Source organism: Scaptodrosophila lebanonensis, unplaced genomic scaffold (genome assembly GCF_003285725.1).
Source record: "Scaptodrosophila lebanonensis strain 11010-0011.00,11010-0021.00 unplaced genomic scaffold, SlebRS2 tig00001412-arrow-pilon, whole genome shotgun sequence".
NCBI classification, from domain to species: domain Eukaryota; kingdom Metazoa; phylum Arthropoda; class Insecta; order Diptera; family Drosophilidae; genus Scaptodrosophila; species Scaptodrosophila lebanonensis.
Genome location: NW_022060739.1, coordinates 2987569 through 3059657, shown reverse-complemented (window position 1 = coordinate 3059657; position 72089 = coordinate 2987569). Strand labels below are relative to the sequence as shown.

Genomic DNA, 72089 nt, shown 5'->3' with positions numbered 1-72089 from the left:
GATGTTTTTTGATTTGTGTGGCTTAATAAAATACCGAGAAGCTCGGTAAACAATGAATGCTTCCGCCGTACTGTCAATGATTCTACCCCAAACAAAAAAACAAAAGTATGTAGCAGCATCGCGTCTGTGTTTGTGGGTGATTTATGTGCTTCGTTTTGGCCAATTTTCGTTTTTAGTCCAGAGCCCAGCAATGCGATGTGGTTTAATAATGCGCTTCCAAGAATACAAACACACACGCACACACACACACACACATAACCCAAAAACAAAACATCATTTTTTGAAGCCAAACCAAACAAACTAAGAAACAAAACCAAAGTGTTGCACATACCCAATTGAATCGTTATTATCTATGCGCCTTGCGGTGGAAGCCTTGAATATGCATATCTACAATTTGTACATATCTGTGTGTGTGTGTACATCGGTATATAGACACATTATTCATTGCTATTTGTCATTGTTGTTGATTTTGATTCGCTTTGATTTGAGACAAACAAGCAACCAACAGACGGCAATCAAATAAACATGTTGATTTTCTAAGCAATTAATTTGATTAACTGTCTGAGCTTTTTGCGGCTGCGGTTTATCTTTTTTGATCTGAGCATTGAAATCGAGCAGGCACAATAAAACAAATAAACAAACGCATTAAGCATTATTAATTAAAGTTCTTTACAACTAATTGTAGCATGATATAAGAGCTATGGATGCTATTGCTGCTGCTGCAGCATCCTCTCTGATGAGCTTTCTTGATATTCAAAGGCAGCCGCAATACATATTTTTTCTGTTTGGTGCAAGCCAATTTTATTTGATTTTAGCTGTAAAAGGGATGAGGGAAATTGTTGCCAAATACTCTGTATACTCGGGAGGTCTATCTCAACACTAATACATATAATCATAAACTATCATGCTACCTATTACTCAAAATTGTTTGAAATTCACAAATTGTTGTTGAACAATTGAGTTTTTCCTTCTGCTATTGGATTGAGTTGAACCTTTCGGATCAAGTTTTCATTTTCAACTCCTGCCATCACTTTTCAAATATAATCTTGACCTAGACTAAATCCGTTTTCACAGAAAATAAATAGCTGTTCAGGCCGCAGTAAGTTTTAAAGGAATTTTTTGCTAGATTTTCTGAAACTTTTGTAGTTTTTTGTACAAATGCCAAATATAGGCCGTCAAAAGTACTGCTTTTAAATTTAAAATCCCCTCTATTGAAAATGTAAGAATAATTCCCAATTAATGTTTCTCAAATTCTAGTCCACCCTGTCATTTAACGGCTATATAGTACCTATTGTCATGGTGAAGCCCACAAATGCTTTCAAAAGAACGGTTAGCTCTTAGGAAAAAGGCAGAAAGGCCCACGCCAACAGAGGCAATTAGAGCGGAACACTTGCCATTAATAGCCGCGGCAAGTATAGTACTACAGCAATAATAACAACAATTGCAAACGCAAACAATTTAATAACTTTCAATTCTGCGCCCAACCATTCCAAAAAACCAACACACAACGCTTAGCAAGTTCGTTGTCTAAGTCTTTTGATTGTAATATGCAAGTATGAATGAAAAACGACACAAAAAGGTCGCATGTTGTGTTTGTTGCAAGTCAATTTTTTGACAATAAACACATTGCATGCTTGCTAGCTATTTTTGCTCTGCCCGACTATGATGTTATCATTGGCAACAACAGTCGCAACAACAACATTTGGCAACTGGGCGGCGGGCTTTGCCGCGCCACCTGCCAACAGTCTGCCACCCTGGCTTACACACCCCTTTTTCGATTGCAGGCCAGCTTTGGAACGCCACAAATAACGGGGCGTATGTGCCCGCTGATTAGACACAACAGCAACAGAAACAACAGTAACAACAACAACATCAACGTGGAAATAAAAAAATATATATATATATTTGTATATATGTTGCCATTTTATTGTGAGCCTTTAGTTGCGCTCATAAAAATTAGTCGCAATTCCAAAAAAAAAAAAAACTAGATCTAAAAATCTGAAATGTTACAGTTGCATGTCGACTTTTGTATACCCTATATCTTAGCAACAACTTATAGTTCTATTTTGAGAGAAATGACTTTTAGACTTTATTTCTTACACTTTTGAAGACTCGCTCGAATGATCAGTTTTTTTGGGACGATAAGCAAATATCCAAGTCTCATCATATTTCCAACAATTTGTTTATTTGTATAGGCGGATAGGCGATAGATGTTTCCTTCTTAAAATGCAGGGTATTAGCAATAAAAATTCGGAAAATTGCAGAAAAAAAAGCTTGGCACCCAATTTTAAATTTTCAACCCAAATTTCCAGTCACTATCGAATTGGTTTGGTCTGTTGTGGCAACATTTGAATTTATATTTGAAAACACTTTTTTATTTTTGTAAGACATACGTTAATTAATTACGATTTATTGACTAAATTTGTTGATTAGACAATTGACGTTTGGCTGTTGCAGTGGCTGAAGTCGTTGATAGCATGTTGCAACGTGTGCCACACATTTTTAGCGATTGCCGCAATTGTCGTCAATTAATTGCGCTTTGATTTATCCAGATTATAGATATGGCACGCTTTGCAGGTGGCATTTGTTTTGCGATTTTATGGCAATTGATTGATCTGTGTTTCCAAATCGAAATTGGGTCGAAATTAAAGCAAAAAGCTTGCATGTAGCAGCAATAAATTAGTGTCGAGCTTCATTAGCTGCGCCAAACGACTCCTATGAACAAAAGACTTAAGAGACGAACGTGATTTACAAAAGGCTTCAAGTTGCTTTTGCAAAAATGTTATCTTAGACCTATTTTATAACTGCTTCCACCAAGACTAAGTTCACACGTGAAATACAAATTGTGTGAGAATTCTTGGATTGAAGTTTAAAATAAAAAACACGGTTTTTTTAAACACTTGTTAATTTTTAAATAATTAACAGCTTTCGTTTAATTTGTTAAACTATATAGCTTGTGTTAGTTTATAGTCTTGAGGAAGGCACGGCACTTTCTTTTGTTTGTTTGCCAATCGGTGACCCCATTGAACTTTTATTCCCATTTTGGCCAGCAGAGCATCATCTATTGGCTTTTCAACTAGTTGCCTTTCATGAATAGCTGTGATTCCGTAAATTCATTTCGACGTCTGAACGCAACTGCAGAGACTTAAGAATTTCCATACACAAAGCAGCTGGTGTGAAATTGCTATGGGCTGTCAGTGTGGCCGCTAGATAGCGCGCAGACAAAAGGCAGCCACAACATTAAATAAAAAGCAACGCAGGTCTTTAGTGCAACTTTTGTTGTTGTTGCTGTTGTAGTTTCTGTTGTTGTGGCTGCTGCATCAATCACTGCGGCAGCTTAAATGCTGCATCATGACAAAACCATTACACTTGACCAGCGCCAAAGTCGTCGTCTTTGCCGTCTTCGTCGTTTGCCGGCCGTTGATGGCGGCAGATGCTCAGATGACTGGGCGCTCTTTCTCTCACTCTCAATCCCGGTAAGTGTGCATGTGTGTGTGTGTCTGTGTGTGCGTTCTGCGCGTGATTGATTGATTGGCAGCGTGAGTGAGTCGAGTGAGTGCGAGTGTGTGGCTTTGTCTAAAAGCCGTTTAGAATAACACCAGCAAATAACGAGACGCTCGCAGCGAGAAATTATACATACATATTTATAACCTGCATCCAAAGCGTATGCGGGGTATTATGATATCGCTAAAGCGTGTGTAACACATGCAGACATAGGCGTGGCAGAGCCTACAAAGTTCGCAAATTCGAGTATATTCCTGATTATTCCGCATTATGAAACTAATCGAACTACACGTGTCACATTCTCCTTTTTCAGCTGCCGGTTCTTCCAGCTCGATAAAGAAGTAAATAAACTGTAGAGTTCGGAAAGCTGGCGACCTATAGCAGCAACTAAACATTATGGCTTTTCTTTATCTACATACAGACCTAAAATACTACTGCTGTTAAGAGGCTTATATAAAAATAAATCGCGCAATTAAAATAACTTTTCACTCATTTGTATGATCCGTTTGACTATATCTCGAAAGGTTTGCAAGCTATGTATATTCACAAAACTTTGTAAACCGTTCTATCTATTTCCGAAGCAGCCAAAGTTTATGGGTTTGTTTTCTCACGGACGGGAATCAAAATTACTTATTATAGTTGGGACAGAGCAACCAATATTTATACAAGACGATTTCCACAAATCCAACTGTATAGCCTGGTTGTTTATTCAACTTTTTCTTATGAGAACATCATCTTAAGCCAATTTAGTGTATTTGTGTACAGAAAGGGTATGAAGGCTTCGGTCGCAGAAGAGACTCGCATGGAGAATTCTTCCTTATGGAGTTGTGTGTTGAAAAATGCTTGATGTTTAATCTGTGCAATGCCAATAAGAATGATCCACTCACAACCCGGGGCACCCGCATGTGCCCTTGGGGCCATTAAACGCAGTTGATTGCGCTTCATTATTATGCCAAACTGTACGCTGGCATTCGTTGAATTTTACTTTTGCAATTTGCTCAATGCCGCCGACACAGTACCCCCTCCTTGTGGCACCACTCCTTTGCCTGTTTTTTTTTAGCGCGCCCTCAATTTATATATATATATATTTTTTTTTTGTATTTTCGTTGTTGATTATATCCGCTTTGGCTGCAAGCATTAAAAATGAGCTCAGCGTAACAGGTGGATGATGTTGCCATCGAACGACGTGATTTTTGCAAAATCGTTTAGATTATTTTGAGATTGCTTGCGCGCCGGCTCGACTCGGCTCGGCTCGACTCAACTGACACTCCCCGCTATGCCGTCGCCATGCCCCCTCCCGATTCGATCCCACACCCGCCCGCACTTCGTTCTTCAGTGCGCACCTTGCCTTCGCTCCACCTTGCATTTGAACTTGAAACATTTCATTTTGTGGCTGGCGGCGCTGCACCAAGCACGTCCACATTCAAGCTCCAACTCCAGATTCAGCTATAGCTATAGCTTAAACATTCACATCCATGTCCACACTGGCCATCAACAGCCACACCAGTCAGCCAGCTAGCCAGCTAGCCATCTAGCCAGCCAGCCAGTCAACCAACCAGCCAGCCTCACAATTCTACGATCGATTAGTGGCATTCTATTGCGTTCAATTTTTATGTGCAACATGGAGAGGCAGCAGCAACAACTTCGCTCAGCCATTGGACGCCGTTGGCACAATAAACACGCGATTTATTTCATGCCGAGCATTTCAAGTGCGCACAGACCCAGACCGCATATTGGACCAGAGCGGGACAGACTAGACCGGCTGACTTGTTCGCTGGCTGGCTGGCTGGCTGGCAGTCGGTCAGCCCAAGGAGCGTTGGCTGACTGCCTTAGCTTGTGGTATGTGATAATGGGATGATGGTATGATGATGCATGCGCGGCATACACAACAACAGCAACAATAACAACTACAGCAATACTACAATAATAATAGCTCTTCAGTCTTTTTACTAGCGGCCAAGGTTAGTCGCAACATTCAATTTACACTGAGAGAAAAATATGTAAAATAAAGTATGAATTTAGACATTTGTTTACATTCAGAATTGCAGATCTTCTTTAGTGTTTGTTTGGATTTTCAACTTAAGAACTGAAAACATTTATATTTCTATTTCAGTTAAATTTAATTCGTTCTGTTCAGAAAAACAACCAAATTTGCTTTAATTTAATTATTATTGTTTATACTTATATAGAAATTAAAGCTGTACATTGAACTTAGTTTTTGCTTTTTGCTATCATGCCAGAAGAAATTGGACACATATGAGGATTACATTTTAAAGCTATTTCTGATTTTACAGATCTTTGAAGCTCAAAACACATAAAGTGTCTCAAATATAGTTTGAATTTAGATATTTTGTGAACCTTTTTTTCTTGCAAGTAACACCTCTAAGCTAGTCATAAGCTGGATTATATTTCAGCAACAGACCCATTCAATCCTTTACTCAAACTTGCATAATTCTCTAAACATACTTATCGTCCATTAGTTTTTTCTGATTTTTTAGAAACTCTACTTCTCTATATATTTGTCTACTTATATATTATTTCTATTATCTATCCTTTTCAAATAATATTTGCATTCAATCAGTATGACTTCTAAGTACAATTTTTTCACAGTGTAGTTAGCGTCATCGTCTTGATCTCGCAGCGCGCACTCTGCCGCATTTTAGTCGGTAATTGCTTGTGATGTATGATTTTTAGTTCTAGTTTCTTTGCCTGCCTGGGAATTTTTCGCTTTTGTATCGGCTTTTGGAGCTTGTTGCTGTTGTATTGTCCATGCCTATATATGCGGGTGATGTATGTATATAGCTACAGGTAGATATTGATTTGACAGCGCTGGCTGTGTCAGCGGCAGACTTCGACTCTGTCTGATAAAGTGGGCCATTTATGTATGCGTTAAGTGTTGGGGCCGCGCTACAAGGGTTGTCACACTTTCTAAACACACTTTCACCAATTAGGGCCCAAAAATATACGTATACGAGTAGTAGATGTGTTGTAGTCTCTGCAACATTTTTGCATAACGTCAACTGACTGAAAATGTTGCACATATTTCAAATGATGGCAATCTTTTGTTTTCACTTCTCGCGAATTCTGCGCCCACAAGTAGAACAATAAACTATACAAACGCAAAAGGATAAATTGGAGCTGGGAGCTGGGAGCTGGACTTGGTAGCCATATTAAACAGTTGGAGGCCCTGTGCCGGTTGCCGCCGTTGAACTTTTGGCTCGAACAAGTGCACAGCAGGGTGTCCGCCTCTGGGTCTCTGTCGCATTCGCATTCGCATTCGCCCGAAGGAGCCAAAACAAAAGGCAAAGACTATTTCGTTTTCATTTTGTGACAAAAGCGGCACAGCGATTTAATCGGCTCATTGTTTAAGCAATGGCATCAGCGGAGCCGGCTTGCAGGGCAAATTGGGCCAAATGTGAGGCAATGGAAAAGATCTGCTTCTCAATGACTTGACTGATTGATTAGAAATACTTTGCATTGAGTAACAAAAAGAACTGCGACTTGAAGTAAGTCGAGAGCTCAACTAAGAATACAACATTCAAATATATGTTTAGAATCTAAATGATTTCAAATCGTCACATAATTGGACAATTTAGTTGAGTCAACGGGAGGACTTTTATTGTATCCCGTCTATATTCTGTTTAAATGCATCTTTTTAAAACGTTGGGCAAAAGCATTATCTGCTTAATAATTTAAAAAAAATATATCTATTTATTCAAATTCTTCTTAAATATCCAGTTTTAATATCTTTCCAATGAAATCTCTCTTAAAAAATTACTATTTGCATAAATACAGCAGATATTTAGTCACATTAAACGTTTTTCTTCAACGATAAATAATAATGGTCATTTCTATTGCAGGCTAATAGCAGTTTTTGTAGAGTTGGATAAAAATGCATTAAAATACTTTTCTCACTTTCAACTTTTCGGTCATTCTGTCAAACAGGCTGGCCACATTTTTTCTACATATTTCTATATTGAAAACAATTTCTCCCACTGAAGAGTGACGTGCGCTATGCCTGGCTGTTGTTGTGAATACATAGTTGTTGCTGTTGTTGGTGTGCTTTTCATGCCATTTCGATACGGGCCTCATTTTTCTTGCAACAATTAAGAAGAAAGTTACATTCGTTCGTTTGTTCGATGTGGAGGCCAAGCAATTAGAAAACTCGCATCGATCAAATTGCCTTTGACTGTTGACTCACACACAGGCACATTCAAACAATCACTCATATATTCGTACGTCACAGGTTTGGCAGCCATGTACCTGCCCGAACTCAAGCACAAAGTTCTATTCAAAATTTAAACAATGGCCAAAAAAATCCCCAACGTCGATGTGCCGCGCGATCCAGCCCAGTTCATGATGCTCAAGAAAGAGATCAATCGCGACACGGTCGAGATCAGCCAGAACTTCTGGAAGGAATTCCGCAGTATGCGCCAAAACATGAATCGTCGACTGATCGTGGAGAGCAACCAGCGTCAGGAAATTGGCACCTTGGTTCGTACAGCCGATGAGGAGGCACATCAGCAGGCCGAGGCCTTAAGTCGCACCATCAGCACATACGGCATGAATTCCGATGGGAATCCCTTGCTAGGATCGCCACGTGGTACCAACAAGCAGACGCATATCCAACGAACCCCGGAAGTGATTCTGCAGCTCAGCAATTCATTGGATCAGACCAATGCCGCAGATGCTTTGCTTCCGGCTCCTAATCAAGAGTCACCGAAAGGAACGCACATGCGCATGGACGAGGACCGTCGATCAGCCTCGCCATCCTATTCGCGATTCAATTCGCAGGCACAATCAATGGCAAATCCGTCGATTCTATCGACAGCCTCGAACCAGATTCCCAAGGCCCCGCCCACTTCTAGGGTAACACTTGTGTCGGGCAATCTGTCGAAAGGTACAAATGCCTCAAAACAACAGATTACCCGCAGATAGACGAACTAAATATTTACTTATGTAGAACTGAGCATTTTCAAACATGAAATATGGAGTTATATTTTGAAAAAAATAGAAATTATTAAAAATAAAATTTAATATACAGACAATAAATAAACAAAACCTGAAACGAATAAGATTACTACAAATTACAGCATCCAGAAGATTACAGATAATAACAAGGAAGCCTTGAATACTATTCGGCCAATAAGTTTGCATAATAGAAATAATGTAAATAAAAAGGAATAAAATAATAAAATATAAGTTTCCTTAGTAAGTATGAAAATATAATAAGATATTAAATTGAAAAATATGTGAATTGTAAAAAACTTAATTAAATATTATTAACACAAAACGTTTTGAAATTTTTTGAAATTTTAATACTAGAATAGGAGGGTCTAACAACGACATGGTAGCTGTGACATGGCACCATAAAATTGGATGGGGAGTACGTGTATAGATATATTAAAATGTATGGTAAAGGTGAAGTCTGAAAGTGCAGCATGAAAGCTTAAAAAATGTGTTGATAAGGCTGAATAAATAAAGATACACGGTGGCTGTATTTACTTTGGTATGAGAAGAAAACAATACAATACGAAGTATGTTGCATTATATCCAATCGGTGGAAGGGTATACCAGATAGTTAACAATTCATGTAAAGCATTCAAAAGAACAGACACCAATAGAGGTACACCTAATTCTGTTTCTACACGAACTTTATTTACACGGTTTTGATTTAACACAGTTTGAATGTTAACAAGAGAGAACGCTACAGTCGAGCAAGCCCGACAGTGTAATACCCTGTACCCAGGTAAACTTCCGTCACTGAGTTATATGCGCCCATAGCAGCAGCAAAAAGAGGAAGAAGAAGAGCGAAGTTGTTGCTGCAGTATGGGGGGGGGGGGTTGTACTGGGGAGAATTTGTTTTGCTAATAACTTTTCCTTGAATTGACAGAATTGAATAAACAACAGTAAATAATTATACATAAATTATGTCTGCAAAGTTTGGTTTAGGTAGCATTTGAAATGTGGACGCTATTGACGAAATTCTGTAGCGGGGGAAGGGGGGGAAAATTAAAAAAAAATAATAAACTCGTCCTTACTCGGACCTAGGAGAATCTGGATGCCAACTTTGGTTATTCTAGCTTTTATAGTTTCTGAGACGGACGGACAGACGGACGGACATGTCTAGATCGATTTCTCTCGTCATGCTGATTCAGAATATATATACTTTATGGGGTCGGAGATGCTTCCTTCTGCATGTTACATACTTTGCACAAACCTAATATACCCTTTTTACCCTACGGGTACAGTGTATAAAAATTGTATATATGGTTAGGCGACTTTATTCCATTCAGCACGATTCATTTTGCATATGATCAATGTTTGGTTTTTTTACACGACTTTTTTAGGAACCAATCTATCGTGTAGAAACAGAATTAGGTGTAATTATAATTCCAATCACGCCTGATCATTGCTGTCCCTTTTGTTAGCCAGCTCGTGTCATCAACCAAACAATAAATGAGCCCGTTGGCAAACCTTTAAATCTTGCACACATCTAAAAAAAAAACAGGAGAGAAGTATGATTTCTACTAAGTAGTTGCCTCTAAACTGACAAATATTAAAGCTATTCATTTATTGTGATTTATCCACTTATAAGGGTTACTTTGCATAACTTGTGAGCATCGCACGACCACCCGCGGAGCACTTTGCTCCAACAAAGAAAAATTAAAATTAAAAAAAATATATGTATAAAAGAAACTTGAACGGGCAAACAAATGCCGCAGAAATTTGCAAATTAATTAACGGTACACGGCCCCCATATAACATACAAGTATTCATACTCGTATGTCGTACACAGACTCTCCAACCACCTGAGTAATCAATGCGATGATGTGGGCATGGCACGGACACAGGGACAGACCCGGGGTACATATATAAATCACCACAACCAAAGCAACAGCAACAACAACAACAACAATCGGCGAAATGTAACGTTATTCATCACAGGTGGTAAATTTTAACTGACAACAAACGTGCGCCAAGCTGAGCGACGATGCTGATACTTAACACACACATACACATATATATATATACCAACAGACATACATACATACACACGCACGCACACTCGTCAATTTCTGGGTCAGAATAATTAATAAAAGCGAGCGCGGCATGACTTTGCCAAAAAGTATTTTTGGCCGCTTTGTAGCTTTGTTGAAACACACGGGTGTACAATACAAGACAAGACATACTATAACCGTACTATATATACATATGTTCATACATATTCGCAGGCATGTAAGTATATTTGTCAATCTTTTCAGCTTGTTGTTGCATTTATTGCTGGAAAAACTGTTGCGCGTTTTCGGCTTGGTTTGTCGCCGCGCATGCGCACAAATAATCAATCAAAATGTCTTAAACAAATCACTCGCATTTCATGCGCAACTACCAAAAACCAAAAAAAAAAAAAAAAGAATTACAGATCTACGTAAAATTACAGAGCGCTTACTGACTAACTGCCGCCTAACTGAATGACTGTCTGAAGGACCGACTGACGGACCAACTGACTGAGGACTGTTTGGCAACTTGCGGAGTCCGCTGATGGACAAGCGACGTGGACGTGCATTTTTCGTCGCCAGTCACGATTTGCATGTGCGACAACTGTTGCCGCTTACAGCAGCAGCAGCAGCACCACCACCATCACCAAAAACAACAACAACAGCAACACAAAAACAATAAAGGTAGCAACAACAAATCGGCAATGTTGTTGCCGAGCACATTGAACTGTCATTGACACGAGAGCGAACGTAGACACCTGTAGCTGCAGCCGCAGCCGCAGGCCGCAGCAGCCACAGAAGTTGAAAGGCAAAAGGCGAACGCAGGCAGCGGCCGTTGCACAGTGGCACAATTCAAATGGTGGGGTGGTAAGAAATGTGATAATACCCATACCAAAATAACAGCTGTGTGTTACATTCGCACTTCAATATTTACGAACAAAAGAATGCACTTGGTATTAATTCAGAAGCTATTTAAGTTCAAGAGCTTATTTTATTTATTTTTTAACAACAGTAGTTGGTTAATATTAAGAGTAGTCGTTCCCCTTTGATCATATAATGAGCATTTAAGTTGTCTGCTTTTCTTATGGTTTATGATTTATGATGAATAGTTTTATTTGGTACATTCGATGACATAATGTTCCAAATGGCCCTGAAATTCTAAAGAAAAGTCGGCATTCTTTTGAATTAACTTCTTTTTACAATCGAGTGAGCTTCCAGCTTTGTTAATCCTTTTTAACCTTTTAAATATGGACTATTTCATGGGTGGAAGTTTATAAAAGTAATTTCAATAAGACATCGAATTCGAGAAGTAGTTCCTTAAATATAATATTTAATATTTAAATGTTCAGGGACTTACATTCTTTATGGTGAGTATAATAGTATTGTGGTGAGTATAATAATGAGGGAACGATGGCTAGTTTATAAGGAATAATTCAAATAGATTTTTTTTTATTGCATATTAAATGCGAAACAATATTTTAAATATAATTTATTTCTTTATGGCTATGAATTTTTCAAAGTCATAAATAAATTAAGTAAAAATCTTTGAACTTTGATCGACATTTGAACTGTAATTAAATACAATTTTATCAATTGATCGTCTTTACTTGTCTTTATGTTTTAAGCGGTATTATAGGTAAAACAAATGGGCTTTGATGTATGCAATTATTCGTATAAAATGTACTATATTTTCAGATTCGCAAGCTATAACGATGAAAATGTATATTTGTTTTATTTATTAAGACGCTTACTACCCTAAGATCCTTTTAGATGTGGCAATTCAGTAGCCTATATTATCTATCCATCTTATAGAAATATACTATAACTACAAAAGGTAATTTAGGAAGTTACTGTTTTTTTTTAAATATGTTTTCGTTTTTGTTTCATAAAAAATTATATTTGTGTCTTTAGGCCAATACTACAAGTATAAGTCATGAAGTCATAAAGAAATCTTTTTAAAAATGTAATTCCTTGAAAATGTAAAAAAATGTTAGTTAATATGTAATTGTTATGTTCTTCCTGCCGATCTTCATTCAATTCAGCTGACATGCTATTCCAATCTAATACTAATCGAATTCCAAATAATCGATAATTAATCGAATTAATTTCTAGTACCCTATTCGAAATAGAAGTATACCTGGGAGTAGTATATAGTATGTGTTTACCACTTTGATTCTCAAAAGCTGGCACTGTGCGTGGCTCGGGTGGTGTTCGCCGGTGGTTGATGGTCGTGGGTGCGGTGATTCAGGCAGACAGTAGCGGGTAGGACAGTATAGGCAGGCAGTCGTCGGTGGCCAAAAGTCGTCGTCGTTTTGGCCATTTGGAAACGTGGCAGGCGGCATTATGCCAATTACCGCCGCACGGCAACCAACGAACAAATTCGAACGCGAATTTGTATTGAAATTGTGGCAAGGTTGGTAATTTAAGACTCACGCGGTGCTGCTCATTGGCGGGGCAGGCACGTTTAGAACTTTGCTGTTTTTTTATTTTTATTTTTATTTTTTTTCGCTTTTTGCTTTGTGTTTTTGTTTTTGTCGCGCATTGAAATCCGCTTTGCTAGTTTAAAAGCCGTTGTTGCTGTTGCTGTTGTTGTTGTTGTTGTTGGCGTTGCTGTTATTGTAGCTGCACTGTTGCTGTTGATTGAATTGCTGATTTAACGGTTTCTGTTGTCAAATTAATGACATTCATTCATTCGACGAACCAAACGGTAGTTGTTTTTTTTTTCTGTTCCTTAGTTTGTTTCCCGCTTGCCAGCAAATTTGCCAATGCGATTTGTTGCTGTTGGAGCGCGTGTTGTGATTGTTATTGTTGTTGCTGTTGCTATTTCTATTTCGATTGCTGTTGCTGTTGCTGTTGCAGTGGCTGTTGTTATTAATGTAGTTATTAAATTAGTATTTACAACTGCCACCGTCATATGCCATTGCTGTTGTTGCTGTTGTCGTCGGCGTGGGTGCGGGTGTCAGAGTGCAAAAGTTTAGCGCAAAGTTCTTGTTATTATTTGTAATCGCTTGTTGTCGAAGTGAAAGGCACAACAACAACTAAAATAATAAACCAGAGACCTGCATTGCATTTTGTTGCTGTTGTGGTCGCGTGCGTTGTTGCTGTTAGAGTCGGGTTCTGAGCTCGCTTAATTGGCCACCAAGTCGCTTAATTAATAGCTGTTTTTTATAATTTAATTAGTTGTTAATGATTGCTGATTTGCCAAAGCCTATGAATCAACTTGCAAGTAGGTTGCAGGGCTTGGCAGATGTCAGGGCTACCGCTCCTTAAAAAAGAACGATGTAATGAGCCAAGCACTCATTATCAATGCTTTTTGTAAGCTGCACAAAATTTGCATAAAACCGTTTGCGAAATAGCAAGATAATGTTAAAGCGGGAAATATTTGGTTTCCCTTTTAAAACCGTTTGCGAAATAGCAAGACAATGTTAAAGCAGGAAATATGTTGTTTCCTTTTAACCAAAAATCTCAGAATTATCGCATTCTTCAAATTAAGACGGTTTAACGCTTGGCTCTTATACTTGCTAGAAGTTTGTAACGGCGAGGAGGAAATTTTAGTTCGTATGACTCCGAAAAAAGAAACTGACTGCTATCCCTATAATTAAATCAGAAGATTCATTAGTGCATGTAGGCTTTATCGAATTTGTGGCTTGAAATTTGTCTACAAATTACAAATCATCTGTTTCTTTGCCAGCCATATAGAAACTAGGAAAACAATGAGATACACCTAATTTTGTTTTTTACACGGTTTTAATTCAACACAGTTTGAAAGTTAAAATTTTTATTTATGGTTACACGACTTTTGATCAATCTCTTTTTTACACGACTTTTTTAGGAACCAATCTGCCGTGTAAAAACAGAATTAGGCGTATTTGTATGTATAGGCTGTCAATTGAACTATCACAAAACATTTTTATTTTTATTAGTGCTTTATTCTTATATGTACTATCTGACTGACTTACAATAATTTCGAACTATAACTATGCATTTGCTTATAAAAACATTGACTTTGTCCGCAATTTTAAAGACCACAATGTTCTTTTATAAAAGGTATAAGTTTAAAATTGACTTATACGTCAGCTTGTGAGAATGGAATTAGTTATGCGCTTTAAACGTAGTTTCTTTTATAAGAAAGAGAAATAATTTGTAATACCTTGAAAGCAGTCTGGCAGACACTCTGAGAAAAGAGGAAGCAGGGCTTAACAAGCACAATCGATATACTTGTAGATGTTAAATTGCAGAAAACAATACCATTAACTATTAATTTATTAGAAGTCTTTTTATATTTTCTACCCAGCTCTTACGAAATTCAGGCTCGGATCACAAACATAACCAAATAAATAATCAGATATCAAGTGATATCAGGTATGAAATGTTTGATGAATCTTCGCTTAACATTTAAGTGAATTTCTTGTGGCAATGTAATGTAATGGAATTTATTTAGATTTAAAATTAAAACTAAATAAATAAAATTAAAGGGTAGGCTGGACTTTTTGATCAGCATAGCCAGAGCAATGGCAAAGCCATGCCCATTTATCTGCCCAATAACTAATGTACATGTATTATGAAAGCTAGGGTGACCAAACTTGTTGCCTCACATTGCTGAAGTCCCTTTGACATCCTGGCTCGCCAACATGTCCTGCACATGAGCGTGCGAAATTCCTTCCCCCTCGATCCTCACATTACCCGTATCGGCTACTTCAAACGCAACCCTTGCAGCATTTTCACGGCTATCCGCAGCATGTCGAGGTGTAAATGAAAGTCATATTTACGCACCACAACTGAAGAAGAGGAATAAGAAGAAGAAGAAGAAGAAAATGCAATGTTTAAAGAGTAAGAAAAACATTCACTTGTAGGAACAGGCAGTGGACACTTGCCACAGGCAGCTCAGCAATAACAACAACAACAAAAGGCGAAAGCTCAGCTCGGCAACAACTTGGAGTGGAGTTTATGCAAGAGATTGGCGATTCGTGCTCCGTCGTGGTATGCGACATGCAAATTGTGTTCGAAACATTTAGCGTGTTCTAATTTACAACCGAAAGGAACGTACGCCAAATTCAAACCAATCACGTCAACAGCAACAACAACAACACACGAGTATCGACTTGGATTGGATGTGGCGGGATGTGGAAGTGGAAGTTGGGGCTTCACTTGCCATACGCAGTGGTTAGTTAATGGCCGAGTGAGGGAGGGGGAGGGGGAGGGGAGGCTGGTACTTGCGCACAGGTTACGTGCTTGTAAATTCAAATTTTGAATTGTTGTCGTTGTTGTTGTTGTTGTTGTTGTTACTGCTGACCAAAACGAACGCTTTGTAGTTGTGCTCGTATGTTGTTGCGTTCGCCAGTCGGCCGCTTCGCCGCTCGATTTGTTTCGTCTCTTTTCCTTTATTTTTTTTTACTTCATTTTTTTTTTTTTTTGGTTCATTGAGCCGTTCCGCGCATAAATTAATAAAATATGAAAAGGAGTTTTCTGCGCGGTAGTTGTTGCTGTTGTTGTTTTTGCTTAAGACCGCACACAATGTCCAACATGGTTTATTAATTCAATTTGTGCCTAAATTAACGTGTAAGTGGTTAATATTGAGTTACCGGCAACGTCAACATGAAACAACTTTAAAAATGAAGTCAACTTCCTCTTCGCTGTTGCTGCCGTTATTTATATACATATATACTGGTACATATATATTTTTTTAGGCTTACTCCTTTTTTCTTTGCATTGCGTGCACGTCGGCGATTTCGCCTGCTGCTGTTGTTGTTGTTGCTAAAGTTGTTGCTGCTGCTGGCCCGATCGGAGACATGCGTTTTTGATATGAGCATTTAGATTATTGCCACATTGCCGCAATAAAATGTGCGACGGTAGCCCCGTCAGCGATAGCGTGTCACGATTCTAATATACAGATAGGAAAAAGTTATCAGAAGTTTCTAGAAAACTAGTCAAGACTGTATTTCTTCCCACTTCAAATTGGAAAACAGTTGAACTATAAGAAATAGTTCCATCTAACCATATAATCGATTGACTATAAACTTGGTTGGTGTACTTTTAGCTAGAATATACATATGTATATTGTGGTCGCAACACTTAATATAAGTAGACCTACTGCAGAGTTTCTTTAAAACTTCTCTGGACATTTTTTCCGGGAGAAGGAACATACACCTAATTCTGTTTTTACACGATCCAGAAACAACCGTGTAAAATAGACATTGATCATATGCAAAAATAGGTAATTGGTTCCTTAGCTCTAAAGAAGACATATATGAAACTTTTAATTTTCAAGACCGTGTAAAAACAGAATTAGGTGTATAGATATACTAGTAATAATAAATTTATTTTTGTAAGCACGAATACTCAGCCGGAAATAACAGACCAGACTTGCCAGTATATGTATATATTCAAATTTCTAGATAATAAAATATGTAAATAAAATGCTTAAAGAGTTCTCCATTATAGAATTCGTTAATAATTTCAATAAATTTGAAAAAAAAAAATTGAATTGAATTCTCTGATGGATATTAATTATGTTATAGATAGATGTAAGATTGGAGGGCAGGGCAGCAAGATTAGAGGAACACTCAGCAGTAATATCGTCCTCAGCACACGATAACCCGTTCATTAAAAATACTGCCATAGCTGTACTCGGCAGTAAGTCATCAGGCACTGGATTCTTAAGGAACACTAGCTATATAATAATAAATATATAATTATATATTAAATTCATTTGAAAAATGAAATCTACCCAGATACATAAAATCTACCCTATTACTGTCCTTTCTAACTATCATTATTTCTGTAAGTGTAGCTCTTTATGGCGCTACAAAACGCCATTCGCTTATCAAAGCAATGGGCTTGGGCCTGGGCTTTGGGCTTGGGGTTTGGGGCTGCACCGACTGCCACCAGCCCCTAAGGCCACTGCAACGAAATCAATCAAACATTGGCAGGTCCACATGGACAGAGCTCCCGGGCAAAGCCGGCAGCTCGGAGCTGTTTTATCAGCACGCACGTATTTGGCTGACTATCGCACATCTGGCTGCAAATTCCGTGCCGCCAACTTAAGCCCGCCTAGGCCCCATGAGCTTTGACTAATTGGCGAGGCAAATTCGTTGCCACCACCATGGTTGTCGTTGTCGTCGATAAAAGCGCCATTTTAGCGCCTGACTAGCCAGCCAGCCAGCCAGCCAGCCAGCCAGCCAGCCTGCCTGGATTTCTGGTTACTAGTAAATTTTTGAATTTATCGCCAGGTGAGCGCAGCCGCCGACGCTTTTATACGCACGCAATCGCCACTGACATAAATGGTGACAAATTTTATTTTTCAATATTTTTTCTCTTTTTTTTTTGAGCCGCATTCGAACTCACGCACATTCGAAGCGGTTAGGAAAACGGCATCGTGTTTTATGTGGCCGATCAGTTTTGTGATTTGTTTGCCGATATTGTGCGCACTGACCAAATGATATGGCCAAATGACAGCTTAACAAACAAGAACTAACAAATACGAGCATTTTGTCTAGACCGTTCAATGTTTAGTTTGGCCTTAGCTTAGTTTTCAACTATGATTAATAGTCGACCATTGAGGCGATATAAATAGCGGCAATAACAAGAGATGAAATCAATGACAAATGAGCTAAACACATAAATATATAAAAGCTATTAAAGGCGTATTTCGTAACACTTGGATGCTCAACTCTGCACTGCACTCTAATAGAACAAAACGCAGGGCATATAATATATTAATATTGTATATAAGGAGGTTAATAGTTTCGGTTCAATATGTAGCCATTAACTAACAATGAATTGCCTTTTTTTACTTTTCTATTCATACGCTCAACTCTTCACTGCACTCTAATGAACAAAAAGCAGGGAATATATTAAAATGTAATACTTATAAGCAGGCTTATAATTTCGGTTTATTATGCAGCCATTAACTAAAAATGAATAGTCTTTTTCTACTTTCTCAGGACTACCGGATTATTTCATTTCTTTTTGGCACATCTATATCCTACAGTTTTGACTTTATCATTATAATTTAGTTTCAGCTTACGAACTGAGCTTCAGGTTAACTGGAGCGCCCGCACACTTACGCTTGAAGATGCCGATTGGGATGCCATATAAGTCAGTTTTGGTATTTCTGTGAGATCATTTAGGATTGGTTTCCCTAAAGTAGCCTCAACAGAAATGATTAAACGGGTTGCCTATACCTGCGGCATGTCTGCCCACCGGACAGTGGAAATATTCCCAGTAATTTAGAAACTTTTCTCCATGTTGGTATAAGGACTATTTTGGCTCTTTTGATGTCCAGGGTTAGCCAAATAAGCCAGATTATTACTCTTTTCTAGGGCCCGCGTCAATGGCTGCTCGTCAGTAGCGTGAAGGAGCCTTCCTTGTCAGGATGGCTTTTCCCTTGATTGATCTCTTTCAGCTGGAAAGTAATTTGTGTTCTGTTCCAGACTTCAATTCAAGCCACAGCAAAGGATATTCATCGTCATTTGGGAACTTTAGAAACACACAAATTAGCGAATACTGCTCCCTTCTTAGAGCTTGTTATGCAATACACTGCTCTCAGCGACGGGATCGCATTTCTCTACCTCCAACAGTTTCACATCCTTGCCAATGTCGCCGCCAGTTAAGACGCCCAACAAGGCACCGACTCGTGCCTGGCCATGCAAGTGCGCCTGCCTCGACAGTCCATAGCCAAAAAATATTCCCCGACTTATATAAGATTTCTTCCGCTTTTGTTGCTGCTCCAAAAACTACTACAGGGAGAAAAAAAATCCACATGATTTATTGTCATTTTGAGTTTAAGAATTTGCCGGTAAAGCAATAAATTTTATTATTGTTGATTTTTAGCCCACCTTCTTTTTTGCGAAACAATATTTTTCGAATTTTCATGCAAGCGGCAAAGAAAGCACAGTAAAACAAAAACGAAAATAATAAAAATAAAAATAAATGCACAAACACAACAACAACAACAACAACCGGCTAAATACAAAATGCTGCTGCTGAGACCGAAGCTGAGGCCAAGACTGTGGAAGAGGCAGAGACAGAGACTGGGGACTGGGGACTGGCCCAAGTTAACTTCATTCGCTCGTGGAGGTCAAGGGTTAAAATGTGGGAGTCACGATTCTTTGGCTAAGCGATTTTTTCACTACGCGCTCTCGCATGAAATGAAGTTACCAAAAAATCAAAATAAGTACCGTTTACTGAACACACATACTCCCACACATACCTACATACATCCATAGATAGATAGCTACATATATAAGAGTATGTATGTATAAATAGTATGTATATGATGGCCAAGCATTCGCTTGGAAGAGAATTAAGGCGACCTGCCTACTTGTTGCTGCCCTACCGGACGTCTGACAGACCAGGTTTATCAATAAATTATTGAGCCATTATTGTTATTACAATTTCTTTATAATGTTGGCAGCGTGCGCTTCGACTTTACTGCTATAGCTATAGACACAGTTGTTGTTATTGCTGTTACTGTGGTTGCTGTTGACCATTAGCGTGTAGTTGTAGTTTGGTCGCAACCTCATCATGTGGACAATGGAGAGCAGGTCGCGGTCGTTGGTCGCCGGTCTCCGGTCGTTTGGTTTCGTTTCGTAAAGCTTTGCCAACGTCTTGGGCCTGGGCCTGAGTCGGGGCCGTGATGCACTTTTCTGTCTGCCGTCTTGCATTTTTATTTTATTTTTTTTATTGTCGTTTTATGAATATCGTAATGGCTTTAATGAGTTTTAATTGAGAGCTTGGCATGCAACAGCAAAGCCAAAATAAAATTTAATGAGTTTAATTGATAGGAAAATTTCTGATAGAGCGGCTTTTCAGCTTTGAATAGCTTCAACAAATATTGGGGAAAAATTAGGAGAAAGTGGTGGGCAGTGCCCCTGCGCATATCTCATGTGGTATGTGGCAACAAACCTCACTAAGAAGACCAAAGAAATTCCTTTGCCATTGTCACAGCTGTGTGTGAGCAACGGAGCTACTTATATATAAGACATTTTCTAAAATCAGCTACAGAAAGCAAGCCAAATATATAATTAAAATAAATATATAAAAGATAATTCAGAGGAAATATTCTTGCTTATGATAAACACAATAAACTTAATTGGTATTTGTCATTAATTATATTTTTCCTACTTGAGCTTTTATATCTTAAAAGGTTTTATTTATAATTTTATTATATTCCTTTCATATGTCGACAGTCATTGTTTAAATAAATAAAATAAAATGAAATTGTAAGGAATAAAAACAACAATTCATATTTTTAGCAAAATGAGTTTATATAAAATCAATGACAAAATAATCAACTTCCGACTAAGTATTACGTTTTGCATGATCAAGAAATATTTCAGGCCTTCGCTCGATATGTGCTTCAGAATGGCTTTTAAATGGCTTCGAAGTACTTATAAAACACACCTCTCCCAAAGCTAATAATACAGTTTAAACGCCATGAAACGTTGACATGCAGATGTTTAATTTCATTTACATTAATTTGACAGAAGATTTTCGCAGATTTTTGTTGAATTCACGCACGTTTTTTCATGTTTTCTTGACCATTCCTAAATCACGTATACCACTAGGGGTACCAAGAACTAAACCATTACCACCTTAAAACTCTTTTATCAATGGAAATGTTTCGAAAATAATATTTGGAAAAAATTTAAATAAGATCATAATATTTCCAAATGTCAATAAAAGAGATATTACTACCTAACTCTCACAGTCCCCTATCAACAAAAAATATCGGCTTAAACCGTCTGCCGATCACAAACAATTGCCTCAGCTAGGTTACCTGGCAGCCCGGCTCTTTCCCAGATACCAGATCGTTGCCCGTGAAGCTCGTATAACATATTCGTGCAAAACTTAATTAAATAGAATTTATCGCCATCTGTCATTATAAGTATGTACTATATACGAATATATTATCCAAATCATATATATCTCTTGAAACTAATTGCATTAAGCAAATGAATTCTCTACCCATAAAATCAATAATCAACCTTCAGCGACTTTAATTTATTAAACTTTGAAATATTTTTGATAGATCAAAATATCAATTTAAAATCCATACTTCAAAATCCTATAAAAGATGTCATTATTTGAGAACGAATGTAAGGAATCATGAAAAAGTACCCACGCGATTCATCAATGCTTTGTGGAAGCGCGTTTCGATATCAATTAAGAATTTCTGGTCACTTTACACTCTGAAAGTCGGTCAATGTATTATTGCTCATCCCGAGGAACGGCAACAAGTGACCGAAGAAACTCCCGGAGAGCGGAGCTGCCAGTAACCGTTGTGTCTGGCAACTGATAACAAGCACGCGCCTGCAAATCACGCCAATGTCAAAGAATTGGCACAGTTCGCGTCTCGGGCTCAGTCGGTAACTCAGACAGACCGAAGCCTTGTGCGTTCCATATGAATCATGCAATGCAATGCAATGCAAAAGGAAAAAGGAAAAATTCTTGCACTTTGGGCTTTTAAAGGCTGGACAGAGACAGAGTCGACGGAGACGACGGAGACGCAATCAAAACATTGCACGCTGGTGGCTTTCAGGCTGACCATTGATCTTTAGCTTGAAACACTTGGAGGAACTTTGCACGAACATACATACTATACATAGGTATATACATACACACATATATATGTATAATATAATGTATACATATGTATGTATGTTTGTATGTAGCATAACAACGGCCACAACAACACCAAAAAGAATAACCGACGTGTGGGCCATAATCAAAAACGTGTTGCTGGCTTTTGACATTTTTTCGAGTGTTTTGCATGTTAACATTTTATTAGTCATAACAGGCACAGGCTATAACAAGAACAACAACAACAACAATAATAATATACAATATAAAACAGCCAGGCATAAGCAACAACAACAACACAATCTCGTACACAGCGAGATAACGATGACTGTGTGAAAAGTGGTGCACAGCTGGGACCTGCCCGAGGCTTTCCAACTGCAGATTTTAAAAACAAATTGTACTAATTTGTAGTGCGGCGATGCAAGAAAAACTACTATCGATGCTCGACAAACTATACTTGATATACGAATTTAATTTCATGTTAAATCAATACTCTGCTATGCTCCAAAGCTTCATAAGATCATAAGAAATAGGATTGGCCTTCAAGTAGCATCATGCTATCGATATAAGGAAATAAGAATGGAATGTCAGAGTGCGGACTGGACTCTTTAAAAACCCTCAGCCCATGCTTAAACAAATATACTCATGTATTAAATTTCTTCAGAAATATTATTCAAGGCCAAGTCAGTAGAATGGACCAAACTAAATTTATAAGAATTCACCTAAGTAATACAGCTATTACACATCTCCACTACAAGCAACATATTAACTAATCCCTTTTATGTAACACACCTTTAGCTAATATTAAGCATATTATTAGTAATTTACATTTGGAAATACTGATATTGAGAATATAAAATTAATAATTAAATGCCTCCAAAAAGCTCAAATTTATGATCAAATTTAAATCTTACCCTTTAAGTTATGCCGCTACTTACTCAAAATATATATTACATAACAAATATAGTTGAACAAATTTCTCCCAATTCATGTATCTCAAAACTTCATATCTTGTTTCTTTTTTAATTACTTGTACATACTCCTTCATTGATTGTAATAGCTTAAGATCCTGGTACTCATAGCTATTCAAGCCCTGTTAGCTGTAAGTTTTAACTTTAAAATAGCATTAAATAAAAAAATTTAAAAAAATATACATCTATTCAAAAATGTTCAATTTTTGCATTTGAATGAATTAGAAATAATAAGTCAACTGATATGTGAGGGGAGGGAAAAAGGCGGTTCTCTAAGTTAGTTTATATTTGTAGTGTTGGATAGACTGTAAGTTAGGTTCTAGGAGTTTAGACTTAAAATGGAGCAAATAATAATACTTGAAATGTCAAAAAAAAAGAGCAAGAGTAAGTGAAAAAGGCTGGCCATAAAGAAGAGGAAATGAAATTGCTATTGAAATGGGATCATTCATACAGAACTAATGGACAGATTAAGAAACGAGTTAAAACTATAGGGTCGAATGAGTTTATCTCTGAGGAAAGCCTATTTAATGTTAGTTTTAAATTTAACTCAGAATTTAACCCACAAACAACTAATTTCATTGCATCTAATTCTGGTATATATTATTTTCAATAATGGCAGATTAGTAATCCTGCTAGTAAAAACTGTGCTTATACATTTATTTAGATCTTTCCTTACTGATGGTGAATAAATATACTTTGGACTCTGCCGGAATACCCCTTCACCCATTAGGTACAGTTCTTATAAGCTTCAGAAAGTACTATTGAATAGCGACTTTAATTAACTTTTACAGTCATAATAATTTAATAAAAATAATTTTAGAAATACTAAAGAAATATAAGAAAACAAAAGTGAAATTTGCTGTTCAAGTATGTTTGGCTGTCTATTTCAGAACACGCTCAAATAAATTTTCAAAAAGGCGAAAATAAACAAAATGGTGCTCACAACAATTACGCATGATTATACTCGGTTCGAAATTTTAATTGTATAGTAAGCTCGGCACTTGCTACATCCAGAAAACTCACTGATCCTGTCACACAGTCACGGGAAATCATTTCTGTTTTCGAAGCTTCTGAATAAATATAAGTATTTGAAAATTCTTCTTCCACTATACCTGGCCAGCCCAATCAGCGCAAGTCAATCATAATGCCGTCATGAAGTAAACTTTTAATGGACTTGTCAATGGCGAATGCCGCCATTAATTATATTTAAGCTGATTTACGCAGACTCCATCCCAATCCACCAGTCCAGTTCAACCAAGTCAAAAATGAACAACAAAAATTATACAATGGAAATGAAAAAGAAAAAAACGGTACACATACCGTAACGTATTTGTCAACATTGTCCAGAAAACAAAAACAAAACACGTCACTCATTTAACCTGTTGCACACAAACACACACACACGCACATACACACACATGCTCACACACTACTTGAAGAACAGGCAAACACACCTCATAAACAAATGATCCAATTGTCTTCTGCATGACTTAATAATTTTGGTTTTTTTTTTCTAAAATAAAACAAATTTTTCAAACGAAACCTCACATGAAAAAAAGAGCGTGACGAAATCTTTTTGATGTGGGAAATGTCGCTTTGAGCCACCGACAAGTGTGTGTCCAGCAGCACCGCAACAACAACAACAACAACAACAGCAGCAGCAACAGCAGCAACAACAACAACCGGTGGGAGCGTAGAATATGAGACGCACACGTTGGGCATGTTGTCGGGATTAGCCTGAAAGCATTTTCTCAATTTTATTTTAATCCTTTCTCCATCATTAATTTTTTTTAGGTTGCTTGACTTTCTGGTTTTTGGTAAATATTTTTTTAAATGTTGTTTTGGATTTCGCTTAATTGGCGGCGACATGTGTTGGAGACTTTGATACATCCATTGGATGTTGTTGTGCTTCTGAGATTCAGTTCAGCTCACTCAAGTGTACACATGTATGAGGAAGTGTCTAGCTGTGGGATTTATATTCATTGCGGTACAACTTCAAATGGAAAAAAAACTAGCTAACAACAACAGCTTCAAGATCTTGTAGTTCAAAATTTAGACGAAAAATCAGCAGGCAGCTTTAGCTCCACCTTGAGGCTATATAGACAGCGGCTAACTGCTTTGAATTGAGTCTACACGTCTATTCGTATCTAAAGATTTGACTCAAATTTTGTAAAGACTGGCCCATGTTGTTGTTGCTGTTGTTTATTGATGGCGAGCGAAGCCGACAAGTGACAAGTGATGGAAAGTTTGTCGTTGAGACCGTGCCTGGGATCAGAGTGCATGAGAGATTATTATTTTTGGGTAATTGTGTCATACTATTGTGAGCTGCTTGAGCTCAAAAGGAGATTGAATTACAGTTCAACTAGAGATGGGTGCGGAACGTGAGTTTGAAAATAAGAAAACGATTCGAAGAACTAGAGATGGGTGGAACTAGATACTGAAAATAGAAGCCAGTCCTAGTTTAAGGCTTGATTTTAAACCCTTTAAGCAACTTAAATGGCGATCTATGGGCCTCAAACCTGAGCAAACTGAGCTCTAAACTGATCTTGCTTCATCATAGCTGATCTCTGCTCAAATATAAGCACACAAAAGTTAACTCAGCTATAAAACTTGGTTTATTATGAATGTCAGAAATAATTAGCTGAAGGACTTATAACCCACTCCATCTAGCCGTGCCAAATGCGTTATCTCGGGGTCACCAATTTAAGAGACTCCCCCCTCAGCAAGTCATCCTCAATCAGGAGAATAATTGAGTGACTCAGTTGAGCCGTGATTCTCAGGCGCCCAGGTCCAATTTAAGCCCATCCACCTCACAATAATTCAAAATCGAAGCCAATTCCCATTTGATTGCAACTTTCAAGCTCTGCAGCCACCTTGCATGCTCCAAACTCTAAACTATATCGTTTGGGTCAGTGCAATTGCGATAAAATTAAACAATCATAAAACAAATTTACTGCAACGTGCAACAAATTAAAACATCATAAAAATCAAAGGCAGACGACGTTCATGGAAAAGGCAACTAAAGGAAAAGGCCGCCATCACTGATCTGCAGCATCTGCCCAATTGGCAGCCGCACAGGCCAGAGGATTGAAGAAGGAGGAAGGAAAAACAGAAGTTCAGAGCAGCCGCAAATTAGACGCCTCCAAATGAAGCAAACAGGCGAACAGGCTAGCTTAACTAACCAACCAACTAACTAACTAACCAACTAACTGAGCTGCAGCTAAGGTTGAAGCTGAAGCTATGGATGGCTGTGGCTAATGATGACCTTTTCACTGTGGCACGACAACTTAAGGTCATAAACAATCAAAAGCCGAGCCAACTGGCTGGCTACCAGGCAAGCAATAGGCGGCCAGTCGGCCAGCCAAGCAGGCGGGCAGGTCTCCAGACACAAGGGAAAGAGGCCAAAGCTAATAGTTAATAATAATTATTATTTCATTTCTGGCAAAAGCAACTCCCACCAGCTGACACCAACTGAAAGGCGCCGCGACAGACAACCAACTATGGACCATGGACTATGGACGGCAAACTTTATTGGCGGCATCCTCGTCGTCGTCGTCGCCATCGTCATCGTCGTCGGCAAGTGTGTTTGACTTTTTGCTTAAAACAATAAGCTGGACGAGCGAACGAGGCAACGAACAAACGGTAACATGGCGTGTTTGTTTATTGCGCATGCGCGCCAGCAATCGCGCCGGCAGAGATCAGCAGCAGCCCATTACTTAGCCCACTTAAGAGTTGCCGCTGCTCCCACTGTGTGGCTCCCACTGCCTTAGCAGTCGGGTATATCGGTGAGTCAGGATCTGTGCGGCGTACCTATTGTTGTTATTGCCATCCCGCTCTCTCCATCTCTCCCTCTCTCTTTCGCTCACTCTCTTCCTGCTTTGGCAACCCTTTCCAACCATTGCGATAGTTATCCTAATGGCGGCGCAAAATGTTAACTTTCGTTTGAGTTTCGGCCGCGCCGGCGCAGCGTCGCGTCGTCTCCGTCGGTGTTGGGTTCATCTATCAGCTTCTGCTCCGTCGTTTAAGTGAGATGTTGGTAATAAAGGAACAATTTGTTAACTTTCAGGCAGCGCTCATTTAGCTACTGCCAAACAGACTCATTGGCAGCTTCCTAAGTCTCTTTCTCTCTCTCTATCTTGGTGGATGTGTTGGTCGTGATGCTGGCATTTAGTGGCGGTGAAAACTGGAAATGTAGCATGTGAGCCAAATCGAACAGTGGAGGAGGCCGGGGGGATGGACAGTACAGTGATTTTTAGCCGAAGCTTAGCTCAGTTTAGCTCATTATGCAGATTGCAGCCTAAGTTTGCTTGTATCGTCAGCACAAAATCTTGTTCAACTTGTCACACACACCAACACACATGAGTCCGAGCTACGGTAAAAATTCGCTAAAAAGGGTGTCAATCAAATGATTGACAGTTTAGTGAAATGCAGTAAATGTTAATGAAGGAAACCATTTTTTTAGGGACAGCTCCTTTTTTAAATGTAAATCTAATTCTGAAATGTGAAAATACAGCTTTCTAAGCACTGATTAACAGTTGTAGATATATAACAATATTAGATAGCCTTCTAGGTAGGTAAATGTTTACTTAAACATATATAAATAATAATCATTCTTCAGTTAAAAGCTCAGTTCAGTTAGCACCAGGGGGTTATTAAATATTAAGCCTATGTGAATGTGTTTTTTGTAAGGTTCTGGATCTGCGCGTGTAAAAAAATGTGTGGCATTCCTTTCTTGGAACTACTCTACATTGACAATTAGATCGAAATCAACCAGTACCTTACATTCTAATTTCGAAGTTAATCAATTAAACCTTAGTAAAGCAACAATATCGAATATGGAAAACAATATTACAAATCTTTGCAAGCGAAAGAAAAATATAAAGCCAAAAAGGAAAATAAAAGCTGGAAAGCAAACAAATTAAATAACAGGCCTACAACAAAGAAGAATTTAAAAGTTGCCGGAAAGGAAACCCGTGTATTAATCAGTTATGTTCATATTAAAGAGCTAATTACTATGCTTGAAAGCAATGGTGGCATCTGGGATCTGAGATCTGTCTTAAGAGGACGTCTCCTGCTTTCCACAGCTGATCCTAGAAAGACAAAGTGCTTGGTTGTCTGAGGATTCTACAAGTCTTCTTACCTTCAACATTGTGGGTTGTGTTGGAGTTCCAAATAGTTCAGTGTTTAATTGCTGTCTTATTTATTAGCAGGTGCTTTATATAATTGGCCACATTATTATTGGAGTTATGGAATAACCACTGTATTCAAACAGTCCATTGTTCTATGTCCAGTCAACAAATGCTGCTGCAAAACAGTAGCTGAAACAGTAGCAGTAAGTAGCAAGAGCAACCGCAGTGTCTGAAATACAAATGCCCATAAAATGTGTCCAACGAAAATGTGGGAAAATGCTGGAAAACGCTCACTTACACGCTCACATGTGTAAGAACATGGCCAAGACTTGGCATTAACACCCGCGAATATTCCAGGATTATGACATAAGCTGCACGTTCTGTGCGCTGGATGTGCGCTTTCTGAATTCATATCTGAAAGTATCTGAGAAATTGACACTTTACAGCGGTGCGCGCATTACAAGCATAACTACACAGATGCACACACACACACACACACACACACACATACGGACGAACATATGTACATATAAATAAATGTACATGCATCTGTACATGTGTAGTGGGAGAAACAAACGTGACCCAGCGCGGACGTTATTTGCATAAGAAAAATGCGTTGAGTTTAAGGACATAGACACGATTCGCAGCAAGATTCTTTACAATGCGCGCCAACAATAAAAATATGAAGCTGCCTGCGTCGCCATCGCCATCGTCGTCGTCGTCGTCGTCGTCATCGTCATCAGCATCGCTTCCAAGTCGTGTAAAGTCAATGTTAATGCTGCCTATTGTTCCACACAATGTTCATGGCCAGCGCCAACGCCAAGGAGTCTGAGACTTGAGTCCCAGAGATCAAGTATCCCCGCCACCCCCGTCTCCGTCGCCATCGCCATCCCAGCTCTCAGTCTCTACAAACAGCTTGTGCAAAAATTATTGGCTCTGCGTGCGGAGAAAGTGCACGTTTTGCTTGTTAAAAGCCACGAATTGTAATGAAAACAACCTGTTAATCTAAATATCTCACTCGATTGTTGTTGCTGTTGCTTCAGCTGCTGCTGCTGCCTGGCCAGCCAGCAACAACCACAACAACACCAACAACAGCAGCACCACCAACAAGCACTATTATTATATATAGTCTAGTCGTGTGTATGTAACTAACTGTTGCTCAAACTTGCAAATGCCAATAACAAACAAAATGGCAAAGTTACTTTACTGATAGCAGTTGGAGCGGGGAGCGGAGAGCGGGGGAGCCAGCAAATAGCTAAAGGATGCCGATCTTATTAAAATATCATAAGAGCACGATCAATGCAAGACTTGTGCAAAGTCAAAGCAACGTCATGCCGCTCTCGGGTCCGCACATAAAATGTTATTTGTACCTGTCACTGTGGCCAACAACAACAACAACCAAACAAATGCAAAGGAATGAAGCTATAGTATACTTATATAGCCAGATACGAACAGTGGCTACCCTAACAAATGAGCTAAATATTCCCAAGGACAGCTGAAAACAAGTTCAGAAGCTAAAAGTAACCCAATTGAAACAATTGACTTAACCCACAGCTTTAATAAAGAGAGGAAAAATTAGTTGGATGAATTCTCCTGACCTATCTCTTTTGAATTTATCGAAAACCAATAAAATAAACAATTATAATAGAGTTCTCGAGAGTTGGATTCCAAGAGCAGTGAAATCTTTGTTTAAACTACAGATAAATGTATGTTTTATTTCAACAAAGGACATCTGATTTCAGAAAGAAACTCCTAATTATATCTACTCTTCAAATATGTAGTCAAAGATTTTAATTTTTAGCTAGCAATACATATATAAATAAAATAAAAATATAGCTAATAAAAGCTTTGTTCAAACTGCAGATAAATGCATGTTTTATTTCACCAAAAGACATCTGATTTCAGAAAGAAACTTCAAATTATAATTAATCTTCAAATATGTAGCCCAAATATGTCTAAACTAAACTTTTAGAACTTAAAATAAAATTACAATTATTGAAATTACTGATCTCAAGGACTTGTTTTGAAGGACAACAAATTTTATGCTTAGTTCAATAATTAGTTCATTTTAATTAAATACATGTAAACTATACTAGACTGAAATTTCGCTAAAGCAAATTTCAAATAAATATAAAACAATCGGTTAGTGGAACCTGTTCCAGTTTTCTCAGATCTACCGCCGTACCTTGCTGTCTCATCCCGTGTAGGAACCATCTTCTGTGCATCTTCATTTACAGTTTTTACAAGCCCTCTCGAATAGTTTCACTTTAAGTGAAAACATTTGTGAAGCTGTTGCGCTGCAGGCAACTCACTGGGTTGCTTTGGAGCAGCATCTAGAAGCCGAAAACATAACAGCAGACATACATACATACTTGTACATACTTGTACATACACATAGTCTAACCTGCTCCACTTCCTAGTCAATAAGACACTTCTTGATTAAAATTGCTACCGAAACTCGATCTTTTCAGCTGGCGCTGCCTCCCCAGCTTCCTCTTCTTGGGGGCCATGCGCAATTATTACTGCCATGTCATAGTTGGAAAGTGAAGTGGCATGGCCGGTGCCAGCCAGCTGGGCAGTTGCCACTGCTGTCCGAGTCCAATTATATTGCTCTCCACTGTGGCATTCAAACAATATCGAAATCTCTCTAATGAAGTTGAAGATCGCCAGCTACTGTCAGCGTAATTGTATGCCGCACGGCAAGCTGCGCTCTTACAATGGTGATCTATGGCTCAAGACAATGCCACACTACACAGAGATACACAATAAGTACGTACAACTATAGTATATATAGAGTACATATGTATGTAGAGAAATCAAAACGTTGCAGGCAACATTAATGGCACCCTAACCCACTGCCGACTTCAAGATTCGGGCCCAGCGGCAATTTTTTGAGTGCACTTCAACGTGCCATGCTCATTGTGATTCTGGCCAAGACCAGAGCAGCAGGTTGTCGCTGTTGTTAGTGCTGTCTTTTGGCCAAATTTACATATCAACATGTGTGCTGCTGCCTTTGCTGCTGCCAGAATTTGGAGTAGGGCAAATCAACGAAAACAAAAAGTAAGGCAATTAATCATACAGCCGGCAATAGAAATTCGGATCGAGCCAACAACAACAAGAAATGGCAAACAGCAAATTGCAAAATAATTGCAGAGAGAATTTTTACTTTCAAATATGTCAAAATTGCATTGAATGGCCATTTTCAAGTGAGATTTATGACTTGATTATTTGCTTATGATGGCTCTGCCAATTTGCGAGCGTTTAGGTTGAACATTTTAGGGTGGCAGCTGATAAATTGTGCGCCAAGAGAGTACAAGAAACGAATGCCCAATGGACTTGGATAGTGTAGATGAACTTGAAAAAGATCCTATGAGATCATATGCTACTTGTATATCGAAAGAGTTTGCTGCTACATGTACATATTTAATCGAACTTTTTACCAATGGAAAGGGGTTTCTCACATATATAACCTTAACTTGAAAAACTTATCTTTTGAGTTGTAAATGAAACCGATTGAATGAATTAAATTCAAACGGTTACTTAAATTGAAAATTTTATATTTCATAACAAGCTTTATTAATTAAATTTATGTTGTATAAATGAATATTCCATATGCCGATAAATCCTGGTAAATAAATAATTACTAAAAAAATTAATTATGTTGAAAAACATTCTAAAACAAATTTGGTTTTCTGTTAAAGACTTGAATTTGCCTTAGCCTTGCAGAGCTATGATCAGCTATATATTTATTTTGTTCATTTTTTATTTTAACGTTTGAAAAATAATCATTATTAACAAAATTTGATACAAATAAAAGGCTGTTTTTTTTTTAATCTATTATTTATATGTGTGTATATAGTTTAGAAATACGTTTTATATAGTTTAGTAATATTTACATTGTTTATCTCTGCGAGTAGTTGATTTGACATGATCAGTTATTAATTAATACAAACAGAAATTGTTTGAAATTCTTATAAAATTTCAAATAATATTGTAAATATATTGAAAAATCTGGCCTAATACTATATAATTATAAGGACAATTCAAGCACGATTGTGAGACTCTGCCAACATATTGTTGGATTAGTTAATGCGAATATTTGTTGACTTTACTGCCGAAATACAAGTATGTTCACACTCTTGATCCAAATCCCAGGTTTAACTCTAGGTATTATTGGCAACTACTCGTATACAATGCCAACTTTAATTGGACTTATCATCATCAGTGATGCCAACTGTGCGAACTCTCATGGCCAACAATACAATGCACTTCAAACTCAACTCAACAGCTTTCTTTTATGGGCTCATGATAATGATTGTGGCTGTGGCTGTGGCTGTCTGTAGTGCGCTTTGAATTTATCACCCACTCAAAACATTTTTTCATATGAACTGCACACACACACACACACACATATACACATACACACTCACCTCTACATAGATAGGCTCGTTTAAGTTGACTTCAACTGACTTGAAACTGGCAGAGAGTCGAGCATGTACCTGCCACGGTCAAAGCAATAATTCAATAAATCTATTTTCAAATGCATGCGTTATTGGCAATATGATGATGACGATGGCGATGGCGATGACGATGACGACGCTGACGATGACGTTGCCGACGAGATGCTGACGTTGACTTGCATTATGCAGAACTTGCGGCCAGAACTCGCAAACATTGACTGCAAACTTGACTTTGACTAAAGTCCATCAAGTGTTTACTTCGACTTATTCAGTGTGCGGTTGTTGTTGTTGCTGTTGCTGTTACAACCACTGCCACAACCAATGCCACAACCACTGCCACAACCACTGCCACAACCACAACTATGTATGCATTGTACGAGTGCTCGTATATTGAATGTTGCATTCGTGCCGCTGAGGCAGCCCGAAAGAAAATATTGTTTTTATTATATTTAGCAGAGAGCATAATAATTCTTCAAAGCCTCAAGTTGATAACGTCTGCGGGGGCCAATGATATCGAAAACCATAGAACAGTGCACTAAAGTCAAATGCAAATTTGTAGCCAACATATTGGCGTCTTTGAGTTGCTCAAGATGAGTATGTGTGTGTGTGTGTATATAAATATGTATGTGTGTGTGCACATCAACCAGCCCACTCAACTACCCTTTGCCACAAATCCATAAACTAAGTTGCAGTCTACACTCAGAATAAAAAAATCTAAAGCAGAATGTAATGTTTACGTTCATTTGAATAAAAAAAAAAGATATATTCGATATATCTAAATACAATTTCTATACTTATAGTATAGATGTTATAATTTCACGAATAGTTAGACGTTTGGTGAGAAAATCTAGAGCTTTTCCTCTGGTGATCAATCAGACTCAAAGATGCATACTCGAAGATTAATTTTGTGATGGGCTGTGACTGAATTCCCTCGTTCTTTAGAGAAGGATTTTTAGCGACTCCGAGACTTAGAATCGATTGGAGCGACTAGTGTAACGTAGTGGGCCACATAGTTTCCGAAAAGTTACTTTTTTGATAACCGATTGCTGATTTGTGTGAAGATTTTATAGAGAAGATTTTGTACCACAAGAAACTGAACTGATTGATTGGTCCTTTTTGTACAAGACGGCTGAAATCGACGATGCTGTTACTGTTTTTAAAAATATGGAATTATTTATATAAATATTATTATTATTAATTTTGCCCCTTTATGTCGTTATTCCTAATAGTTCGTTTCTTCTGCGTCATTGAAACCTCCATAGAATCCTATTAGACTTGATTTCTTGACCATTCTTAGGTAAGGTATTAATAAACTTTTGCACAATACGTCGAATTTTAAAATAAAATGTTCGTATACTTGAGTTAAGTTGATGTTTTTAGAATATTTTGTTCATATAATATTCTTATGTATCTGAAAAATGCATAAATCATGCATAATAAACGTTAACAAACGTTTCCAAAATACCTCGAATTTTCAAATAAAATGTTCATTAACTTGAAGTTAAGTTCATGTTTTCAGAATATAATTTATTTTTGTATCTGAAAAATTCATAAACGATAGCCATTACAAATGATTATAAATACAATCTAAAAACTGCTGCAGTACTTTAGTTTTAATTCCGTATACTAAGACGATAATGCCAAAATTAAATGGCGAACAAAATACAACTCCTTAAATCATCGACTTTTCTTCAAGTGCATGCATCAGGCAGCTTCCTCTGATCCCTATTGCCTCCCTCGCTTCAAGGAAATTATGAAATATTATTCATGGCTTTGGCAACTTGTTGCCAAGTTTCTGTAGCAAAATCTGCATATGAAAAATTATTATTGTAATCCATTTGGCTTTTTTGAATGCTGTTGTTGCTGTTGTTGTTGCTGGAAATTATGCAGCAGTCAAGAGCAAGACACGAGACGGGCTCAAAAGAAAGGCGTTCGTTCTTTTTTCGACTTATTGTGCATTTTGCAGGCGTCAAGAGATTTATGTTGCAAGCTGAAGATCTGCGCTTTGTTCTGATTCTGACTTGTCTGTTGTTGTTGTTGTTGTTGCTGCTGCTGTTGTTGCTATTTCTGCTTGTCGGCTGATGTTGTTTGGGGGGCTTAGAAATTTGTAAAAAGTGCAACATGGGCGCTTGCTGTTGCCATAACTCAGCATTGTCTGGGCCCCAAAATGTGTTATTGGCCAAAGGCCTCCTCTTGGCGGCCTTTTGAGTGTTGAAATCATTTGTAGTGCAAATTTTGCCCACTTGCCGTTGCCTTGATATATGTTGCAAGTGTGAAAATATTTTATCAAATAATGTGTTCGTAATTTTCAATAAGATTTATTGAGTTTCGGAATGGAAAGTATGGCCTTCACTTCTTCGATTTTGATTACAGTTGACGAAAACTCTAGTATTCGAATAAAAACATAATGCACGTTTCTCAATTTGCTGCTGCAATTCAGGAGGATTTCTATTTGTATGCATGTATAGGTGCCGTAAAGAAGAGAGTTAAGAAACACATATGACAGCTTTCCGCAAAAGATTAGAGCGGACAGATGTGAATGGAAAAGTTCCCTTCTCGGGTGTGAGGGAACCTACATCCTTAAACATAACTCTACTTCTTCCACGAGTTAATCAATCGAATACTATGTTTAAAGCTTAAATGCTTTGTGAGACTCTCACAGACATAAGCAGGCAATATTTAAAAAAATATAAATGAGCTATTATATTGGAAGCTTTATAACGTTTACAAATATTTTTAAATATTTTTCAATTCTTCTGCTTATCATAGTTCATGTAAATGAAGGTCATAAATATTCTTAAGAAATTTTGTGTAGCGTTCAAAAATATGTTGTTCATTCTAATAAATACAGCTTCTCTTTTGATTTTTTATAGACAATATAAATGAGCTACTTATTATATTGGAAGCTTTCTGCCGTTTGCAATTATTTTTCAATTCTTCTGCTTATAATAGTAAATCTACCACTATAGTACAACGAAAGTCATAAATATTCTTAAGAAGTTTTATGAAATGTTCAAAAATATATTTTTCATTTTAATAAATACAGCATCTTTTTTGATTTTTTGTGGTCTGTCTTGCATTTGAAAAACATTCCGGGACAGCCCTATAGGCCTTTTTTGCGAGTGTACCCACTTGACACCAAAACCAAATTTCAGACGACTGTCACAACTGCAATCAATCAATACATCAATAGATCAACACCTAACAGAGCCAAATGAATTATATAATCAGGCATCAAAATTCAGGTGAAATTCGCTGAAAGAGCCAGGGCCCGCATCTTGGCTTCGCATGGCCCTCATCATTAGGCTAATCCGGCGCCAAAAACCGCAAACAATGTGGGATAGACAAAGAAAGATGCCAAAACACTTGAAGTGCTTCGCCGCAAACTTTTTCCTGTACAATGGATAGACAACCCTGGCTTTGTGGCTAATGATGCGACACATTTGCTAATTTCTATCGTCGTCAAAGACTTCAGTATTGTCGTTGTCGTCATCCATATCGTCGCACCCACTTGCCGTCCAGCTGGTTGATGGTTGTTGGTTGTTGGCTGCTCTTTGGTTGCTGGTTACTGGGGCTGGTTAATGATGCCAGGTCAACGAGTTGCGAAGTTGCCGCAAATAACCGCAAAACAGGTCTCAAGTGTAGCCTGCACAGTTTGTTTATTATTGTTATTGTTGTTTTTATTAGGATTTCTATGCATACTTTTGCTTAAGTAATACCACCCGAAGCTTTCTTTTATGGATGGGCCATGTGGATGAAATTAACCCGTGTTGGAATTAATTAAAGGCGGCAACAGCTAAAGAAATTGCTGCCCTTTTCTATCACATTTTTTTGCATTTTGTATTCTCTTTTTTAATTATTTCAGTCTGCTGCTTAGATAGTTTGTTTCTTTGTTTTTTGTGGGCTAAGAAAGTGTGCAAAATTTTGAAAATGTGATTCACTGCGCTCAATTTCTGGCATTGCGTCGTCGCGTCAATCAGTCAGTCTGTCAGTCAGTCAGTCAGTCAGTCTGTTATACGCGCTTCATTCGTTTTGGCCAATCACTTTGCATTGGATTTGAAATTGAAACGGCTGCTTTTCGTTGCCTGATTTATGATTTGCATAAAAAATCGTTTGCCAATTCTTCGAGTGTGTATGTGGGTGTGTGTGTGTGTGTGTGTGTGTGAGGGTGTATTGTTGTTGTATTTTGTATAACTTTTACCTTTGTTTGAAAGTTTACTTGACATTTGAACTTTTCACCCACAATTCCATTTGTTGCCAACTCGCCTTTTTCATGTTGTTGCTGCTTTTTGTATGTGTGTGTGTGTGTGTGTGTTTGTGTGTGCTTTAAACAAAAATCTTTTAAGGAAATATCACAAACCGAAATGGACATTTGTAGACATTTCCTTAAAGGTTTTCTTTAAAGTGAAATTGCCACAACAATAACAACAAAGGAGCGTGGCACGTTGCACGTGAGCAAGGCACGTCACACACACACACACATGCATACAAACAACAAATATACACGCACACACCTCGTGCGCCTTCTGTATGGGCCAGACTTTTTTCTTTCCACATTTCTTGTCGCAATTTGCTGGCAATTAGTAGTGAAAATTTGGAAGACGCGTTTCCATATCAATAAATTGTAAGTCCAGAACTGTTTCTCCTTTCTGTGTCAGGAAAAAGCAATTGTTTTTTTCTATTTCACGACTTTTTTGATTTATTTAGGTTACCAGAAAGAAATGAAATATAAATCAGAATAAAAACAGCCTTTTTAAGCTCATCGCTTAAATTGGAAACTAATTTTATTGAAAAGCTTATTTCTTCATTGAGAAAATTGTCGTCCTGTTCCGAATGATAGAAATTTGAATATACCAGAAAGACCAAATGCCTAATATATTCTGGTAACAGGAAGAGCACCCCATGGTATACAGAGGTAGTAGTAGTAGGTAGATAAGTATATATAGACATCCATTGAACAACGAGGGGTACGAAATTTTGTATTTTAAGGAGTTTCCTTCGGTGTTAAAATCTCTCTTAGCAGGGTAACTTTTTCGTGTTCAAAAATGTCGTAACTAAATTTTGTTTATTTTATTATTTATTTTAACATTTGTAACTTAGAATGAGAAACTAAATCTAAATCTAGAACTAAATTTTAATAATAAAGAGTTGTTTTTTTGTTGCACAAAAAAATCGTTCTAATGTAAATGAAATACCTTACCAAATACACTTGAATTTATTATTTTAGTACTTTCCAGTACACCTACTATATTCTGATTTATCTTACCAATGATCAAAATTAAATTTTGTACTTAAACCTATGGTATTTTTTACGACATGGCTTGAGACTTCTTTAGTTCCTCATAATATTCTAAAATTTCAATAATATCGGTTCAAAATTCATTTTTTGTGAGTTATAGCTAAAAGATCTTTAAAAACAAGAAATGTTTTTGGGAGATATAGATACATAGATTTTTGTCATTCTTCAAATAATATTTTTCTGTTTATTTCAATGAGCTTTCATAGTGCATCAACACAATATGAAGTTTAATCAAAATCGGTGATTACATCATAAAGCTGTCAAAGGAATGATCTGTACAGTAAGTTGGAAGGGACAAACTATGTTGTAATATATGTAAAAGATTCCTTAAAAATTCTTTAAAACTAAGATTTAAGATAATAGTATTTGGCAAAAGGAAACTCAGCAGATCAGTGTCCGAGAAATGTGAGCCTGTATAGCTCTAAAAAATATAACTTCCCTTTATCTAATACTTATATTTGTGGTCGGGTTTTTTTTGCCAGGGAATTAGTGTCACATCTAAATTGTATGAAAATATCGAAATGCTTTTTCATACGTTCTGTAACCGCTGGGAACTAAGAACTGGCTGTATTTGTATGGCGCTTGTGCATTATGTATCCTTGATTTTGGAAACATATTTTTATGGCGGTACGTTATTTATAGATTGAGTTTATTGACGTTCCGTAAGAAACACATTTCTTAGCATTATATACCAACACCATGGTCACTGGAGTTTTATTCTTTGTGGAACAAGCTTCGGAATATATCGGAGCCTCGCTGCTGCTAACTGGCGCCCTGTTGGTAATATCATGAGATGCGACTGAACTTTATAGTCTGTTTCCTTGTTTTAGGGCGTACGCATATTGCTCGCAACGTGGCTGATTATTATCCTACCGATATTCGTGTTTCAGACATTATACTGTTGTTATAGAGCCTTTGCCTATTACGAGCTGCGCTTCTTATTTCTCCTCTTCTTTTCGTTATGTATGTCAAGTGGTTTACCAATCAGCTAACAAACATTGAAACGTGCTGCATGTCTACAGTTTTTTTTACCTATTCAGTATTGTTAGTTCAATCACACTATGAGGAACTCCATCAGATCCGTTACCTTGAAGGTCATGGCCATACAATGGAGCGTGCGAAATCCGAATATCGAAGTAATTCGGAGTCCACGAAAAGATTGAAGTCTAGAGAAGTTAACAGTCAGCCAAAAGTGGGATTTCACGATAAGCCCGAGGTCACTCCAATATAGCAATTTGTAAAGGAATTATCCACACTAATATATATAAAAATTAGCTGTAAATCTGATTTGAAAGAAGGAAATTATAAGGAATTCTGAAATAAGTGAGTATGGGTGATAACAAAATAAAAAAAACTCCGATCACCATTGCTAACATTTTTCACCAAATAATTTAATAATACTTGTAATTTTAGTTCTTTCGATTTTTGGTGAACTGCATTCAATGGAGATCCATTAAGACAAGTAGACAGATGAGCGGACGAACCATTTTATAAGTCTTAAAGTACCTCCGTTTGAGCTTCTCTATATACACGAACACTGTTGCTCTTTAGAGAGTGTAAATTCTTACTTGAACCACTTGCTCGCGAATCGACCTTTAACCTTCCTCCATCCTCGCTTTAAAAGGGCCACTTGCGGTCGCATCTCAGACGCTTTCACCCAGTAGCTCCAGTAGCTGCAGGTAATTTAATATCAAATCGTCGTCAAATGCCTATGGAAAAACGGTTCATCTGATGTCGCACTCTTTCCATCACAGCTTAAAGGTATAACACAAAACTTTCCTGGGCATCCCAGCCAGGTCGGGTAATCGGATATGCCGCAGTGCCACAAAAGGCGAAAGTCGCGCTTTTTTGCTCTTTTGCCTACGTACGAGTACACATACACACATATATTTTCTCCCCACCATTAGTTTATTATTGTTATAATTTCTTTATTGTTATTATTATATTCGAGCACTTTTTTCACCGTTTCTTGTTTGTTTTGAGGCAAGCGCTGGGCCAGCCTGTAGCTGTAGCTCCCCAGCCAACTCGCAGCCAACTTGCACACTCGTTTCTTCATTTGCGCCAACACATTCGTAATTACCATCACCATCACCAACATCAACAGGCAGCAGCAGCACCACCGGCAGCAGCAGCAGCAGCAGCAACAACAACAGCAACAACATCAACAAAGATGGTAGACAGTTGTGCGGCACACTCGACTAACAGCGACGTGTTGATTTCCAACCGCAAATCCACTTCGTCGAACCCAACGAGGCACTGAGAGGCACTTGAAATTATGCGGCTGTTAGCTACCAGATAACGCTTTTGATTATGACAATGCTGCTGCCGTTGCTGCTACTCTTAATCATCATGATGATGATGGCACTGATGATGACGATTTAGATGATGGAGATGATCATGTGAGGCTGCAGTCGAGTCAACTGGCCAGCTGTTTGTCGGTAAGGCGCTTAGATGTGTATGCCCCCGGCCCCGCCCCCGCCCCGGCTTCACTGCTGTTTGCATAAAGCGCTTTCGAAAGCGCTCTTGGCGGGGGTGCTCCATAGAGAAGCACACTGTCTGATGACGAACCCAGCCATAAAGAGCCCACCAGAATGCCCCCCGACTGCAGCAGCAAAGACAATCAAATCATTTTAGCTGCCCGTCGAATTCACGTCAAAATCCTAACGGGTCACAGTGGTAGAATTAACAATTCTGGCACAGTTTCCAACAAAATTGTTTATTTTACTCCTGAGATTTACACAGCTGCGAGCCTAAAAACTTATCAGACATTTCCCGGCCGTTGAAATGCTTCCGTTGCTGTTTAAAACAATTAGTTTTATTTAGAAATTATAAATAGAGTTGGATATATAATATTTCATTATGTTTCAGCTTGAACAGTATTGACGAAATTTAGAAGTCTTCATTAGCAATTCAGAAGTCTTTATTAGTAGTAGGAAATCTTACAAAAAACGGCAAAAAGGCTTAGAACTCTTACAATTGTAGATGCCTTAGCAATGTTTGATTATTAACTGCCAGTGCCTGAATAATTGTATGTCTGTTTCTAAGTAGCCGAATGGCTCATTAGTTGTCGAATCATAAGAATGTATATACTCGTATAACCTCTTGGTCAATGTAGATTAATATTATCTAAGCAGATGGACAGACATGGCAATATAGATTGCTCAATAGTTATCTTTTGTGGAGTCAAAAATGCTATATGCTATAAACCTACATAGGTTCCTTCGGTTAAAGGGTACACAAGTATGTGTGTGTACTTTGTTGTTATTTCCAATATAATACTAAGATACTACATATATCCAAAAGTATGTAAAGATAATACTTATAAATGAATAAAATAAAACAACAAGATAGCCTTATTGTTAAAGTCTCGATTTTGAATTATTAATTCATTTCCTACATTTTATAATGAAATTCTTCAACACATTCTAAATTATTTGAATTGAAAAAGTGTCTATAAATATGTCTATTATTTCCATCAATTTAATATCTGCATAGGAGAAATACTTAGTGTAAACGACCCCATTTATAATAGCTTTGACTTTGAATATTTCTTTTTGTTATAAACTAAATTTTTTGTTAAATATTTGAAATGAATCTAATAATAAATATGATATGTTTTTCAGCTTCAAGTTTGCCATTAATTATTAATTACATACCGCAAATATTTGAATATTTGTTTTTGTTATAAACTAAAATTTTACATTTTTTTTTAATAAGTAATAAATTTGATATGTTTTTCAACTTAAAGTTTGCAATTAATTATTAATTACATACAGCAAAGAATTTGAGGCAATCGCCCCAATCGATCGGCCATCTCTCCCACTGTGGCGTGAAGGCAATCGAAATCAGTTTTTGATGTGCCACTGTGCGGTCTAACTGTCTTAGCAGTCAACGACGCGATGCCTACAAAGTTGATCTCGCCCGCATCCCCCGCCCTAGCCCCTCCCCCCCTCAAGCCCTCTCCATCGGCTGCTTCATCATAACGCTTTAAGCAATTGGCGTGCGCGCACTTTATGCCACTTTACTTGGCCCCTGCGTATCGCTGGCCACATTTGTTATGGTTTTCATTGTTTATGATGATGGAGTGTTTTGGCCCAGAATTCTTTTCACCTTCGTCTTCTTCTTCTTCCTCTCTTTGGCTGCCTGATTGCCTTTCAGCTTGGCTGCCTATTTGTCGTCTGTGGCATTCAAATTTCTACGTTTTCATATTGATCCGAAGGCAAGGCGCGGGAGACGAGGGAGACATCTAATATGTGAGTCTACAAAATGCATAAACAATGGAAACCAATTTCAAATTGCCTCGATGCCGCTTAAAATGTTGCAATGTCTGCCTCCGGTTTCTAGCCTCTCTCTTACACTACTGTTCTGGCCATCAAATCTGCGCCTAAATCTTTCTAAATAAGGAATTACAAATTGGTAAAATAGCTTAAAGTAGAAGTGGTACACAAATGAATCCCTAAATTATATGCAAATTATTCTTAAAATAGAAATGTACCTAAGAAAAATGTATTTGACTTTTAAGATATAAAGAAGTTTTAAAGATTATTTTAAAAAATATTTCCAATATTCCAAAACGCATTTTCAACAAGCATCAGACCGATGTATTTAAAAAAAAACTTAAATTGTTCAAGCCTGTAACCAAAAGGTTTTCATAATTGGATCCTTTTGTGAAAGTAAACCCCCTAGTTCGAGTTATAATTATATTCTGATATAAAGTTAATTCAAGTGATTGAAATATTAACAGTATAACTAAAGAGTATATATCAGAAAGAAAGTAAACACCTTGTGGTCCCATTTAATTAATGCTTTTTCTAATTACTCGACATGCAAATCATTTCGAAGCCACTGTGCCGGCATGCCAACATAAATATCGGGCATATTTTCATAGCATTTGAATAGCCATGGAGCTCAGTCAATCTTTAAATGAGTAAAAAATTGAAGCATAAAAAAAACAGCCAGACAATTAAGCTTAAAGAGCATTTCATTTGATTGAAGAAAGTTCAACGAGCCACCGCTGCTGCCAGAGAAACCATCATTTGTCCGTCTTCAGGCCGTCGTCAGTGGTTGTCGTTGTTGTTTTTGTTGTTGTTGTCTAGCCCCAAGGCTGAAGTGTGGCGAACCACAAAACTGCAAGCCTACAGCAGCTGGGGGGCGTGAGGGGGCTGCGGTTTGTGGCGCTACTTTGTCGTTTATAGAGCACTTAGAGCATGGACCTTGAATAGTTTTTTGGCTAACAAGTGCCAGAGCTCCAGCTCCAGCTTATGGCCGCATCCGCCGCATGAATCACACACACACACACACACACACACCAGCTAGTTTCTAAATATTTGCAATGCAAACAGCAACAATAACAATTGCTGGCCAGCACTCAGTTCGCTACAATTTTGACATTTGCGGATCATAACAATTTGAATTTATCGAATCGCAAATGAGACCGTTTTTGGCCAAGTCGCCCAACAGACTCGCCGCCGCTTGTCCACGCAATGTTCGCAATGTTCGTAATGCTCGTAATGCCCCAGGGCATCAATTTGGACATGTGCCTGTGCCTGTGCTGTGTGTTTTTTTTTTTTTCATGTACGAGTGAGTGGAGAGCCCCCTTTGTTTATATATATTTTAATATGATTGTTATTTTTCTGCCTAGAAACCAATTTAAGTGGTTCAGTTTCGGCTTGAATGTGTCAAGAGCTGGCCACAGAATTGCCAATCTGAGAGCACAGACTCGTAATGAGGGGTGAGTAGGGGGGAGTAGGAAATATACTTGTATTTTCCAGCTCTACAACTGAACCAGAGCTGTTTTTTCTCACAGCCAGCTCCCTTCCATACACCCGCACACCTCATCATCATGTTCGAGTATTTACAGACTTGGCTCCCACGTTGCCGCCAAGGTGCGTTGCATTAATCAAAGATCCTGTTATATTTGTCGAAATGGAAATGAAAATTAACATAAATATGAACAGGCAAATGCATAACTTATAAATAAACAAGCCGCCACCGTCTGCGACGCTCTGCATATCCTGTCGGGCTGCCCCCAACCCCCCAGAAATGGAAAACCGTTTGGTTGCACTTCCGATGCGTCGCATGTTTGCTTCGACGCCCCCAAATAAACAAAATTTCCCATGACCCGACAAGCCCGGCCACTTGGAAGCTGCAACCCATAATCTACAGACTCGGAGACGTTGATATGTTCTTGTCAGCATCGCTGGCTAGACCAGATAGGAAGGTAGGTAGATAGGTAGGTGACTAGGCCGCCTAATGCATGCGCGCTCACGTAACGAGCGGCGATCCAGGAACAGGTTCTCTTACATTTTCCTTTTTATCTTTTTTTTTTGGTAATTTGAGCCGAGCTGCCTATTTGAACTAAGCAGCATATAGGAAATAGAGCACACAAGGCATCCAGCATTCCCATCTAATGCCATTACATATACATATGTGTCTTTTTTATGTCAGGCAGCTTCGTGAACAGTGCCTTGAAGGCGTATTTATGAGTTTTCTGTGTGATGAGCATGGGAGCAACATTTTGATGGATGTAGCAAGCTAAATGACTCCTTGGGAGTGTAACATAATTTGAAGCACATATACGAGTATATACATATGCATGTTTTATCGTTTAACTATGCACATTTTAATATTCAATGTTGAGCTGGAATCGTAGGCCAGCTTTGATTTTGTAATACTATCGAACGAAGGACATTGTCTGCTTCCGAGCTGGCCCACTCAGATAATCCTTTCTACACTAGTATCATTCACCTCTCAACCACATGAACATTTTTATTGCACCACAATTGAAATATAAACTAAGAAAAATGTTCAACTTAGAAGCTTCAAATAATCACAAGCATTATAATAACTAGTCCACTAAATTAGAACTATTTCTGAACTACTGAGTAGCGTTAGAAAATTCAAAAATAAACTATACGCCATCAACGAGATTAATTAGAAGAATAATTTATCTACAACTTTTGGTTTTTTTTGTTAAAACACAAACAAGCTTTACTTGCAAAATCGATTCAAATTGTCTTACCAAATTTTCAGAAATGCATAACAAATTCTAAGAACGGGTTAGTTTGTTTCAACGATTTTTAAAAATATTAATACTAGTATTAAGAGTTTCACAACAACGGTGAAACCTGGATTCAGCACTTCACTCCTAAGATAAAGAAACAGTCGAAACAATAGACTAAAAGGAGAGAATGGATCAAATTTTTCTTAGAAAATGATCGTGCTCCAACATTTTCAGGAACGCATAACAAATTCTTAGAACGGATTAGTTTGTGCTAATGATTCATAATAATATTATTAAGAGTTTCACTACAATTAGACGGATGGATTCATAACCATGGATGAAATAAGCATTCAGCGCTTCACACCCACAGCAAAGGAACAGTCGAAACGCCAGACTAAAAGGGAGGAATTGGATCTAAAGAAGGCAAAGACTGCAAAAAAAAAACAAAAAAAAAAATAATAATAATAATTTAAATTGATAATCTTTCAAAAGAAGGAGCAATGAACGGCGAGTATTTTACGAACTTATTGCAACACTTAAGTAATGAAATGAAGAAAAGGTTTACTTATTTAGCGTAAATGAAAGTGTGGTTTCATCAAGAAAAAACACCAATTCACACATCCATAAACGTAGTGGCTAAAATCAATGAGTTCACATTGGATTGCCTCAATTACGCCACATAATTTTTTCAAAATCGGAAAATGACTTCGTCGTAAAAGATTTTCCAACAGTGATGAGGTAGGGTCCAAGGTTGATAGCTTTTTTAAGCAGCTTGACGTGTCTCGCTTTAAACGGGGTAGGGAAGCTATTGAACATTGCTGGGAAAGGTGTAGCATACAAGAAGGGGAATATCAGGAGAAATGAAGATTATTTTGTTGTTAGCTCAATTTTTTCTGAAACTAAAACATTATCATGTTTTTTCTGCATTTTTTCATTCATTTGAGTAGCATTCCTCTAATCTTTTAAGAATAATACATTGGTGGAACTAAATTAAAGATCCTCTGAATTATTTCGTTAGAAAATGCTTAAAAGATGTCAGCAAAGGGTATGTGGCTGTGTACTTATCGGCTCCCATAACTTGGTGCTCTTCAATAAATTTGCTTTTCTTAAAGCTTTAAATCGTAATACTAATAGTAGCAGTCTGGGGTTTCCAATGCATTAAAAAGCATCTGGCCAACTTGTTATAGCTAAGCAGGAAAAAAGCGTGCACATAAAAATGAAATAATTGTCATAAATAAATCTTATTGTTCGTAGATAAAATGGCAAAATGCGCCACGCACGACTATCAACATTTCTTTTGACAGTTTTTATTTTTTTATTTTTGGCTAATTTGCAAAAGCCATGGCCAACACTGACAACAACAAAAACAATAGCAGCAGCAATTGTTGTAAACGCAAGTGTTTGTGGTTGGCTGGCGGGCGGGCTGGCTGGCTGGCTAGCTGGCTGGCTGTCTGGGCATGTAATGGTGAGTGCGTGTGCCGCATTACAAAAACACAAGCAACAACAAAGCGAGGAAAACAACGACAAGCTCACAAACGCAAAAGCGCCGATACCATCTTCACACACACACACACATCTGCACACACTCACACACACACACATACATATGTTTGTATAACTACCTGACGACTGGCTGCCCAGTTAGTTGGCAACATTTCACCCAATGCGATGGCTGGGTTGTTGTTTCTGTTGCTGTTGTTGTTGTTTCGCCAATTAGTTAGTTGCTGCCGCTGTTGCGTAGCGTGCAATATTGGCAATGACTATGTATGCTCAGCTCACAACAACAACTACAACAACAACAGACAACAACAGCTAACAGCGAAGCGAGCAGCCAACCAGGCAGCGTCAGCAATTGTGTTGCCAACAACAAATACAGCAACAACTACTGCTACCAACACAACAACAACAAAGCACAACAACAGCAGAAAGCAGTTAACGCGTTTTATTGTCTGTTTGCAGTCGTCGCAAGTGGCTGCAAGTTAAGTGTATATTAGAGCTGCACTTACTAGTTCAACTACTTGAACTAGCTCCAATATTTGGATGGCTTTGGACCACGACTTTTATTCAAATTAAGCACATTTGTAATGGAATCCCATTAGTAATACATAAATAATATAACTTTCTACTACTATGGAAATTCATTTCTTTACAATTTTAAAAATTTTAACTAAGTATTAAATTGGAATAATTAGCTCGGTTTTATTTGGAAAAATACAAAAAAATAATAATGGCAATTGTGTTCTAAAATCCATTTAGATTGTTGTTTGCAAAGATAAGTTTATGGAAATAACTGGGAAAGGGTTCCCCTTTGTTTTTACTAAAAGAATTCCCAAACTTTTTACAAAAACTCACTTAATTCACACACAAATTTGTGTTATTTTAGATGCAGAATTTAAGAAGTAAATCAATCGAAGTTTTTTGTAAGCAAAAATTACGTTTTAATATAGTTTATAATACCCATGGGTTCTGATTACATTGAACTTATAACATACCGTTCTTAAAGATTGTCTGAAGAGAGTTGCTTTTATTTTGGAAGACAATATTCCATGATCTTAACTGTTTCTAACTAAGATGTGTGAGATTAAAGATACTTTATCCAGTCTTACCTTGTCTGAAATGATAAGAAAATAAGTCTTCATTAGTATATTAGTAAGACTTAAAAATTCGTCTATAAAACGTAAAACATCCATATAATATTTCTCGTAATTAATGAAGAAGTTTATCTTATTATTAAAATGAGGAATCTAAAATGTATGTGTTTACGAAAGAAAGTATTTACATACACCAAATTCTACGCTTAATTTAGCGATACAATTTTGTATTTTAATGAGCTCCGAAATATATCCAAATATTACGTTAAAGGTATTAAGGAATTAAGATCTTTTTTCTTTTGTATTATCGGACTATTTAAAGTAAATATTTTATATTTATTAAAACTTTTGGAAAAACATTTAAATGTGGCATATAAGTGTCGCGATGATTATAGAAAATGCATTTTAATGGACAGGCAAACAGACCAGATGTAAGAAAATATTCAATATGGTTAGATACAGTGAAAACTCCCTTAATACATAAACCTCTTTTATCTGGACACTCTCTTCGGCGGACTCTTTTTCTAAAACATTGTATCGGTGTATAAAGTATCCCCTTGCGCGGAAAAAAATTGGTCAAATATTGGCAGCTTTACAAAAAATGGTTTATTCAATTCTAATTAAATTCTTCAGGGAAATGACATGCGGAACTAGTTCGAACCCGACCAACCAGACACAACTCACGTATGCAAGTGTGTGTGTGTGCGTGAGTTGGCACACCAACATGGCGTAGATTATTAGCGTAGATGGTGTTATTATTTGCACGTTTTGTGTGAAATGCGCTGCTACAACAACAACAACAACAACCACAACAATTTTAACTTGCTCTTGGCCCAAAGCAAATGGTGTAGTGGCTCTTTGTTAAACTTGTGCGTCGGGGTCTAAATTTGTGGGCTTAGCCAAGCGATTAACATGCATTGATTGTGCCGGCTAAGTGCAAATGAAAATAAACAAAATGACAACAACAACAACAACATCCACAAAAAGTTAAAGCCCGAAAAACACTTCCTAAGCAACACCCACCCACACATCAATATCTGCATGCAGTAAGCAAAAAAAATAAATCAAACTAGTTCGATTCGTTAACAATAAGCGCATATCGGCAGACCGGGGTTTTGCAACAGCTGCCTCCGACTGCTAACCCACTCTGTCATTGATAAACCTGACGACCACAAAAAAGTCAAACGACAACAACGCAAAATGGTGAACAGATCAGGCTTTATGAATATGCAAAGAAAGATAAACATTGTGCGCTCTTTTTATTGTTATTATTTGATTTTTGTTCGCTTTGCATTTTGTTCGCGTCACATTGTCATTTGACTAGCGAGAAAACATTTTTAAATTTCAAATTTTTTAACGAGCCAACGAGTGAGCAAAACTTTCCAAACAAAAGCACCGGCACCGGCATCGCCACCAGCACCAGCCCAGGCAGTCAAACACCCTAAAAGCGATCGATATAGGTTTGGAGTCCAGCACGGTACCGAGAGCGAGAGCGAGCGCCCAAAATGTCGAATGAAATTTTGGCGTAAAATGGAGATCTTTTGTTTGCGATAAACGTGAGCGTTTGTTTGTCACGACGACAACGACAGAGAAGTCGACGAGGAGGAGGACGAAGACCAACAACGGTTCCGGAGCCAGAGACGAAGTGCACTTTTTTTGCGCGATCGCGGGCGGCCTCAGCACTATTATGTCGTTGTTGTTGCTATTCTTGTTTGGACTCGAGATTGTATTAATGGGTCATACTTGTATAAAACCCGGTGCATAGTTAGTAAAAGAAATTCTGAATATCGCCCAACCAAAAAAGTGAGCAATGCAAAATTCTTCAATGATGCCATACACATGACTAAAGCTATGGTCAGATAGGAAAACAATTTACACACAAATTTCGCAAATATATCAGGAATATAATGTTCCTTCAATAAAAAAAAAACAATTTTAAATGTAGTTTTCTGTGGCACCAAATTTGTTCTAAAGGTACTTTTTTAAGCTTACTAGAAAAAGGAATAAAATGTTTTCAAATTGTGCATGACTGACCATAACTTCCGTTAGTTAACAAAATATATATATAAAAACTTGATTTTTAACGAAAAACAAGATAGTACAACAAAATTTGGTACGCATCTAAAGCATTAGTAGTTGTTTTAAATGATACTTGTATAGCAATAGTTCCATTTTTTCCAAACGGATGTTCAACAAAAAAAATAGACTTCTCTCAAATAAAAACTCCGTTTTCGGTGTATTGAAATATTTTGTGTTATGAGCAGCAAACAAATTCCTTTTGGGACTTTCAAAGAAATAGCTTTTAATATTAACATTCTTTGATCATCGAAGCACATTGAAGAACAAATTTTTGCAGTTACCCTAGCTTTGTTTTAAATATTAGCAAAAATAATTAATAATATATAATCTATATTGCACATGTAGATGGAAAATATGGTCCCAAGAATAGTTCCCAAAAACACAGAGGTTTATTTCGCATTCTTTCTTAGAGCCCACAAAAAACAAAAACCATGTTTGAAAATAATTATGTATACAAATTTTTGAGTTCGTTCTACCCCAGAGTTCGAATTTTCTAAGGGCTCACCTACACTGTGAAAAGAAACGTTTGTGCAGCTTCCTAGTTCTGCTCCCTCTCTGTCTCTCTCTCTCTCTCTTATCCAAATAATGAGTCAGTCAGAGTCAGAGTCCAGGACCACCTATTTTATATATACACAATATAAACTTATATATGTATATAGTATATAGATTTGGTTCCATGACAAATAATATTGTATTGTTAATGCCAATTTTCCCAATGATGCTCGATATAGAATATTATATTAAATTCCAAAAAATAAAATAAACACGAATCTGGATGCCAACTTTGGTTATTCCAGCTGTTATAGTTTCTGAGATCCTTGCGTTCACCTAGACAGACGGAGGGATAGGTGGAAGGACGTCATGCTGACTCAGAATATAGTTGTACTATATATGTATACTTTATGGGGTCGGAGATGCTTCCTTCTGCATGTTACATACTTTACACAAACCTAATATACCCTTTTTACCTTACGATACAGGGTATTAAAACAACTACATCTAATTCCATGTTGTGTTGAACACGATTTTATGTTTCATAAAAAATCTGCAAAACTATATAAAGATCTCTTAAAAAAGAGAAAAAATTTAAAGTAAAACGACTGCACCTAATCCCATATTTTGTTGAACATAATTTCTTGTTTCATAAAAACTCTCCCGAACTGAGCTCTATTCTTCGATTTACTGAACTCTGGATTGAAAATCTCATGCAAAATGACTTTTCTAACTGAGAGTAAACATATTATCGAAGGATTTAATCTTATTATTAAAAAATAAAAAAAAAATGACTGCGCCTAATCCCATATTTTGTTGAACATAATTTCCCGTTTCATAAAAACTCTCCCGAACTCTGCTCTATTCCTCGATTTACTGAACTCTGGATTGAAAATCTCATGCAAAATGACTTTTCTAACTGAGAGTAAACATATTATCGAAGGATTTAATCTTATTATTAAAAAATAAAACCAAAAAAACTGCACCTAATCCCATATTTCGTTGAACATAATTTCCCGTTTCATAAAAACTCTCCCGAACTGTGCTCTGTTCCTCTATTTACTGAACATTGGCCCCTATGCTATAAAGAAACCTTGCTGTTCAAGCGCGAAATTTTGCATAAACATAACAAATAGAGAGCAGGGGTAGACGAAAGAGAGAGAGTGGGAGTGTGGAGTGAGGGGTGGAGCTCCAGCTAAAGCGGACTGCTTGCTATTGCTTTTGCTGGCACCTTTTGATACCCTTTTTGTCTGACTTATTTTGGGTCGTCTATTATTTGTTGCTTTGTTGATGCTGATGCCTAGCCCAGGCTGGCCCGCTTTGTTGTTGCTGTTGCTGCTGCTGTTGTTGTTGTTGTTATCGCACAAAGGCCCTAAATGCGCGTCTATTTTGTTACAATTTAAGACGCTTATTAGAAATCGTTTGCAAATTGTTTAGCAAGAAAGCTAAGCAACAACAAAAGCAACAACAACAAAAATAGCACGGCACGAATATCGCAAAACTAACGGCTTCGAGCAGTTGTTGTTGCTGCTGCTGTTGTTGCTATTACTGCTGTTGTTGTTGCTGCTGGCTGGCTGGCATCGCAGGTAACATGAGCGCACGTTGCCGGAGTGGCCGCAGTTGGCGTTGCCACGATATGCGTGCATATTAATTTCGTATATTTACGTTGGCTTGCTTTTCATTTTTAGCCTTTTTTCTGTAGTAGGTTTTCCGCTGGCTGCTCCACACGTGAGTTTTGACTTGTTGCTGCTGCCATGGCAGTAGTTGTTGTTGCTGCCGCTGCTGATGATCTAATTTGGCAACAATTGTCGTCGTCGTTTGAGTCGTTGAGTTCGTGCACGGTTTGTTTACCTTTTGGGTCTTTGGGCTGCACTTTTGGGCTGGAAAACTTAAAGGCGCGCACATCCACACACACACACACACACACACTCGTACTCGTATGTGGCCTGCGATCAATTGATCTCGATAATGAGTTTTATAGCAACGTGTTGTGTGGAAGAACGCACCCATATTTCCAATACTTATACACTACAACTACATACATAGTTACCCATCGACTGTCGCTAGCGTCTGTCGTTTGATTTCTCTTTCCGCATCGCTGACTCGATCCGTGGGCTTTTCACAATATCTGCGTATCTGTATTTGCGTTGATCTTTTTCATTAAAATGGGTTTTTTCTTCTTCTTCTTCTTTTATTTCTCGTTAATAAGACTTTGATGGCGCTCGTCTGCGAATCCATTGAACCGTTTGTTATGCCTTGATTTAGTGACTGCCATTTTGTGCCGCCGCCTCGCATTTTGTACGCTTCGCTACGTGCACAGAAATTTAAATATAATTTATGAGCACAGCGCACATTGGTATTACAAACACCAACACCAACAACAACAGCAAAGCGATAAAATAGAGTCTATACTTGTAGCTTTTGGGTAGGCAATCAAATGTCCCGATTCCCCGATTGACTTTTGCGCAAAGCGTTTTGTTTATTTGTTTGATTTGCCAAAAGCTCTGACCCAAAATTGTTGTAGTACTTCACAGCTCGTAATGGGAATTAATTCCAATCAGCTCCAAGTGGTTTATATTCGATGGCACTGCAGAGTGAATATTTTACTTTTCCTATACTGTCTCACAGATGCTTCAATATTGTCATATTTAGTTTCACAGAAAATTGAGATTTAGTTACTGAACCATAAAATTCTTGTGTTTGCTATGAGGTCATTGTGGAAAAATTGCAATGAATTAGTGCCATGATAGTTCAGTTTTAGTCTATCCAGAGTAAGAGTAGAGTAGAGTAAATGAAGAAATAAAGATGTATTCCCAATTTCTCTTCACTTATTATCGCTCGCTCTTCACACACTCCGTGATGTTAGTTTGAGTTGAAATTTCAAAATTTTACCATTCCAATAGAACAAATTACTAAATTTCGATTTACTTTTTAAGCTAGAGAGAGAGAGAGAGAGAGTCATGCACTTGAATAGGGACAAGATTTTCTATTGTATTGTATTGTGGTTTTCTCTTTTTGGCAAAGGGCTGCCATCAAATGCTTTGGTGTTTCACTTAGAATGCAGTATCAGGGAACTTTACAAATTTACAGTTGGCTTTTAATAATTAACTGTTAAGCATTATCACTGCAAACTAATTAAAAAATGAGCTTGAAGTTTTATTGGTTTTCCATGTGAAAAGCTATCGGGGCTTAAATCTTATTTACACAATTCCACAGATTGCCTTCTGAGCCTTCTTGACTGTGATTGCGAGCGTCAATCGAATTGGAAATCGCACTCTTTTGAATTGAACGGGCATGCCGATCGGGTTTTAGAAAATTCAAAGGAAGAGCCCATCCTCACCTTTTTAAGGTCCCATCAGGATTGGTGCTTCCACTATGTTGCTCGTCCATTTTTTTCATTTTACATCAGACATTAAATTGTTAAATTGATTTTAATTTCCGTATCTTTGAAATTTATATTTTGTATTGCGTTGTAATTTTAAAATTAATTTCCGAATTTTCAGTTTATTGTTGCTGCCATTTAGGTATTTGAAAACCAACATCTACAGCTATGCTCTGAAGATCCAATATGGAAAGCAAACAAACAGAAAATCAGACGATTTTCAACTGCCCAGCGCAATGATCCAAGAACAACAAGCCAGATCCTTAGAAAGTACACTGTTGTCTGTAAGCCAATAGGCTTGAGAACTGTTTTCTTTTATTAAAAAACCAGTTACAACTTAAAAGTGTTTATTTTTGTTCAAATTAGGGTGAGCATTTCAAAATGAACCTATCCGAACTAAGCCCAATTTAAATGCAGTTTGAAAAGCATTGCTTTGTCGAATTTGATTTGATAATATCCATCAGTATAGGCAAACCAATTATAATTATTACTATGAATGCAAAATAGTTATCATCGTCAGTGTACGAACTGAATATCGTTACTGCGCTAATTCTCGCATTAAAAGGATCATTTTTACTCTCACTTAAAGAGTGTTGAGACAAATCATTCGATATAAGGTTGCTTCTTAGTGCAATTTTTTGTCAATAAATATGCACTTTCCTTTGATCTTCGTTTTCCCAAAAGTATATAAATAAAAGCATTAAAGTCCCAAAAAAGCATAACCATACAAATTATGAATTTGATAAAAAAAAGACAATGCCTAAGTTTTTTGTATGTATTGAATTGCTTTTTGCTGAAATAAAAAATCGATGAAAAGTCAATTGTTTCCGTGTAAATAAAAAAATATATTTTCTTCAGTTGTTGTTTTTTTTCTTCGCTTGCAATAAATTACTTAAAATTATAAAACATTGTTTTTATCAAAATCTTAAGTTCTTCTTTCCATATTAGAACATTTTCAATGTATGCACAAATTTGATCAAAAATTTTATCAAAAATATATATGTATATATATATATATATATATATATATATATATGTCTATGTTATGTATATATAGAGCTATGTCTACAGCTAGGCTAAATGCTAAAAAATACGTATGTATTCTCCATATAGTACATATAGTTACAGTTTATGCAAAGATTGTCTGCCGTTTCTTATAGCTAGAACTTAATTGATTATGTACAGGACACTGTGTAGAAATACTGTACAAACTTTAGTTTAGGATTCGTTTTTAGACACACGATGAGAAAATGATAATTTAACAAAATGAAAAGCAAACCAAAAAATAAAATAAAGTGTTTTTCGAAAATGTTTTGTTTTCTCTTGCAAAGAAAATGCTGACTAGAAAATAAAAATGTATTTTTCAAAAGAACTAAAAATGCGAAACTAGAATAATTCAATTAATCATAATTAAATGCGTGTGTGTACTTTTTGTGGCACTGTGCACTGGGTTTGAGAGAAATGTTTTCTTATGTACATACTTATATAGTATGTACTCGTATGTGTGTGTGTGTGTGTGTCTGTTTGGGAACATTTTGGGGAGTTTGCCAGCCGCGCGCTTTGCTGCGGTTTTTAACTCGAAACTAGGAACTAATATTTGGTGGTACATGGCTTGAAGTTGATGATAACGAAGAGCCATCGCCTCGAATCTAGGGCTCGGCATAGCCGCCATAGGACAGCTCAGTGGCTCCAGCGGCAGCGCTTGGCGAGCCGCTCGTCGCACCACCTGCACCGCCGCAGCCACCCTCCGAGTGCTTCGTCAGCAGGGACATGCGCGAAAAGGTCTTGGAGCAGTTGCTGCACGAATACTTCTTGATGTCCGAGTGGGTCTGGAGATGGGCGCGCAAGTTGGAGCGATCGGCGAAGGCGCGATGGCAATGCTGGCAGCTGAAGGGTTTCTCGCCCGTGTGGGTGCGAATGTGGCCCTGCAGGAGCCAGGGTCGCGAGAAAGCCTTGCCACAGATGTTGCACCTGCACGGCAGCGTATGGGTGCGGATGTGCATCTTCAGGGCGCCCAGCGAGACGTACGTCTTGTCGCAGTCCTTGCAGCTGAAGGATTTCTTTACCTGATTGCCCTCGGCGGCGGGACAGTGGAACTGCTGATGTTTGGTCAGGCCGGAGAAGGTGGAATACGACTTCTGGCAGTCGGGGCATTGGTAGCGAGGCGGCGATGATTTGTCCTTTTTGCCCGCACTGGCGATGGAAGCGGCAGCGACGTTGGAAGCAGCAGCCACTGTGGAGCTGCTGGATTTGCTGCCGGAGCTGCAGGGAGTGGTGGCAGCACTGGGGTCTAGGACCATTTTGGAGACAGGCTTGTGCTTCAGCGAGAGATCCTCCGGCACGGAGGAGCAGCTAGACTCGGGCGTCATGGAGCGCATCGAGTAGTACGAGGATTCGGAGTAAGCAGGCGAAATGGGCGCATGATGATGGTGCGGATAGGCGAGTGTGGGATACGCCGCGACCGAACTCTGAAGGTGCTGCTGCTGTGGCCGCTGCTGGTGTAGGTGGTGAGGTGGTTGCTGCTGCGGTTGTTGTTGTTGTTGCTGGTGGTGGTGGTGGTGGTAGGCCGCAGCTGACACGGAGTACGGCATAAAACGATGCTGGCGCATGCCAATCGGACGATGTATAATCTCCGAGCGCATCGGCGGCGACACTGAACTGGCACGTCCGTGCATATAATGATGTGGTGGCGGCGACATCGATCCCAGCGAGTCCGAGGGAGAGCTGGGCGAGAGCAGCTCACCGCGCAGTGGCGAGATCTGTTGTTGTTGCGCGGCCACGGCGGCCAAGTGCGGATTATTGAGGGTGCGATAGAATTCAGCAGTGTAGGGCGACATGTGGAAGTTCCAGGGCTGCAGGCCGTACTTAGGATATGTGGGAGTGGGCACAACCACAGCTGTGGCTGCGGCCGCCGAAGCAGCAGCCACCGCAGCAGCGGCTGCCAAGGCAGCTGCCTGTGTCTGATTGCTTTGGCCCGGCTCGGAGGACTCGATGTCCACACAATCGACAGTTACATCATCGTCCTCGTCATCCTCCATAAGAGCGTCCTCGTCGTCTGTGTGATCGACGTCGACGCCCTCATCCTCGCAGCAATCACTCACATTGATCATCTCCTCGGAGGAAACGGCCACTTCAGAGCTGGGCACTGGCGCGGATTTTGCTTCATTGTTCAACGATTTTTTCAGACACAAATCCTCGGGCTCATTAGTCTCAGTACCGATGGTGTTGTTGTTATTGCTGTGTGGCGCCTCGAAATGATAGTTCACCGGGCGCTTCTTCAAAGGACATTTGCTGTAGTTCTTTTCTACCAGCATATGCTCCACGGTATGCATTTTGTTGCTTTTATTTGTCGTATGGCGGTTTAAGTCAATTTCACAAATTCGTATTAATATTGAAATATTTCAATTGTAGTTAGTCTGTCTGTGTGATTTAGACAAGCACGTGCACTTTGTTTAACAACGTCTCAACATATTCCGCTTTGTTGGCGCGCAAAGCATTCAAAACGGATTTTCTTTAAAGAGCGAAGCGCGTTTGTTGCTAAGCAAGCGAGCAGTTAACGAAAGCGAAGGCAGCAAAGAACTGAAGCAGACCCGCGTTGGGTTCGGCTTTTTATAAGTGTCCGTGTTCGTGTTGAGCGCAGAGCGCAACCAAAGAGAGTGAGAGAGTCAAGTAAGCGCGGCGCTCTCAGCGCTTGCCAAGCAAGCATCAGCATCCCTTTACGTGCTTGTGCAGGTAGGCGTCTGTGTGTGTGTGTGAGTGTGTTTATGTGTGTTTCTGAACGATGGCACTGCGCACCAATCGCAGCGGAGGCACGAAACCTGTTTCGGCTTGTTTATATACCGCCGACTCACGTGCCGAGCGTGTACACTTGCACCAATCGCCGCCACACGCAACACAAGCACAACAAACGGCCAATGTTTCCCGTTATAATTGCGTTGGTGTGAAGAATAAAACGGGCGCCGGTCGTCGTTTGCGTGTGTGTGTGCATGGGCGCTCTTAAGCATGTCGCTCTTTAATGCTCACCATTCTGATCTTTGACGCTCTTGAAACACAAACGCCCCTCTCTTTCGAAGTCTGTAATTGTAAGCATAGTTTCTGCCGCATCGCGCCAATTATTGAAATTGGTCATTACCTCGTTGGGAGTTATGGTTTTATGCAAAACTTTTGGGTAACACTCCTGCAGCTATGTACCTTCTGATCGGAAGGTAGTTGCTACCTATGTTTGCACATTTCGTGAATTAGCAAATATCATGACAACAACATCATAAAGCTGTGGTCTGCCCATCAGGTGCGCTCCTCACCTGACAATTCGACCTGTCATTTTTAGGGCCATAAAATCAAACCCTAACACGTGCTGTTATTGCCAACTGACTTAGAAACACGAGATGGCCAACACAGGTAGCAGCATTTTCAGGAAGATATTTATGTATTTGTATTGTTCCCAACAAATAATAATCAATAGTTGTTGCAGAAAACTGTATGCATGTTGATGTATGATGAAACAGGTATTTTCCGATTCATCTTCGATCAGCAGTGTTGTCTGAAATATAACCTTTAGCAGCAACAGCAATTTGTGTGTTCCAAGCTAAAACAATGCAATGTTTTTTTTAATTCAGTACACTCAAAACTCTTCATTCTGTTTTAGAAGACTATAGTTTCCAACAATTCTCAAAAAATACAAATTTCAAATTCTAGAGTTAAAATGTATAATATACCACCAACACTAATCCAAGCAAGATGCATAAGTACATAGATGTTACCAATCAGATATGTACTCTATTTTAATATTAGTACTATTTTATTGTGCATTTAAAAAATTAAATTTTAATGTTGTTCTTTTCAAAGTGAATTAAAATAAATTAATTCAAAAAATAACAATTCATCATGGGTTGACCAATCTCTGTAGCTTTTTTCATAAATGTTTTTAAACAAGTACTGTCTGGATTTAAATAGAATGTCAATATAATTTGAAATTTTAATTTTGTTTTTTCCAAAGTTAATAAACTGAAGAGAAAATTTTTAAAGTAAGGCTTAGAAATAAATGAAATCGAAAATTAACAATTCATCATCGGTTCAGTGCTTGGACCAATCGCTTTAGCTTGTTTTCGTTAATATTTTCAAACTAGTACTGTCTGGATTTAAATAGAATGTCGATAAAAATTGAAATTTTAATTTTGTTCTTTTCAAAGTTTATAAACATAAAGTAAGGCTTAAAAATAAATTAAATCGAAAAATAAATATTCATCATAGGTTCAGTGCTTGGACCAATCTCTTTAGCTTCTTTTCATTAATGTTTTCAAACAAGTACTGTCCGCTCTTTAAAATGCGCTCTCTTACGTTGCTCTGAAATGTTCGCTCTCGCGGTGCGTGCGTTCCAATTCCATTCAGTTTCGTTAAGTGCGCACTTTTAAACCACATTTTATGCACATCTTTTCTTCAGTTTTCAGTTAAGTGGCTGTTGATTGAAAGCGAACTCACACACACGCCAAGCCTTGACTATGAGCCTAAATTTAGATAAAGATGCACCTACACTCGAAGCGTGCATTGTGCCACACGCATAGTTGGTCGGCGCATGCGCAACTCCACATGGCAACCAATTAAAAAACGTGTTACTTCAAGTACCGCCAGCAGCTCTAAGTGCAGCTGTCGTGTAGCAATTGAAAAATGAAAAATAAAAACAAAAACAAAGCCAACAAACAACGGAGCACATAAAATGAAAGTGTTTGCCGTCAGATAAAGAGGTGTTGCTATTGATGTGCAGGCGCATAAATCATATAGCCACTATAAAGCGATTGATGCAAACAGATAGATATACATACATATGTACATACATATATACGAAGATAATAAAAACCTGTGCCAATTACATTTGAAACCTTTGTGCACTTCCCAGTAACCCGCACAACTAATCACAACAAAACCAGAATCTAGATGAGCCCTCACCACTGACCATTTAACTTAATTAGCCCGACTATCGGAGCGAGCGAGGGTTTGCTTGTTTAGATGGCCACTGCTGTGCAGTTTCTCAGGAAGCGATCCCAACTGTGGCAGCAAGTGCGATCTTTGCGCGATTGTGCGCGCAGTTGGCCCAAATTCGAGTTCTTGGTGCAAGCCACAGGAACCACCAGCATAAATTAATAGATAAACATGTGCACCACAGGCTCACTCGTTGCTGCCACATCGCTTGCCAGCCAGCCAGCCTGCCTGCCTGCCTGCCCGCTTGCTTCAAACAGCTTCGCAACGTTCTCCGATTTACATGCCCAGGCCATAGCCATAGAGCACTTGGGCCTCTTATCTTATCGTCGTCTGGTGTGTTTATGCCTGCTTCAGCTCTTGGTCTAATGCCCATCGCCTTGTTTAGATGTCTGCATGTATGTTCGCCTAAGTGTGTGTGTGTGTGTGTGTGTGGCTGTCTCATGCTGGCCCACATCATGGCCAGCCGATAGGCTGTTAACAAAGATTTAATGATCTTGTTAACTAATTTTTTTCCTGAGCTTTACTGGGCCGGAGCATCAACAGACTTTAGCAGGACCACCCACAGCTGAGCGCACTCTGCAAGTTAATTAGTTCGCTTTGTGGTCCAGGCCTTAAATCATCAGCAATTGGTAGGTTGGTTGACACATTTGTGTGGCCGGCAATCCTAGAAATGAAATGGACTAGAAGCCACAAAAACTATGCAACGCAATTGGAAGCAAAGGAGGCAGCGAAAGCGTAAATGAAAGAGACTTTTTCGTGGCGAATCGTGTTAAGTAGAACTGGAACTGGAAAATGCTTTCCCTATCAATTAAATAGAACCGCACCTAATAAACAGAATTGTCGAATTTAAAAAAAATTAAATTATAATAAACAAATTAAAGGAATATTAATATATTAAAAGCATGCGACATCTGACAAATATCCAAATACTAAAAAAATACTTGCCTTACAATGAAACAGAGATGGATTTATAAAAGTTTTTTTATTGATCATAAGCTATTATTAAAACTCATCGTGCATTATTTAATAAAAAATGGAAAAGGCTGCGTACATCCTTCAATACAGCCTTTACTCAAATTTTGGGGCTTTTGTATTGAGACCTTTCAGCCTTAAAATAATATTATTTCCATCTTCAACTTAGTTTCCTTAAAATGATAATGTCTGGCTTTAGGATTTGACTTAACTTCGCCTTAACTTCTTATTAGTCTCTCCCAACTTTTTTCAATTTGTTTAACATTTCACTAAATTTTTTAAACAACGATGATCCAATAATATAAAATAGACAATGAGCCTCATTTTACAAGTAGTTCCAATTCTAAAGAAGTAGCAACGATACGGTACGAAAGCCAGAACTTTGAAAATAAACAAACAACATACTTTGAGCATTTAAAGAAAAGGCCTTGGCAACTAGGTCTGTTCTGGATATCTGTTATTGAGCGGGGCTCTTTCCCCATGGACTTTTATACCAAAACACCTAACACAACTTTCCCAAGCTCTTCACTCCAACTTACAATATCAACTGAACATTTCGTTAAGGTGAACAAATTAATTTATGGCAGTTTCTCATCCAAATTCACGTTTAAGCGTGTCGAAATCTGTTTTAAGTTTACTTACATTTATAAGGTTATATTTAGGTTCAGTGTCTTGAGGTCTACCCATGTCGCAGTTACCCTTCTTAGTTGGCTTTTTGGCATTGCTGACCAGTGTTTTGGCAGATGATGACGTGTTGGGTAGTTCCCGGGTGTTTGTGAAATATCATCCAACAGGCTTCACAGGCTTTCGCAGCGCCTTCCAGTGGACGTTCGGCGTTGAAGACTTCAATGAAGGATTCTTCAATTTCATCAAGTTCGAGACAGACGAAGCGGGCGGCTACGCAGGACTGATAACCGATGACAATAGCGAAAACTGTCAAGTGCATTTTTCTGTAAAGTTCGCGAAGAGGGCTGAGGCAGCCAGTGGATTTAACTGCACCGAATATTCGGTAAGGGAGGACGAATATGGGTATAAGTGTTATCAGGACAATTTTGATTTTGAAAACAATGCCGTGTACTTTATCGATGTGGAGATAAGTGGATCAGTTTTTAAAGCCTACATTTCGTATGCTTACGAGAATCTACACTTCCTGAACAGAACTGACATGCCACGAATCCATATTGGCGACATCCATTGGTCGGATGAGCTCCACAATCTGATTCCTGTTGCCTACTACAACCACAACTATGTGGGCCAGAGTTCCTGCCATCGAGCCTACGAGCTGGTGACGGTCAACTATGCGCCCGTACAGTACAATGGCTATCGTCGTTTAAATGCTTGGGTCGACGGGATTGAGCATCGCAACAAAAAATGTCCGACAGAACAGATAATGGTCGCTATAACCCCCGACCATCAGTCAACAGTCTACTTTAGTAGAGCACGGATACACACTGGCATGCCTAAGTAAATTTGTAATTATGCACTTAATTTAAATTAGTTCTACATCTGAAGATAAACTTAGACAAGTGAAATAAATAAATAATGCTACATATTTTCTCATTGATAAAAACAAATACACGTAAATTTAAAAAGTTCAATTTCAGCTTTAATAATATATAATATAATATTAAAATATTAAATTTAAAGTGTGACGATATTAAATCACAAGTGATGATGTGGACAAGGGTTTGATTCACGTAATTTTTAGAATTATATTTCCCCCTTTTTTTGTCTATTCTACTGTATTTAACCTTTTCAAAATGACATTTCCATATTGCATATTTTTATATGTATTTTGTATAGAACCATTCTTAAAAGAAAGTAAACACAACCGCTGTAAACTGACTTGAGTATTATAGTCAATGTTTGTCTCTTTGTTACATTTAAGAAAATTCGATTTAAATATTTAAAATATTAAAATTTAATATATTTCTAGTAAATTTAAATCGACTACAAAAAACTTCAAATTTAAGGTTGAGAAAAATATTAAAAATTACTTGTATATTATATTTAATTTTAATATGCAAATAACAAATAGTTAAATTTTAAACTTTAAATTTAAGATTTACACTTTGTTTTGAATATTATTCATATTTAAACCAAAAATTGAACATGTTTTTATTAAAGTGTACTTTGTGTATATTTGATTTAAATATGAAATAAGTAGACTATTAAATTGAATTTGAAAATATTCATTTTTACTATGCCACTTTTTTTTTGAGTGTAGGTAAGTGCCACTTCCTCTTCAGATGTATGACAATCGATTCATCGCATATATTAGCTGTGACTAATATTATGTAAGCGTCGCTTACCAACGCCATTAAATAGCTTCCAAAAGTAGCTTTTCAGATCAGTTTAGTGGAATCATGTGGGTTACTAGTCAGTCAGTGGTTAAAACGTTTTATCTATTCGGATGGTTGGCCCTGCTTGGTAACGTCGCCTGCGTTCACAAACATAAGGGAAGGACCAGTGTTCTGGGCCATGCCGAGGCAATAGTAAGCCATTTCAGAGACGGCTACGATGGCTTCCGCGGCTATTTCCAGTTGCTGATCGGACCGGAATACAAGAATGAGAAAATCTTCAATCTATTATACTTTCGCACCGACGAAGTTTTCGGATACGTTGGACTCCTCAATTATAACAACAGTCGAGTTTTCGACGCTCATTTCTCCGTGTGGAACGTAAATTCGGCAACGCCTGGCAAAGGATTTGGATGTGTGGAGTTTAACAATGGGGACGCGGACCGGGGCTATAAGTGTGTCAAAGAAAGCTTCCCATTGATACGTAATCACATCTACTTCGTGGACGTGGAAATCACCGAATCGTCTATTCGAGCATATATAACATCGGGATTTGAGAGCTTGGAAAGTAGGGAAAGCTTCCATATCCAGCGCAGACTAATTGGTAGCATGTCCTACTGCAAGGGGATGCAAAATTTGCGGCCCCTAGGATATTATGTGCACAACATACGAGACCGCGACTCCTGTGATGTGGCCAACTCATTGGTGGCCGTTAATTTTGCGCCGATGCAGTTTGTCCAAAATGATTTTGTTAAGCACACCACCTTGGGCAACGCACATGTCTTTAACTCAAAGTGCAAGGACCCGTTTGTCCTAATTGCGGTTGCAGAGGACAAAAAGAGCGTCATTTACTTTACGCGTCCATCTTTTGTCTATACTTAGAACTATAAAATAAATCATTTACATTTGTAAAAGTATTCTTTCCAAACTATTCATTTGTTATCAAGCCACTGTTTTAGCCTAGATCTGAATAAAATCAGGAGCCTGGTGTAGCTTAAAGAGCTAGCAGGAATCACACAAATTATCAAAAAATACTTGCATTCTTTATAAGTGTGGAATTTTATAAAAACAAAATGTCAAACTGTCGCCCAAGCTGCAAGCCGATTTGCAACACAATAATTAATAACAAGAGAGAACGCTACAGTCCAGCAAGCCCGACAGCGAAATACCCTGCACCCAGCTAAACATCCGGCATAATAGCAGAGGCAAAAAGAAGAAGAAGACCGAACTTGATGATGCAGTTTGTGGGCATAGTACTGGAGTGAAATTTGTTCGCTAATAACTTTTCTTAGAATTGACCGGTTTCAATGAAATTTAAAACAAAAGTAGATGGTTGTTTGGTTTATGCTGCTTTTAAAATGTGAACAGTATTGACAAAATTGTGCAGAGGGGAAGCAAAACCACTAGGAGTGTCCACATACCAAGTTTGGTTAATGTGCTCTTAACCGTTTCCGAAATACAGGCGTTCATCCAGACAGACGGACCACCCCTTCCCCTTTGGAATAATTTGCTTACGCTCTTGGTGCAAGTGTAAAAAAAATAAAATCGAAACCCCCCTTTGCGTCCAGACCACCATTGTTTGATATGTTTGCTATGCCTGATTTCTGAATATGGGGCCTACACTTTTGTGCTGCTCTAAGAAAGTTATTTCCGGGATGAATAACACCAACATCTTTTTTGGTGTGTATTGTATTCCATTCTAAGACTACCAATTTCTCTATAGTGTATCGCTGCGGTAAACACTGAATGTTTATCGTATTTTCGGAGGCTGCTGTGAAGCCTTGCCTTCAGTCTGCAAAGCTCCATAGAAGGCATGGGGTTTCAAACTCCTTCGGTTTTCTTTAATTCCACGAGTTGTACAGATTTTGCTTAAAAGATTACATTCAATTGCCCCAAAACTAATTGGCTTTTCACAGTTCAGCTTAATAACATTAGCGTAAATTGTTATGACTAATGACAAAAATCTTATATAACCACATAGAGTGCTGGCCTACGATGGACCAGGAAACCAACTCCCCAGAACAGTTGACTAAAATCATGTCGGTGGCAAGTCTATCAAAATTTGAACTGCTCTGCCTCTTCAGCTGTCTGGCTATGATGTGCCACGTCGTCGAGGGTATGAGACCTGGACGCCGATTCCAGAATAGACAAAGACACCTCGGTCATTCGGAAACAAGAATAAATAGTACGACGACTGGCTACAACAGCTTCCGCTCCTTTTTCCAGCTGATGCCCGGAACTTTTGACGTCAACGAATATGTCCTCAATATGGTATATTTTCGTTCGGACCAAGCTTTTGGCCATGTGGGAATAATGAATTACAACCAGAGCCAATCCTATGAAGTAGTGTTTTCCGTTTTTTACGCCAACGAAGGAGCACCTGGCCCAGGATATGATTGCAGCCCGTTTTCCGTTAACGACAAAAACAAGGGGTACAAGTGTTTCAATTCAAAAGCAAACATTGTACGTAATCATATCTACTTTATCGATGTGGAGACGACTGGAGCAACTATTAGGGCATACATATCAGAAGGGCAAGAGAGCTTAAGACGCAAGTCTAGCCCCACGATAAGACGACGTCTCATCGGAGAAATCTGGTATTGTAACGCGCAGACAAATCTTAGACCAACGGGCTACTACAATCATAACATTCGAGATCAGCCTTGCCATGAGACTTACTCGTTGGTTACGGTTAATTGGGCGCCCATACAGTACAATCATACCATGCGGAAGAGATCCACAAAGACCTACTTTACAGAAACGAAGATCTATTCATCGGAGTGTAAAAAAGAAAATTTATTAACTGTTTTGACACACGATAAGCAGACCACTATATATCTATCGCGTCCCATACGAATTTAATAAAGAAAAGATTGTTAAATTGTAAAAATTACAAATATTAAAAAACTTAATCTTAACTAAGAAAGAAAGTCAATAAATAATTTACACAAAAAGTAAAATTTTAACAAAATAAGCCGACTTCAGATCGAATGCTTTTTTATCATTTCAAGTGTTTCGAGTATGATTCTGAAAAGAATTTCCAGCTATTTTAATTAAATGAGGTATGTTTAAGGTAGTTTTCTCATAGATGCCATTGTCAGAACCAAATTCAAATGGGACCATTAGGGAAGCATCAGCTTTCAAATACCAGAAGAATCATTAAAATCGGTTCACCCACTCGAATGTGCTGAGTTCTTCTTTGCAGAACCTATCCTAACTCTCATCAAAGTACCCTTGAGGTACGGCGTTTCCACTAGAATAATTAAATAAATTAAGTTTGTCGTCCACATACTTAATGCAAATTTAAGACTTATACGGTTTTCTCATGGATTCTATTGTCACAACTGGACTAGGTTTAAATGGGACCATTAGGGAAGCATCAGCTTTCAAATAGAAAACAAAATTTTAAAAAAATCTTTATCGGTTCACCCGGTGAATTGATAATTTCCTACTTTTTTGAAGTCGTTCAATTTTAAAGGTAGTCGTGGCAGGTGCATCTCTCCTTTTGCTCAGAAATAAAATTAGAAGAACGAAACTTGGGGTGCAAAGTGTTTGCCTGCCTGCCTGTCCTTATGGCTGGTTTTGCAGCAATTCAAGAACTCAATGCCCAAGGATAGAGCCAACTGTCCGAGCAACCATAACAACAACAACAACATAAATGCACTTTCTTCACCACACGGATTTGAACTCTTTCTCAGGCCCATCCTTGTGCTGTGCATGTCCGAATGCCGCACATGGCTCCGCCTGAAGAGTCAATAAAAACTCTCGATTGTAATTTTCCCTTAGCAATTATTGTCTCAGCTTTCAAATGCGGTAGGGCCTGGGCCCTCAATATCGACCAGAGCCAGCACCACCCCACTCCACCCCATCCCATCCAGCCCTGGGCCCAGATGTAATTTTCAATTTTTAGAGCCCGGCTCAGCAGTGAAAGAGATTCATTGGCCAACCACACTTGTTAATGCCACACGTTGATGGCCCAGTCCCTCCCCTACACTCCTACACCCCTACTCCCATGACCATGACATGGCATTCGGCATTCAGCGCAAGTGGCTTGGCTTACATTCGCTTTTTGTTGCTGTTGTTATTGTGTTGGCCATATCCTTAAAGCGCTTAAACGCAAAAAACACGAGTTTTTCATGTATTTTTAGCAGACAAATCTCATTAAAAGGCGTCGTCGTCGTCGTCTGGAGTTCGTGTCGCGCCCGCAAGGAAGTCTCGATCTTGTGGTTAACTTGACCCTTTTTGGTCTGCGGCCAACCACCAAGGCGTTGCATTTAAAATGTCGTTAATAATTTGTTGCTGTCCAGACCCTGAACGTTGCCGTCTGCTCTGCTGCTCGGCTGCTTTGCTGCTTTCTGTGCCATCATCATACCTTTTAGAGCTTGTCGTAAAAAAGTTTTATTATATTTTTGGTTGTGGATTAGTCTGCTGTTGCCGTTGCTTACGACTTGAACTTTCTTGTTGCCAACAAGAAGGCCGCTTTAATTTAAAAAACCCAGAAATATTACCCACAAACAAAGTGTTACACGCTTTTGAATGGAAACTTAACTACGTGGGCAACGCTCTATTAAAAAAAGGAACAGTTTCAATGTTAAAGTTTTAAGCTTAAATAAAAATTATTAGTATATATTTTTTATGAACTTATGTATATTTTTATCGTTTCCTATCCTATAAAATAATGAAACATTATTTCCAGCCCCCTTTATTGAATATTCAGCAGATTTGTATAAATTAAATAAATACATGGGAAAACTAATTGGAAAGAACTGCAAAAAAGAAAATGAATTAAATAAAATATTTGCTATTTCTCCCTTTTAAAACTTAATTCATTTTAAAATCAGACTGGTTTATAGTTTTATGAAGCGTTGAATAAGTTTTTCTTTACAATTATTTATTAAGAAACCAATTGGTTCAATGAGAATTGGATGAGTTTCATGTGACAATTGGTTGACAGTTGCATTAACAAATGAATTAACATTTTTATTTGCATTGAACTAACATTTTTACTAACAATTGCATTAAAGTTTGATTCGCCTTTGTACTAGCAAATGCAGTAACATGTTTGCTAACTAGAAGTTGTTATCTGAAAAAGCCCATTTTTCTTTTAAAACTAATACTCATATTGTAATGAAATGGTAGTACCTTCTGAAAATGTTTTATTTAAAATGATACCCATTCCTTGGTAAAAAACTGACGCCGAAGTAAAATAATAGTATATTCTCATTTATAAGAAAAATTAGGCCATAGAGAGTAGAGGAAAATACATAAGTTAAGAAAATAATATAGGAATTCATATTCTTTAAAGAAAAACAATTACTTCTACTAAATATTAAAACTAATAATAATAATGGTACAAAAATATTTAATAAGATTAATTTCTTATATTTATAATATTTTTTAACAACAGACCTTCTTTGAGGAAATAAATTAACATTTTAAAGTATGTCTTTCTCCATAGTAGCAACAATAAATTAACTCTCGCGCAAACACGTATTGTACAACTACTTCATTAAAGACATTTGGAAATCGGCATAATTTTATTTATGATTTTATAAATCAACACCCAGCCACCAACACCAGCTCTTTATAAAGTAGCCACACTCTAAAGTATCGTCAATAAACTAAGTACCTTGCCTTTTAATTTATGTTTATGGACCCGGCTCCACATCTTCCAATGATGATGTACTCTCGCAGTCTCGGTGGTTTTGCATACAAAAGCAGGCGAAAATTATAACATACGGAAAAAATTCTTTTTAAACATGAAGCGCGATGCCACCATAAAACGGCCGATAACCCGTGAGCACCTCAGCCGCGTGATGACCCAGGCTTGTAAAGTCAGAAAAAGGAGGAAGGCACGCTTTTGGCTCAGCAACGGCGATGGAATACTCTTTCAAAACTTGAAAGTTCTTAAGTTCTTCGAAAATGTTCTGCAGCATCAATAGAAAAACAATTAATTACCGCTCAAAAAATAGTTAGTTATGCTAATTTAAGTAATTGTAATAAGTATGTGAACAAGTGTAGAAAAAACAAGCTTTATAATAAAAATAAAATTGTTTTTAGTTGGTGATACAGGTTTGACACATAGCTGGTTTATCATGTAAATAATCTCACAACATGATGTCTGTATAGTTATATAGAAAAGATCTCATTCATTCCTCAGCAGCAGACTTTGCTTAAAGCTTTTCGAAACCTAGCTAAACAGACAACCATTCAAAATAGAAATAATTATAATATTTGAATAAATGAAAATATTTGTAATATAATATTCTTCTAAGAAAAACAACAAATAGAATATATACAAGTAGACGGCACTAACGGATTAGATGAGCTGTGGTTCCAAGTTCAGAGAGAATGAAGCAATATTCAAGCAAAATACAACATTTATTCTTAAAAAAAAAACACTATTAAAAAGTTTGCCTAAATACATTTGTAATGCATTAAAGTTTATAGTGTTTGGACTAGATATTAGATTAATGTCAACATTTTAAAAACAACAAAGTTGTTTGCCCTATATATGAATTATTTTTATTGAAAAAAGGAGATTTTAAATCTAAAATTTCAATATCTCCTTAAAGCACAAATTTATGCAATACATTTAATAATATTTGTCGAATAATAATATTTTTTACAATATATAAATTCAAAATAAATCGGGCAGTATTTTTTTCTGTTCTTCAATAAATTCGTAGTTCCCTGTCAAAGCGTATATAAAATTTCAAATTCTCCTTAAAGCACATAATTTATAATAATATAATATTCGTCGGATAATAACATTTTTTAATAATATAATAATTTCACAGCACTTTTTCTATTCTTCAATAAATTCGTAATACCCTGTCGAAGCGTATAAAAAGAAACATCATATGCAAAAAAGAGGCGGTGAGCGTGCAACTTTAATAGTTGTTGTTGTTGTTGTGTTTTTTTCGGCCTGGGCATGGGCCAACGAAAATGTGCAACCAAAATGTGCAACCAAAAAGTGCGGCCTGTGGCGGCTGCACGCCGCCCCCCACAATCACAGCAGCAAAGCAGCAGCAACCACCACATACGAGTATGCATTTGTGTGGCATGCAGGCGGCCGTGGAGTATTCAGTCAGTCATTTAGTCATTTAGTCATTCACTCATTCGGTTGGCCGCTTGGTCGTGTGTCGTCGTCGCTCAGCTATCAACCTGTAAAATGTATAACGACAACATTAAGCTCGTGCCACAAGCTGGCAATTTCTTTGGGGCCATGCGCGACGTCTTGGCCAAAATGTTGCAATCGCTTCAAACGGTAAACGGCGGTTCGGCGCAGGTTCACTCGAGTTCAGGGTATAACGGCAACATTTTTGACTTGATCTGATTATACACTACATATGCCCCCGATGGAAAAAATGGGTATTATGCTTAGTAGAAGGCACAACAGAACTATAAACTATGCCCTTTAGGCAGTTCATCTGTTTGTATGAATGCAGGATCTTCCATAGAATAAGACCAGTCAGGCTCTAGTGAGCTTGGAAAAAGCGAGTTTATTTCAAAAAATGTATTTTAATTTCAAGTTTATGAAATAAATTTCGAATTTGTTTCCAAATAATTATAAAGAGTATACTAGTTTCGAGTATGCGTGTGCCTTTCTTAATTTTTTATGGCCACAAAAGGGCTCTATTGTAAAATATAATTTTTGCTGTTAGTTGTTTTTTCGGGTTCTTTGGGCTTTAAGGCCAAACAAGCTTGCTGTCTGCAAGTCGGTTTTGACATTTAAACCTGTTCGAGTAAGTTGGCAGTGTAAAGTAGCTGTAACTAGTGGTTCTACTTCTAATCACAGCCAGGTGCGCAGCACAGTCTGCCTCGAATTTCAATTTCCCGTGCATCGCTGCTCGTCAAAAGAATCTCATTGCATTCAAGCGAAAACGAAATCCGATGTACTACATTGTTGTTGTTTATTGAGCTGTTGAGCCTGCCCTCTGCCCTCGGCTCTTGGCGCAATTCAAATTAGTTTCTCAATACATCAGGCACATTGTCATTGAGTAGACACAGGCCGACCGACCGACCGATCGACAGGCAGACAGGACAACGACGCATTCGGTTGATTTATGGACGCGCCTGCGCTGCGCATGCGCACACTTCTCTATTCCAATTATAACGCGCTGTACGCTGATTTTTCAACAGGATTCGTGGCTCCTGCGCCTGCGCCTGCTGCCTGTCATGTTTTGTTTCGTTTTATTTATTTATTCAAATACTAAAGTGCGTCGTCTATAGATAAAACGTATTTCCTATTCAATAGTCTTTCAGAACATCTGCGCATGCTCAAAGTGGAATTTCAGTTTGTTGACGTCTGCCGCTGCACAGAAATGAAAATCCACAGCCTTGAGTGTGGCGTTGAAATGTTGCAAGTACTCCTTAATAGGACATGCATTGCACAGATGTCTGAGCATATGACTGGAGTTATTTTCTAATTTCTATCAATAAAACTAGCTGTCTTCATTCAGATAGTGAAATATGCAGGGGAGTCAGCTTTAATGAGCACGAGGAAAAACATTTAAAGCAATATATTTAATATAGAGAGAAAAAGTGTTGTTATATTTCCCAAATATACATATTTAGCTCGGCAATTTTTAAGAGATTTTATCTTTCATATAAAAACAAATAAAAATTTATCGTAGTGGGTATAACTTATTATATCTATTACTTGAAAGAGAATTTAAAATCGTGTTTTATTGTGGAACTTAGTCAGTATTTTAGGCCAAAAACTGCGTGGCGCCCTAGATTGTCTTTAAAAAGAAAGATCTTACAAAATCATATGGGCTAGTTCTTCTTATAACGGCATAGGAGTTATATATTGGATCAATGATACCATGGATTGGTACCTTCATGCGCATATGATGCAGAAGATTATGCTGCTATTGCCAATAGAGAAGTTAGACATGCCCGAAGCTCTGTTTCTCCCGCAAAAAGGGTCATCTTCTAGACTAGATTCCAAATTAATTTGCTACACTTATAAGCAATAGTCTATAATAGCCCTAATATTAATACTTTTAATAATACGCGTATTATATATATGAATAATTTTAGACAGGTAGGTTAAGCTTTAATAATATTTTAAGCCGCAAAATTAATGAAATGTTGAGACTGATTTTAATTTCTATTTTTTTAAATGTTTAGATCTGTCCTAAGTTGGACAATTATTAAGCTTTATGATAAATTTGACATTTTTGTAATTATGCTCTTCTTGCCATGATAAATAAAAATATAACCAGAAGTTATTTGGTGGTATTTTCTTTATGAGTTTGTTCCTAAAAATGTTTAATAAAAAAATTATTGTAATTAATATTGAACAAGCACTTATATTATTTTCAACGCCAAATATTTTTATA

The 72089-nt window shown here is 37.9% G+C and overlaps 4 protein-coding genes and 1 long non-coding RNA gene across 5 annotated transcripts; 4 read left to right on the top strand and 1 right to left on the bottom strand.

Moving 5' to 3' along the window:
* Nucleotides 1–7755: 7755 nt before the first annotated feature.
* On the top strand, nucleotides 7756–8576 carry LOC115631841. The gene has a single exon (XM_030528684.1). It carries the CDS (start codon nucleotides 7810–7812, stop codon nucleotides 8440–8442), a length of 633 nt encoding a protein of 210 aa, XP_030384544.1. The 5' UTR covers nucleotides 7756–7809; the 3' UTR covers nucleotides 8443–8576.
* A 30100-nt stretch (nucleotides 8577–38676) lies between these two features.
* LOC115631955 lies at nucleotides 38677–39021 on the top strand. The gene is made up of 3 exons (XR_003996253.1): nucleotides 38677–38724; nucleotides 38775–38907; nucleotides 38967–39021. It is a non-coding gene; the product is annotated as an uncharacterized LOC115631955 (long non-coding RNA).
* A 16119-nt stretch (nucleotides 39022–55140) lies between these two features.
* On the bottom strand, nucleotides 55141–56863 carry LOC115631227 (protein escargot). The gene is made up of 2 exons (XM_030527934.1): nucleotides 56071–56863; nucleotides 55141–55986 (listed from the first exon to the last, which is right to left on the bottom strand). Exons 1-2 carry the CDS (start codon nucleotides 56821–56823, stop codon nucleotides 55141–55143), a joined length of 1599 nt encoding a protein of 532 aa, XP_030383794.1. The 5' UTR covers nucleotides 56824–56863.
* Nucleotides 56864–61124: 4261 nt separating this feature from the next.
* Nucleotides 61125–61907, top strand: LOC115631226. The gene has a single exon (XM_030527933.1). The coding sequence runs from the start codon at nucleotides 61125–61127 to the stop codon at nucleotides 61905–61907; it is 783 nt and encodes a 260-aa protein (XP_030383793.1).
* An 898-nt stretch (nucleotides 61908–62805) lies between these two features.
* LOC115631838 lies at nucleotides 62806–63656 on the top strand. The gene has a single exon (XM_030528680.1). The coding sequence runs from the start codon at nucleotides 62806–62808 to the stop codon at nucleotides 63619–63621; it is 816 nt and encodes a 271-aa protein (XP_030384540.1). The 3' UTR covers nucleotides 63622–63656.
* The last annotated feature ends 8433 nt before the right edge of the window (nucleotides 63657–72089 follow it).

Coding starts and splice junctions, on each gene's coding strand:
- LOC115631838 (XM_030528680.1), top strand. CDS start 62,806: ATGTGGGTTACTAGTCAGTCAGTGGTTAAAACGTTTTATCTATTCGGA.
- LOC115631226 (XM_030527933.1), top strand. CDS start 61,125: ATGTCGCAGTTACCCTTCTTAGTTGGCTTTTTGGCATTGCTGACCAGT.
- LOC115631227 (XM_030527934.1), bottom strand. CDS start 56,823: ATGCATACCGTGGAGCATATGCTGGTAGAAAAGAACTACAGCAAATGT. Junction 55,987..56,070: donor ATCGTTTTATGCCGTACTCC/GTGTCAGCTGCG, acceptor CACCTACACCAG/CAGCGGCCACAGCAGCAGCA.
- LOC115631841 (XM_030528684.1), top strand. CDS start 7,810: ATGGCCAAAAAAATCCCCAACGTCGATGTGCCGCGCGATCCAGCCCAG.